Below are 72089 nucleotides of genomic sequence, written 5' to 3'. Positions count from 1 at the left end.
TATCCTATATATGATAAATAATTGTATGCTTTAATTAGAGTTCTTGAGGTTTGATACGTCTCAAACGTATCTATAATTTCTTATGTTCCATGTTACTTTTATGACAATACTCAAATGTTTTATACATACTTTACATCATTTATATGCATTTTCCGGCACTAACCTATTAATGAGATGCCGAAGCGCCAGTTGCTGTTTTCTGCTGTTTTTGGTTTCAGAAATCCTACAAAGGAAATATTCTCGGAATTGGACGAAATCAACGCCTAGGGTCTTATTTTTCCACGGAGCTTCCAGAAGACCGAAGAGCATACGAGGTGGGGCGACGAGGCGCCCAAACCACAGGGCCGCGCGGCCTGGGTGGGGCCCGCGCCGCCCTATGGTGTGGGGCCCTCGTGCCTCCACCGACCCTGCCCTTCCGCCTACTTAAACTCTCCGTCGCGAAAACCCTATTACCGAGAGCCATGATACATCTCAAACGTATCCATAATTTCTTATGTTCCATGCTACTTTTATGATGATACTCACATGTTTTATACACACTTTATGTCATTATTATGCATTTTCCGGCACTAACCTATTGACGAGATGCCGAAGAGACAGTTGCTGTTTTCTGCTGTTTTTGGTTTCAGAAATCCTACAAAGAAAATATTCTCGGAATTGGACGAAATCAACGCCCAGGGTCTTATTTTTCCACGAAGCTTCCAGAAGACCGAAAGGATCACGAAGTGGGGCGACGAGGCGCCGCCACACTAGGGCCGCGCGGCCTAAGGGGGGCCCGCGCCGCCCTAGCGTGTGGGGCCCCTGTCAGCCCTCCGACTCCGCCCTTCCGCCAACTTAAAGCCTTCGTCGCGAAACCCTCTGTACCGAGAGCCACGATACGGAAAACCTTCCAGAGACGCAACCGCCGCCAATCCCATCTCGGGGGATTCAGGAGATCGCCTCCGGCACCCTGCCGGAGAGGGGAATCATCTCCCGGAGGGCTCTTCATCGCCATGATCGCCTCCCGATCGATGTGTGAGTAGTTCACCCCTGGACTATGGGTCCATAGCTGTAGCTAGATGGTTGTCTTCTCCTCATTGTGCTATCATGTTAGATCTTGTGAGCTGCCTGATGCGTGTAGTTGACACGTCCGTTGGGAACCCCAAGAGGAAGGTGTGATGCGCACAGCGGCAAGTTTCCCTCAGTAAGAAACCAAGGTTTAATCGAACCAGTAGGAGTCAAGAAGCACATTGAAGGTTGATGGCGGCGGGATGTAGTGCGGCGCAACACCAGAGATTCCGGCGCCAACGTGGAACCTGCACAACACAACCAAAGTACTTTGCCCCAACGAAACAGTGAGGTTGTCAATCTCACCGGCTTGCTGTAACAAAGGATTAACCGTATTGTGTGGAAGATGATTATTTGCAGAAAACAGTAGAACAGTATTGCAGTAGATTGTATGCGATGTAGAGAATAGGACCGGGGTCCACAGTTCACTAGAGGTGTCTCTCCCATAAGATAAACAGCATGTTGGGTGAACAAATTACAGTTGGGCAATTGACAAATAAAGAGGGCATGACCATGCACATACATATTATGATGAGTATAGTGAGATTTAATTAGGCATTACGACAAAGTACATAGACCGCTATCCAGCATGCATCTATGCCTAAAAAGTCCACCTTCAGGTTATCATCCGAACCCCCTCCAGTATTAAGTTGCTAACAACAGACAATTGCATTAAGTATTGCGCGTAATGTAATCAGTAACTACATCCTTGAACATAGCACCAATGTTTTATCCCTAGTGGCAACAGCACATCCATAATCTTAGAGATTTCTGTCACTTCCCCAGATTCACGGAGACATGAACCCACTATCGAGCATAAATACTCCCTCTTGGAGTTACAAGCATTTACTTGGCCAGAGCATCTACTAGTAACGGAGAGCATGCAAGATCATAAACAACACATAGATATAAATTGATAATCAACATAACAAGTATTCTCTATTCATCGGATCCCAACAAACGCAACATATAGAATTACAGATAGATGATCTTGATCATGTTCGGCAGCTCACAAGACCCGACAATTAAGCACAATGGGGAGAAGACAACCATCTAGCTACTGCTATGGACCCATAGTCCAGGGGTAGACTACTCACACATCACTCCGGAGGCGACCATGGCGGCGTAGAGTCCTCCGGGAGATGATTCCCCTCTCCGGCAGGGTGCCGGAGGCGATCTCCTGAATCCCCCGAGATGGGATTGGCGGCGGCGGCGTCTCTGGAAGGTTTTCCGTATCGTGGCTCTCGGTACTGGGGGTTTCGCGACGGAGGCTTTAAGTAGGCGGAAGGGCAGGTCAAGAGGCGGCACGAGGGGCCCACACCATAGGTCGGCGCGGCCAGGGCTTGGGCCGCGCCGCCCTAGGGTGTGGCCACCTCGTGGCCCCACTTCGTCTCCTCTTCGGTCTTCTGGAAGCTTCGTGGCAAAATAGGACCCTGGGCGTTGATTTCGTCCAATTCCGAGAATATTTCTTTACTAGGATTTCTGAAACCAAAAACAGCAGAAAACAGCAACTGGCTCTTCGGCATCTTGTTAATAGGTTAGTTCCAGAAAATGCACGAATATGACATAAAGTGTGCATAAAACATGTAGATATCATCAATAATGTGGCATGGAACATAAGAAATTATCGATACGTCGGAGACGTATCAGCATCCCCAAGCTTAGTTCTGCTCGTCCCGAGCAGGTAAAACGATAAAAAAGATAATTTCTGGAGTGACATGCCATCATAACCTTGATCATACTATTTGTAAACATATGTAATGAATGCAGCGATCAAAACAATGGTAATGACATGAGTAAACAAGTGAATCATAAAGCAAAGACTTTTCATGAATAGCACTTCAAGACAAGCATCAATAAGTCTTGCATAAGAGTTAACTCATAAAGCAATAAATCAAAGTAAAGGTATTGAAGCAACACAAAGGAAGATTAAGTTTCAGCGGTTGCTTTCAACTTATAACATGTATATCTCATGGATAATTGTCAACATAGAGTAATATAATAAGTGCAATATGCAAGTATGTAGGAATCAATGCACAGTTCACACAAGTGTTTGCTTCTTGAGGTGGAGAGAAATAGGTGAACTGACTCAACAATAAAAGTAAAAGAATGGTCCTTCAAAGAGGAAAGCATCGATTGCTATATTTGTGCTAGAGCTTTTATTTTGAAAACATGAAACAATTTTGTCAACGGTAGTAATAAAGCATATGAGTTATGTAAATTATATCTTACAAGTTGCAAGCCTCATGCATAGTATACTAATAGTGCCCGCACCTTGTCCTAATTAGCTTGGACTACCGGATCGTCGCAATACACATGTTTTAACCAAGTGTCACAATGGGGTACCTCCATGCCGCCTGTACAAAGGTCTAAGGAGAAAGCTCGCATTTTGGATTTCTCGCTTTTGATTATTCTCAACTTAGACATCCATACCGGGACAACATGGACAACAGATAATGGACTCCTCTTTAATGCATAAGCATGTGGCAACAATTATTATTCTCATATGAGATTGAGGATATATGTCCAAAACTGAAACTTCCACCATGAATCATGGCTTTAATTAGCGGCCCAATGTTCTTCTCTAACAATATGCATGCTTAACCATAAGGTGGTAGATCTCCCTTACTTCAGACAAGATGAACATGCATAGCAACTCACATGATATTCAACAAAGAATAGTTGATGGCGTCCCCAGTGAACATGGTTATCGCACAACAAGCAACTTAATAAGAGATAAAGTGCATAAGTACATATTCAATACCACAATAGTTTTTAAGCTATTTGTCCCATGAGCTATATATTGTAAAGGTGGAGAATAGAAGTTTAAAGGTAGCACTCAAGCAATTTACTTTGGAATGGCGGAGAAATACCATGTAGTAGGTAGGTATGGTGGACACAAATGGCATAGTGGTTGGCTCAAGTATTTTGGATGCATGAGAAGTAATCCCTCTCGATACAAGGTTTAGGCTAGCAAGGTTATTTGAAACAAACACAAGGATGAACGGTGCAGCAAAACTCACATAAAAGACATATTGTAAACATTATAAGAATCTACACCGTCTTCCTTGTTGTTCAAAACTCAATACTAGAAATTATCTAGACTTTAGAGAGACCAATTATGCAAACCAAATTTTAGCATGCTCTATGTATTTCTTCATTAATGGGTGCAAAGCATATGATGCAAGAGCTTAAACATGAGCACAACAATTGCCAAGTATCACATTATCCAAGACATTTTAGCAATTTACTACATGTATCATTTTCCAATTCCAACCATATAACAATTTAACGAAGAAGAAACTTCGCCATGAATACTATGAGTAGAGCCTAAGGACATACTTGTCCATATGCTACAGCGGAGCGTGTATCTCTCCCACAAAGTGAATGCTAGGATCCATTTTATTCAAACAAAACAAAAACAAAAACAAACCGACGCTCCAAGAAAAGCACATAAGATGTGATGGAATAAAAATATAGTTTCAGGGGAGGAACCTGATAATGTTGTCGATGAAGAAGGGGATGCCTTGGGCATCCCCAAGCTTAGACGCTTGAGTCTTCTTAGAATATGCAGGGGTGAACCACCGGGGCATCCCCAAGCTTAGAGCTTTCACTCTCCTTGATCATGTTGTATCATCTCCCTCTCTTGATCCTTGAAAACTTCCTCCACACCAAACTTAGAACAACTCATTAGAGGGTTAGTGGACAATAAAAATTAACATGTTCAGAGGTGACACAATCATTCTTAACACTTCTGGACATTGCATAAAGCTACTGGACATTAATGGATCAAAGAAATTCATCCAACATAGCAAAAGAGGCAATGCGAAATAAAAGGCAGAATCTGTCAAAACAGAACAGTTCGTATTGACGAATTTTATCGAGGCACCAGACTTGCTCAAATGAAAATTCTCAAATTGAATGAAAGTTGCGTACATATCTGAGGATCACTCACGTAAATTGGCATAATTTTCTGAGTTACCTACAGAGAATTTTGCCCAGATTCGTGACAGCAAAGAAATCTGTTTCTGCGCAGTAATCCAAATCTAGTATGAACTTTACTATCAACGACTTTACTTGGCACAACAAAACACAAAACTAAGATAAGGAGAGGTTGCTACAGTAGTAAACAACTTCCAAGACACAAAATAAAAACAAAGTACTGTAGTAAAAACATGGGTTGTCTCCCATAAGCGCTTTTCTTTAACGCCTTTCAGCTAGGCGCAGAAAGTGTGTATCAAGTATTATCAAGAGACGAAGTGTCAACATCATAATTTGTTCTAATAATAGAATCAAAAGGTAACTTCATTCTCTTTCTAGGGAAGTGTTCCATACCTTTCTTGAGAGAAAATTGATATTTAATATTACCTTCCTTCATATCAATGATAGCACCAACGGTTCGAAGAAAAGGTCTTCCCAATATAATGGGACAAGATGCATTGCATTCAATATCCAAGACAACAAAATCAACGGGGACAAGTTTATTGTTAACGGTAATGTGAACATTATCAACTTTCCCCAAAGGTTTCTTTGTAGAATGATCAGCAAGATTAACATCCAAATAACAATTTTTCAGCGGTGGCAAGTCAAGCATATTATAGATTTTCTTAGGCATAACGGAAATACTTGCACCAAGATCACATAAAGCATTAAAATCAAAATATTTAACCTTCATCTTAATGATGGGCTCCCAACCATCCTCTAGCTTTCTAGGAATAGAGGCTTCGCGCTCTAGTTTCTCTTCTCTAGCTTTTATGAGAGCATTTGTAATATGTTGCGTGAAAGCCAAATTTATAGCACTAGCATTAGGACTTTTAGCAAGTTTTTGCAAGAACTTTATAACTTCAGAGATGTGGCAATCATCAAAATTCAAACCATTATAATCTAAATCAATGGGATCATCATCCCCAATGTTGGAAAAAATTTCAGCAGCTTTATCACAGTGCGATTTCAATGAGTTTTAGCAGTTTCAGGCAGTTTCTCGCGCTTTGCATTAGAAGTGGAAACATTGCTAACACCAATTCTTTTATTAGTAATAGTAGGAGGTGCAGCAACTTGTGTAGCATTAGCATTACTAGTGGTGGTAATAGTCCAAACTTTAGCTATATTATCTTCTTTTTCATTTTCTTCTCTTTCCCACCTAGCACGCAATTCAGCCATCAATCTTATATTCTCATTAATTCTAACTTGGATGGAATTTGCTGCAGTAACAATTTTATTATGATAATTCTCATTAGGCATAACTTTCGATTTCAAAAGATCAACATCAGCAGCAAGACTATCGACTTTAGAAGCAAGTATATCAATTTTCCCAAGCTTTTCTTCAACAGATTTGTTAAAAGCAGTTTGTGTACTAATAAATTCTTTAAGCATGTATTCAAGTCCAGGGGGTGTGTTCCTATTATTATTGTAAGAATTCCCATAAGAATTAGCATAACCGTTACCATTATTATAAGGATTTGGCCTATAGTTATTACTAGAATTGTTCCGATAAGCATTGTTGTTGAAATTATTATTTTTAATGAAGTTTACATCAACATGTTCTTCTTGGGCAACCAATGAAGCTAACGGAACAATATTAGGATCAACATTAGTCCTATCATTCACAAGCATAGACATAATAGCATCAATCTTATCACTCAAGGAAGAGGTTTCTTCGACAGAATTTACCTTCTTACCTTGTGGAGCTCTTTCCGTGTGCCATTCAGAGTAATTGATCATCATATTATCAAGAAGCTTTGTAGCCGCCCCCAAAGTGATGGACATAAAGGTACCTCCAGCAGCTGAATCCAATAAATTCCACGAAGAAAAATTCAGTCCTGCATAAAAGGTTTGGATGATCATCCAAGTAGTCAGTCCATGGGTTGGGCAATTTTTAACCAAAGATTTCATTCTTTCCCAAGCTTGAGCAACATGTTCACTATCCAATTGTTTAAAATTCATTATGCTACTTCTCAAAGATATAATTTTAACAGGGGGATAATATCTACCAATAAAAGCATCCTTGCATTTAGTCCAGGAATCAATACTATTCTTAGGCAGAGATAGCAACCAATCTTTAGCTCTTCCTCTTAATGAGAAAGGGAACAATTTTAATTTTATAATGTCACCATCTACATCTTTATATTTTTGCATTTCACACAATTCAACAAAATTATTGAGATGGGCAGCAGCATCATCAGAACTAACACCAGAAAATTGCTCTCGCATAACAAGATTCAGTAAAGCAGGTTTAATTTCAAATAATTCTGCTGTAGTAGCAGGTGGAGCAATAGGTGTGCATAAGAAATCATTATTATTTGTGGTTGTGAAGTCACACAACTTAGTATTTTCAGGAGTACCCATTTTAGCAGTAGTAAATAAAGCAAACTAGATAAAGTAAATGCAAGTAACTAATTTTTTTTTGTGTTTTTGATATAGAGTGCAAGACAGTAAATAAAGTAAAGCTAGCAACTAATTTTTTTGTGTTTTGATATAATGCAGCAAACAAAGTAGTAAATAAAATAAAGCAAGACAAAAACAAAGTAAAGAGATTGGGATGTGGAGACTCCCCTTGCAGTGTGTCTTGATCTCCCCGGCAACGGCGCCAGAAATTTGCTTGATGCGTGTAGTTGACACGTCCGTTGGGAACCCCAAGAGGAAGGTGTGATGCGCACAGCGGCAAGTTTCCCTCAGTAAGAAACCAAGGTTTAATCGAACCAGTAGGAGTCAAGAAGCACGTTGAAGGTTGATGGCGGCGGGATGTAGTGCGGCGCAACACCAGAGATTCCGGCGCCAACGTGGAACCTGCACAACACAACCAAAGTACTTTGCCCCAACGAAATAGTGAGGTTGTCAATCTCACCGGCTTGCTGTAACAATGGATTAACCGTATTGTGTGGAAGATGATTGTTTGCAGAAAACAGTAGAACAGTATTGCAGTAGATTGTATGTGATGTAAAGAATAGGACCGGGGTCCACAGTTCACTAGAGGTGTCTCTCCCATAAGATAAACAGCATGTTGGGTGAACAAATTACAGTTGGGCAATTGACAAATAAAGAGGGCATGACCATGCACATACATATTATGATGAGTATAGTGAGATTTAATTGGGCATTACGACAAAGTACATAGACCGCTATCCAGCATGCATCTATGCCTAAAAAGTCCACCTTCAGGTTATCATCCGAACCCCCTCCAGTATTAAGTTGCTAACAACAGACAATTGCATTAAGTATTGCGCGTAATGTAATCAGTAACTACATCCTTGAACATAGCACCAATGTTTTATCCCTAGTGGCAATAGCACATCCATAATCTTAGAGATTTCTGTCACTTCCCCAGATTCACGGAGACATGAACCCACTATCGAGCATAAATACTCCCTCTTGGAGTTACAAGCATTTACTTGGCCAGAGCATCTACTAGTAACGGAGAGCATGCAAGATCATAAACAACACATAGATATAAATTGATAATCAACATAACAAGTATTCTCTATTCACCGGATCCCAACAAACGCAACATATAGAATTACAGATAGATGATCTTGATCATGTTCGGCAGCTCACAAGACCCGACAATTAAGCACAATGGGGAGAAGACAACCATCTAGCTACTGCTATGGACCCATAGTCCAGGGGTAGACTACTCACACATCACTCCGGAGGCGACCATGGCGGCGTAGAGTCCTCCGGGAGATGATTCCCCTCTCCGGCAGGGTGCCGGAGGCGATCTCCTGAATCCCCCGAGATGGGATTGGCGGCGGCGGCGTCTCTGGAAGGTTTTCCGTATCGTGGCTCTCGGTACTGGGGGTTTCGCGACGGAGGCTTTAAGTAGGCGGAAGGGCAGGTCAAGAGGCAGCACGAGGGGCCCACACCATAGGTCGGCGCGGCCAGGGCTTGGGCCGCGCCGCCCTAGGGTGTGGCCACCTCGTGGCCCCACTTCGTCTCCTCTTCGGTCTTCTGGAAGCTTCGTGGCAAAATAGGACCCTGGGCGTTGATTTCGTCCAATTCCGAGAATATTTCTTTACTAGGATTTCTGAAACCAAAAACAGCAGAAAACAAAGAATCGGCTCTTCAGCATCTTGTTAATAGGTTAGTTCCAGAAAATGCACGAATATGACATAAAGTGTGCATAAAACATGTAGATATCATCAATAATGTGGCATGGAACATAAGAAATTATCGATACGTCGGAGACGTATCACTGCCTATCATGATCAAGATCATCTATTTGTAATGCTACATGTTGTGTTTGTTGGGATCCGATGAATATTGAATACTATGTCAAGTTGATTATCAATCTATCATATATGTTGTTTATGTTCTTGCATGCTCTCTGTTGCTAGTAGGGGCTCTGGCCAAGTTGATACTTGTAACTCCAAGAGGGAGTATTTATGCTCGATAGTGGGTTCATGCCTCCATTGAATCTGGGACAGTGAGAGAAAGTTCTAAGGTTGTGGATGTGCTGTTGCCACTAGGGATAAAACATCAATGCTTTGTCTAAGGATATTTGTGTTGATTACATTACGCAGCATACTTAATGCAATTGTCTGTTGTTTGCAACTTAATACTGGAAGGGGTTCGGATGATAACCTGAAAGTGGACTTTTTAGGCATAGATGCATGCTGGATAGCGGTCTATGTACTTTGTCGTAATGCCCTGATTAAATCTCATAGTACTCATCATGATATATGTATGTGCATTGTTATGCCTTCTTTATTTGTCAATTGCCCAACTGTAATTTGTTCACCCAACATGCTATTTATCTTATGGGAGAGACACCACTAGTGAACTGTGGACCCCGGTCCATTCTTTACATCTGAAATATAATGTACTGCAATACTTGTTCTTTACTGTTCTTCGCAAACAAACATCATTTTCCACACCATACGGTTAATCCTTTGTTTTCAGCAAGCCGGTGAGATTGACAACCTCACTGTTACGTTGGGGCAAAGTACTTTGATTGTGTTGTGCAGGTTCCACGTTGGCGCCGGAATCCCTGGTGTTGCACCGCACTACACTCCGGCACCAACAACCTTCACGTGTTCCTTGACTCCTACTGGTTCGATAACCTTGGTTTCTTACTGAGGGAAAACTTGCTACTGTACGCATCACACATTCCTCTTGGGGTTCCCAACGGACGTGTGTTAACTGCACGCATCAAGCTCTTTTTCTGGCGCCGTTGCCGGGGAGATCAAGACACGCTGCAAGGGGAGTCTCCCACATCCAATCTCTTTACTTTGTTTTTGTCTTGCTTTACTTTATTATATTTACTGCTTTGTTTGTTCTCTATACCAAAAATACAAAAAAATTAGTTACTAGTTTTACTATCTTGTTTGCGTTCTCTATATTAAAAACACAAAAAAATTAGTTACTTGCATTTACTTTATTTAGTTTGCTTTATTTACTACTGTTAAAATGAATACTCCTGAAAACACTAAGTTGTGTGACTTCACTAGCACAAATAATAATGATTTCCTATGCACACCTATTGCTCCACCTGCTACTACAGCAGAATTTTTTGAAATTAAACCTGCCTTACTAAATCTTGTCATGAGAGAGCAATTTTCTGGTGTTAGTTCTGATGATGCTGCTGCCCATCTTAATAATTTTGTTGAACTTTGTGAAATGCAAAAGTATAAGGATGTAGATGGTGATATTATAAAATTGAAATTGTTTCCTTTCTCCTTAAGAGGAAGAGCTAAAGATTGGTTGCTATCTTTGCCTAAGAATAGTATTGATTCATGGACTAAATGTAAAGATGCTTTCATTGGTAGATATTATCCTCCTGCTAAAATTATATCTTTGAGAATTAGCATAATGAATTTTAAGCAATTGGATAATGAACATGTTGCTCAAGCAAGGGAAAGAATGAAATCTTTGGTAAAGAATTGCCCAACCCATGGACTAACTACGTGGATGATCATCCAAACCTTCTATGCAGGATTAAAATTTTCTTCGCGGAACCTATTGGATTCTGCTGCTGGAGGTACCTTTATGTCCATCACTTTGGGGGTGGCAACAAAGCTTCTTGATGATATGATGATAAACTACTCTGAATGGATAAACTACTCCACAAGGTAAGAAGGTAAATTCTGTTGAAGAAACCTCCTCCTTGAGTGATAAGATTGATGTGATTATGTCTATGCTTGTGAATGGTAGATCTAATGTTGATCCTAATAATGTTCCTTTAGCTTCATTGGTTGCTCAAGAAGAAAATGTAGATGTGAACTTCATTAAAAGTAATAATTTCAACAACAATGCTTATAGGAATAATTCTGGTAACAACTATAGGCCATATCCTTCTAATAATGGTAATGGTTATGGTAATTCTTATGGTAATTCTTACAACAATAATAGGAATGTACCCTCTGGTCTTGAAGCCATGCTTAAAGAATTTATTAGTACACAAACTGCTTTCAACAAATCTATTGAAGAAAAGCTTGGTAAAATTGATATTCTTGCTTCTAAGGTTGATAGTCTTGCTGCTGATGTTGATCTTTTAAAATTGTAAGTTATGCCTAATGAAGATAAAGATATTAAGTCATTTGCTACAGCAAATGTCATCCAAGTTCGAATTAATGAAAATATTAGATTGATGGCTGAATTGCATGCTAGGTGGAAAAAAGAAGAAAACGAAAAACTTGCTAAAGAGAATAATGTAGCTAAAGTTTGGACTATTACCACCACTAGTAATGTTAATGCTTCACATATTGGTAAACCTCCTACTATCAATGGTAAAATAATTGGTGTTGGCAATGTTTCCACTCCTAGTGCAAAGCGTGCAAAACTGTCTGAAACTGCTGAAACTGCTTGTGATAAAACTGCTGAAATTTTTCAAAATATTGGGGACAATGATCCCATTGCTGTAGATCATAATGGTTTAGATTTTGATGATTGTCACATCTCTGAAGTTATAAAGTTCTTACAAAAACTTGCTAAAAGTCCTAATGCTAGTGCTATAAATTTGGCCTTTACAAAACATATTACAAATGCTCTCATAAAAGCTAGAGAAGATAAACTAAAACTTGAAACTTCTATTCCTAGGAAGTTAGAAGATGGTTGGGAGCCCATCATTAAAATGAGGGTCAATGATTTTGATTGTAATGCTTTATGTGATCTTGGTGCAAGTATTTCTGTTATGCCTAAGAAAATCTATGATATGCTTGACTTGCCACCATTGAAAAGTTGTTATTTGGATGTTAATCTTGCTGATAATGCTATAAAGAAACCTTTGGGGAGGATTGATAATGTTCGCATTATGGTTAACAATAACCTTGTCCCCGTTGATTTTGTTGTCTTGGATATTGAATGCAATGCATCTTGTCCCATTATATTGGGAAGACCTTTTCTTCGAACTGTTGGTGCTACTATTGATATGAAGGAAGGTAATATTAAGTATCAATTTCCTCCCAAGAAAGGTATGGAACACTTCCCTAGAAAGAGAATGAAGTTACCTTATGATTCTATTATTAGAACAAATTATGATGTAGATGCTTCATCTCTTGATGTTACTTGATTCACACTTTCTGCGCCTAGCCGAAAGGCGTTAAAGAAAAGCGCTTATGGGAGACAACCCATTATTTTACTTCTGCACTTTTGTTTTATATTTAAGTCTTGGAAGTTGTTACTACTGTAGTAAACTCTCCTTATCTTTATTTTATTGCATTGTTGTGCCAAGTAAAGTCTTTGATAGTAGGGTTGATACTAGATTTGGATTACTGCGCAGAAACAGATTTCTTGCTGTCACGAAATTTAGCAGCCCTGACTGTAGGTAACTCAGAAAAATCTGCCAATTTACGTGCGTGATCCTCAGATATGTACGCAACTTTCATTGAATTTGAGCTTTTTCATCTGAGCAAGTTAAGTGCCCCAGAAAAATTCGTCTTTACGGACTGTTCTGTTTTGACAGATTCTGCCTTTTATTTTGCATTGCCTGTTTTGCTATGATTGATGGATTTCTTTGTTCCATTAACTTTCAGTAGCTTTGTGCAATGTCCAGAAGTGTTAAGAATGATTATGTCACCTCTGAATATATGAATTTTCAATTAGGGATTTCTATTTTCGTGCCCTCGGGTCCTTAGTTGTGCTCAGTTTTCCCCAGCTCGTTAGTTTTTCCTCAGTTTTCCCCTCCCTCTAGTTTGAAACCCCTCGCAGACGCTCGGACGGGAGGGTTGCCGTCAGGTCAGAGGCCTTACCGTTACCGTTAATCTGACGGGTGGGGCTGCACAGAGGGCAGTTCCTCTCTGACCCATCTCGTGCTGACAAATGTGGCTGCTCTATAGGGCTGCCGCAGCAATTGACCAGTGGGGTCATCTATTTTTCAGGAAAAGTCATATATTGCCGCTCTGAGGGGCTGCCGCAGCCAATGACCAGTGGGGTCATCTATTTTTCAGGAAAAGACATATATTTGCCGCTCTGTGGGGCTGTCGCAGCCAATGACCAGTGGGGTCGTCTATTTATTTATAGAAAATCATATATTGCCGCTCTGTGGGGCCTCCACAGCCAATGACCGCTGGGGTTGTCTATTTATTTAGAGAATATAATATAGAGCCGCTCTGTGGGGCCGCCTCAGCCCATGGCAGTGACTATTTTCGTAGCTTAATCTAAAGTGACTCTTATGCTAAACATTGTGCATAATATATAGAAAATAGCTAGATCTCTAAATATATAGAAAATAGCTAGTAGATCTCTAAATCGATGCATATAAAGCTACATATATATTCTTGGTCACAATCCCCTTATCTAAAGGGGATGGATGCATGGCTTCACGTCGTCGTCACTTTCATCGTCAGTATCTTCGTCGTCTGAGTAGTAGTACTTCCTGCACATTGTTCCGTCGAACACCTTCACTGTGAGCACATCATCGCCTTCATATTTGAAGTGTACGTAGCAGCCGAAATCCACACCGTGCGCGATGGCGAAATTCTTCCAGCCCTTATCGAGATACATCCGGTCTTGTCCGTCAAATAGGACCTCCACGGTCCAGAGACGAGGACCGCAGTCAGCTGCTCGCAGATACACCTTAGCTGGCTCCTGGCCGTCAAGATAGTCCGCAAACTTTTTTGGGAGTGCCTGCAAAGAGATCGAGCGCCGATCGTTTGAAATTAAAGGTTTTTTAGAACATGCCCATAATTAATCACATGCATCATATATGTGTGAACGCGTACGTACCTTCTTGACCAAAGGGTCTTCGTAGATGACGATGAAGAAGTCCTCTATGATCAATGGCAGTGTTGACGACGGTGGTGGTGGCAATGATGATGATCCACCACCCCGGCCGCCCCTTCCCCTTCCCCTTCCCCTTCCCCTTCCCCTTCCCCTTCCCCTTCCCCTTCCCCTTCCGGTCCGCGTCCGAGACGTGGAAGCCATGGCAATGGATGATCAAGTGTATGTGAACGAAGAAGAGAGAGGCAGAACCTATTGACACAAGGGATGGCCGTTGTGGGTGTTTATAAGGGAGAGATGACCGTTGTAGGGGTTTACACAATAAATTAAGGAGGAGGTGACCGTTGTGGGGGTTTACACAATAATTTAAGGAGGAGATGATCGTTGTGGGGGTATATATCTCAACAAAAAAGTAATGCGGACTATTTTGACGGAAATGGAACTTCGTGATTTAGTTTATCATTTTACCGTGAAAAGTAATGCCTAAAAGAAATGGTAATTCGTGATAGTTTATCATTTTACCGTGAAATGGCTACAATAAATGGGTGATGGTGTATCATTTTTTGCGTGAAATGGCTACAAGAAATGGGTGATGGTGTATCATTTTTTGCGTGAAAAATAATGGCTACAAGAAATGGGTGATGGTGTATCATTTTTTTGCGTGAAAAGTAATGGCTAAAAGAAATGGTGATGGTATATCATTTTCTGCGTGAAAAGTAATGGCTAAACAAATTGGTGATGGTGTATCATTTTTTGCGTGAAAAGTAATGGCTAAACAAATTGGTGATGGTGTATCATTTTTTGCGTGAAAAGTAATGGCTACAACAAATTGGTGATGGTGTATCATTTTTTTGCGTGAAAAATAATGGCTAAACAAATTGGTGATGGTGTATCATTTTTTTGCGTGAAAAGTAATGGCTACAACAAATTGGTGATGGTGTATCATATTTTGCATGAAAAATAATGCCTAAAAGAGTTTATAATTTAGCTCGTGAAAAATAATGCAGAAAACCAAACTTTAGCGTACTGGGTAACCGCCCTTAAGCATACATAGAGGGTGGAAGCTAACCGCCGACAGAGAGAGAGGGTGGTGGCCCCGACTAGAGAAAGAGAGAGATAGGGGTTATCCTGCCCGTTAAATCCTACGATCAACGGTCGGCGGGCACGATCCGCGTGACATCGGCTAGACCAATCGGGGCAATGTTGGGCGTACGCGAGAATTTGTGAAGGGAGAGGGCAAAACTGAGTAGTATCAAGAAACCAAGGGCAAGTGAGTAGTAAACAGACTAAGGGATTCAAATATGAGATTTAAAAAATGGAAAATGCGTGTTTGGTACAATGAAACCCATCTTGGCCTACCTCAAACTATTTGCAATACAAATATACATGAGTGTGAAAATTATGGCCTCATTCAGACAAAGTATGTTTTGGGGAAAGCTGTTTTGGGTAGGGCTTATTGTGGAAAACCATGCACCTTCATAGCTACTAGGTGATTTGAGAAGTGGCAATTGGTGGTAAAACTTGATTTATCTATGATTTATCTATGATTTGAGAAGTGGCAATTTGTGCTAACGACTCCATGAGTAAGTGCCACTCTTTTTGGGAATTTTTTGCACATTAAATAACTCATTTAACTAGTTAATCCCATTTGTTGACTCTCTGTTGACCAGCCACTTGAGGGTAAAACTGAGTATATTGCACTAGCCAGTATTAGCACTCAAGGCGAAAACTGAGCACACAAAAAATGCTAGTATATGACTCGAGGGTATACCTGAGTATATCTAAATTTCCAGGGTTAGACTCGAGGACGCGTGTTGCGGTGCAGAAGTGGAAGACGTGCCATTGTTGACGCGTGTCGCGGTGCAGACGTGCAATAGTGGACGCGTAGGACGCGGGTCACATTTAGGACGCATAAGTCTCCCTCCCTCTGCACACATACGTCTCATTCTCGCTCACGCACGAAACCACCCCTCTCACATCCCATCAACTTCTCCAAAAAACCCCAACCGCCGTACGAGCGCTCCCCTGCCGGCGATGGAGAAGAAGAATGCGCCGGCGGCCATCGCCCTCGAGCCCGTCGCCTCCGAGCCCGTCGCCTCCCAGCCCGTCGCCTCCGAGCCCGTCGCCTCCGAGCCCGTCGCCGCCGAGCCCGTCGCCTCCGTGGGCGGCGCATCCAAGCACGGCGCCTCCGTGAACTGGGCCTGTCTCACGGCTGACGGACCACTTCACAAGATCGGTGAATGCTTATTGGCGAATGAGGAGTACGTGGACACCTACTCTGCTATGAGGCAAGTCTGTAGAAATTGGCGCTCAGGTTTACCTAATCCCGACGTGCACCTGCACGAATGGATCATGCTAGACCACGCCCTTCCACGCGCCGCTGAGTTCACCTTCCTCCATCTCGGCACATCCCGCTACGTCACCATAGATCTACCTGCAGTTCGTGCAAGGTTCAAATTCCTCCATATCTATAGGGTTAATCTATTCTTATTTTCAATCTTAGTGCTGAATGTTATCTTCATCAATATATTTTAGATTCTACTTCGTCGGCTTTTCCCGTGGCGTCATCGTGCTTGCCCAGAAGAACCCGCCGCACAAGATACGGCTTCTGAACCCACTCACAAAGACATCGAACACTATGTTTGAGGCGCAGATGCCAACTATTTTTCTGGATTCAGTCGCTGCAATCAACTCCCCGACTATGGTCTTCGCTTGCAGACATTACCCGGAGGAACTTGGTTGGGTCGATGAGAGCACTCCAACTAAGGATATATATGAACATGGTTGGGGAGAAGGAAGATTTTCGATCAAGAATCATAGTATGTGTTGCATTACCCCGTTCAATGGTAAACTGTATGCAATAGCTTCGGACAATTTTGAGTCTGGAAGAATAGTGTGCACCAATGTACAGAAGCAGCAGCGCGCGAGCAGTGTCAAGATGGAGACACTAATTTCATTTCCAGAACTTGGACGTGACAAGTTCTACCTTGTGAAGTCGGATGGTGATCTGCTGCTTGTGTTGATGAAAAACACGCCTGTGGTGTACCGTGTGGACACTCAGAGCCGCTCTCTCCATCCGGTCAGTAACATTGGCATTCATGCCTTGTTCGTGCATTATATCCGGTGTATCTCCGTCGACACCAGAGTGCACCCGACTCTTCGACCTGGCTACATCTACTACGCGGATTTGGGTTATACCAGAGAGTACTTTCATGATACAAATTCCTGGGATGAGTCGCCACAATATGTGCATAGATTGGGAAGCTACGGTCTAAGAAATGAACACACGCCATACCGTTTGGAGGATGTATTGGCCGCACACTGCAGATGGCGGGAGTTCAATGAATATTTCCTTGGGATAATGCACGGCTGGAGCGACGGAGAAATATATAAGGAATGAATAACAAATTCATTCATCCTGGGGTATCCTAATCTTCTTGTTGGCCATACATTGCGTGCGTCTTGTATTTTTTTTCAGCTTAGTTTGTCGTGAACATTAACAATGTTATTGGCTGCTTTTGGCTGCTGTATGCAGTTTACCTATATATTATACTTAGTTTTCTGATTATGCTGCTGTGAATTTATCATATAATAGCTTCTAGATTTGCTACTAGATTTGCTACCATATTGGGGAAAAACGAGGGCCAAAAGGCATAAATAATTGAAGAAAGACAGAAATAGAAGCTTCTCTAGATTTGATACTAATTTGGTGAAAAAGACAGAGAGAGAAAGAGGGGAAAAGGTGCTGTTAAAAATGCCAATTTGGGCCGAGAGAGACAAAACCCAGCTCTCACGTACAACCAAACACGGTCTCGTGCTGTCCCACACGGTCCCTTCCTACCAACCCCACACGACGCGGCCCCACAGACGACGCGGCACCACACGTCAGCACCGAACGTTCAAATAAACAGATTTCTTCCGTCTGAGCTCTTTCTGCGGGTTTCAGACAAAGGCTTGGGGAAAACTGAGGAAAAACTAAGGGGCTGGGGAAAACTGAGTACAACTAACGACCCGAGGGCACGAAAATAGAAATCTCTTTCAATTATGCACTAACCCTCTAATGAGTTTGTTTCGAGTTTGGTGTGGAGGAAGTTTTCAAGGGTCAAGAGAGGAGGATGATACAATATGATCAAGAAGAGTGAAAAGTCTAAGCTTGGGGATGCCCCCGTGGTTCATCCCTGCATATTTCAAGAAGACTCAAGCATCTAAGCTTGGGGATGCCCAAGGCATCCCCTTCTTCATCGGCAACTTATCAGGTCACCTCTAGTGAAACTATATTTTTATTCAGTCACATCTTATGTGCTTTACTTGGAGCGTCTGTTTGCTTTTGTTTTTGTTTTTGTTTGAATAAAATCGGATCCTAGCATTCTTTGTGTGGGAGAGAGACACGCTCCGCTGTTGCATATGAACACATGTGTTCTTAGTGCTACTTTTAATATTCATGGCGAAGGTTGAAAACTGCTTCGTTCATTGTTATATGGTTGGAAACGGAAAATGCTTCATGTGGTAATTGGTATAATGTCTTGAATAATTTGATACTTGGCAATTGTTGTGCTCATATAGATCATGTTTAATCTCTTGCATCATGTACTTTGCACCTATTAATGAAGAACTACATAGAGCTTGTTAAAATTTGGTTTGCATGATTGGTCTCTCTAAGTCTAGATATTTTCTGGTTAATGTGTTTGAACAACAAGGAAGACAGTGTAGAGTCTTATAATGCTTGCAATATGTTTTTATGTAAGTTTTGCTGTACCGGTTTATACTTGAGTTTGCTTCAAACAACCTTGCTAGCCTAAGCCTTGTACTGAGAGGGAACTCTTCTCGTGTATCCAAATCCTTGAGCCAAAATCCATGCCATTTGTGTCCACCATACCTACCTACTACATGGTATTTCTCTACCATTCCAAAGTACATTACTTGAGTGCTACCTTTAAAATTCTATTCTTTGCCTTTACAATACATAGCTCATGGGAAAATAGCCTTAAAAACTATTGTGGTATTGAATATGTTGCTATGTATCTTATTTCTTATAAGTTGCTTGTTGAGCAGTAACCATGTTTATGGGGACGCCATCAACTATTACACCTTTGTTGGATATCATGTGAGTTGCTATGCATGTTCGTCTTGTCTGAAGTAAGGGCGATTTTCATGATCAAATGGTTTGAGTATGCATATTGTTAGAGAAGAACATTGGGCCGCTAACTAAAGCCATGAATCATGGTGGAAGTTTCAGTTTGGACACTAATCCTCAATCTCTTATGAGAATATTATCTGTTGTTGAATGCTTAAGCATTAAAAGAGGAGTCCATTATCTGTTGTCTATGTTGTCCCGGTATGGATGTCTAAGTTGAGAATAATCAAAAGCGAGAAATCCAATGCGAACTTTCTCCTTAGACCTCTGTACAGGCGGCATAGAGGTACCCCTTTGTGACACTTGGTTGAAACATATGTTATGCAATGATAATCCGTGTTAATCCAAGCTAATTAGGACAAGGTGCGGGCACTATTAGTATTCTATGCATGAGGCTTGCAACTTATAGGATGTCTTATACATAACACATATGAATTATTACTACCGTTGACAAAATTGTTTCTATGTTTTCAAAATGAAAAGCTCTAGCACAAAAATAGTAATCCATGCTTCCCTCTGCGAAGGGCCATTCTTCTACTTTATGTTGAGTCAGTTTACCCACTTCTTTCTATCTTAGAAGCAAACACTTGTGTCAACTGTGTGCATTGATTCTTACATGTTTACCTATTGCACTTGTTATATTGCTTTATGTTGACAATTATCCATGAGATATACATGTTGAAGTTGAAAGCAACCGCTGAAACTTATATCTTCCTTTGTGTTGCTTCAAAGCTTTCTACTAAGAATTTATTGCTTTATGAGTTAACACTTATGCAAGTCTTATTGATGCTTGTCTTGAAAGTACTATTCATGAAAAGTCTTTGCTATATGATTCAGTTGTTTACTCATTGTCTTTACCATTGCTTCGAATCGCTGCATTCATCTCATGTGCTTTACAATAGTATTGATCAAGATTATGATAGCATGTCACTTCAGAAATTATCCTTGTTATCGTTTACCTACTCGAGGGCGAGTAGGAACTAAGCTTGGGGATGCTTGATACGTCTCAAACATATCCTTAATTTCTTATGTTCCATGCTACTTTTATGATGATACTCACATGTTTTATACACACTTTATGTCATTATTATGCATTTTCCGGCACTAACCTATTGACGAGATGCCGAAGAGCCGATTCTTTGTTTTACTGCTGTTTTTGGTTTCAGAAATCCTACAAAGGAAATATTCTCGGAATTGGACGAAATCAACGCCCAGGGTCTTATATTTCCACGAAGCTTCCAGAAGACCGGAGAGGATACGAAGTGGGGCCACGAGGCGCTGCCACCATAGGGCCGCGCGGCTAAAGGGGGGCCCGCGCCGCCCTATGGGGTGGGCCCCTCGTCAGCCCTCCAACGCTGCCCTTCCGCCTACTTAAAGCCTTCGTCGCGAAACCCCCTGTACCGAGAGCCACGATACGGAAAACCTTCCAGAGACGCAGCCGCCGCCAATCCCATCTCGGGGGATTCAGGAGATCGCCTCCGGCACCCTGCTGGAGAGGGGAATCATCTCCCGGAGGACTCTTCATCGCCATGATCGCCTCTGGATCGATGTGTGAGTAGTTCACCCCTGGACTATGGGTCCATAGCAGTAGCTAGATGGTTGTCTTCTCCTCATTGTGCTATCATGTTAGATCATGTGAGCTGCCTATCATGATCAAGATCATCTATTTGTAATGCTACATGTTGTGTTTGTTGGGATCCGATGAATATGGAATACTATGTCAAGTTGATTATCAATCTATCATATGTGTTGTTTATGTTCTTGCATGCTCTCCGTTGCTAGTAGAGGCTCTGGCCAAGTTGATACTTGTAACTCCAAGAGGGAGTATTTATGCTCGATAGTGGGTTCATGCCTCCATTGAATCTGGGACAGTGACAGAAAGTTCTAAGGTTGTGGATGTGTTGTTGCCACTAGGGATAAAACATCAATGCTTTGTCTAAGGATATTTGTGTTGATTACATTACGCACCATACTTAATGCAATTGTCTGTTGTTTGCAACTTAATACTGGAAGGGGTGCGGATGCTAACCCGAAGGTGGACTTTTTAGGCATAGATGCATGCTGGATAGCGGTCTATGTACTTTGTCGTAATGCCCTGATTAAATCTCATAGTAGTCATCGTGATATGTATGTGCATTGTTATGCCCTCTCTATTTGTCAATTGCCCAACTGTAATTTGTTCACCCAACATGCTATTTATCTTATGGGAGAGACACCACTAGTGAACTGTGGACCCCGGTCCATTCTTTACATCTGAAATACAATCTACTGCAATACTTGTTCTTTACTATTCTTCGCAAACAAACATCATTTTCCACACCATACGGTTAATCCTTTGTTTTCAGCAAGCCGGTGAGATTGACAACCTCACTGTTACGTTGGGGCAAAGTACTTTGATTGTGTTGTGCAGGTTCCACGTTGGCGCCGGAATCCCTGGTGTTGCGCCGCACTACACTCTGTCACCAACAACCTTCACGTGTTCCTTGACTCCTACTGGTTCGATAACCTTGGTTTCTTACTGAGGGAAAACTTGCTACTGTATGCATCACACCTTCCTCTTGGGGTTCCCAACGGACGTGTGTTAACTGCACGCATCAAGCCACGATACGGAAATACTTCCAGAGACGCCGCCGCCGCCAATCCCATCTCGGGGGATTCAGGAGATCGCCTCCGGCACGCTACCGGAGAGGGGGATCATCACCGGAGGGCTCTACATCATCATGCCCGCCTCCGGATTGATGCGTGAGTAGTTCATCCTTGGACTATGGGTCCATAGCAGTAGCTAGATGGTTGTCTTCTCCTCATTTTGCTATCATGTTAGATCTTGTGAGCTGCCTATCATGATCAAGATCATCTATTTGTAATGCTACATGTTGTGTTTGTTGGGATCCGATGAATATTGAATACTATGTCAAGTTGATTATCAATCTATCATACATATGTTGTTTATGTTCTTGCATGCTCTCCGTTGCTAGTAGAGGCTCTGGCCAAGTTGATACTTGTAACTCCAAGAGGGGGTATTTATGCTCGATAGTGGGTTCATGCGTCCATTGAATCTGGGACAGTGACAGAAAGTTCTAAGGTTGTGGATGTGCTGTTGCCACTAGGGATAAAACATCAATGCTTTGTCTAAGGATATTTGTGTTGATTACATTACGCACCATACTTAATGCAATTGTCTGTTGTTTGCAACTTAATACTGGAAGGGGTGCGGATGCTAACCCGAAAGTGGACTTTTTAGGCATAGATGCATGCTGGATAGCGGTCTATGTACTTTGGCGTAATGCCCTGATTAAATCTCATAGTAATCATCATGATATGTATGCATCTCTATTTGTCAATTGCCCAACTGTAATTTGTTCACCCAATATGCTATTTATCTTATGGGAGAGACACCACTAGTGAACTGTGGACCCCGGTCTTCTTTTACATCTGAATACAATCTACTGCAATCATTGTTCTCTACTGTTCTTCGCAAACAAACATCATCTTCCACACTATACATTTAATCCTTTGTTTACAGCAAGCCGGTGAGATTGACAAACTGTTACGTTGGGGCAAAGTATTTTGATTGTGTTGTGCAGGTTCCACGTTGGCGCCGGAATCCCTGGTGTTGCGCCGCACTACACTCCGTCACCAACGACCTTCACGTGGCCCTTGACTCCTACTGGTTCAATAAACCTTGGTTTCTTTCTGAGGGAAAACTTACAGCTGTGCGCATCACACCTTCCTCTTGGGGTTCCCAACGGACGTGTGCATCACGCGCCATCAAGACTGTTTTCTGGCGCCGTTGCCGAGGAGATCAAGACACGCTGCAAGGGGAGTCTCTCACTTCCAATCTCTTTACTTTGTTTTTGTCTTGCTTTATTTTATTTACTGCTTTGCTTGTTTCTTTATATCAAAAATACAAAAAAAAATAGTTACTCGCTTTACTTTATTCATTTATCTTGTTTGCGTTCTCTATATTAAAAACACAAAAAAAATAGTTACTTGCATTTACTTTATTTAGTTTGCTTTATTTACTACTGCTAAAATGGGTACTCCTGAGAATACTAAGTTGTGTGACTTCACTAGCACAAATAATAATGATTTCCTATGCACACCTATTGCTCCACCTGCTACTACAGCAGAATTCTATGAAATTAAACCTGCTTTACTAAATCTTGTTATGAGAGAGCAATTTTCTGGTGTTAGTTCTGATGATGCTGCTGCCCATCTTAATAATTTTGTTGAACTTTGTGAAATGCAAAAGTATAAGGATATAGATGGAGACATTATAAAACTGAAATTGTTTCCTTTCTCCTTAAGAGGAAGAGCTAAAGATTGGTTGCTATCTTTGCCTAAGAATAGTATTGATTCATGGACTAAATGTAAAGATGCTTTCATTGGTAGATATTATCCTCCTGCTAAAATTATATCTTTGAGAAGTAGTATAATGAATTTTAAGCAATTGGACAATGAACATGTTGCTCAAGCATGGGAAAGAATGAAATCTTTGGTAAAGAATTGCCCTACCCATGGACTAACTACTTGGATGATCATCCAAACTTTCTATGCAGGATTAAATTTTTCTTCGCGGAACCTATTGGATTCAGCTGCTGGAGGTACTTTTATGTCCATTACTTTGGGGGAGGCAACAAAGCTTCTTGATGATATGATGATTAATTACTCTGAATGGCACACGGAAAGGGCTCCACAAGGTACGAAGGTAAATTCTGTTGAAGAAACCTCCTCCTTGAGTGATAAGATTGATGCTATTATGTCTATGCTTGTTAATGGTAGATCTAATGTTGATCCAAATAATGTTCCTTTAGCTTCACTGGTTGCTCAAGAAGAGAATGTTGATGTGAACTTCATTAAAAGTAATAATTTCAACAACAATGCTTATAGGAATAATTCTGGTAACAACTATAGGCCATATCCTTCTAATAATGGTAATGGTTATGGTAATTCTTATGGTAATTCTTACAACAATAGTAGAAGTGTACCCTCTGGTCTTGAAGCCATGCTTAAAGAATTTATTAGTACACAAACTACTTTTAACAAATCTGTTGAAGAAAAGCTTGGTAAAATTGATATTCTTGCTTCTAAGGTTGATAGTCTTGTTGCTGATGTTGATCTTTTAAAATTGAAAGTTATGCCTAATGAAGATAAAGATATTAAGTCATTTGCTACAGCAAACGCTATCCAAGTTCGAATTAATGAAAATATTAGATTGATGGCTGAATTGCATGCTAGGTGGGAAAAAGAAGAAAATGAAAAACTTGCTAAAGAGAATAATGTAGCTAAAGTTTGGACTATTACCACCACTAGTAATGTTGATGCTTCACATGTTTCTAAACCTCCTACTATCAATGGTAAAATAATTGGTGTTGGCAATGTTTCTACTCCTAGTGCAAAGCGTGCAAAACTACCCGAAACTTCTGAAACTGTTTGTGATAAAACTGCTGAAATTTTTCAAAATATTGAGGACAATGATCCCATTGCTGTAGATCATAATGGTTTATATTTTGATGATTGTCATATCTCTGAAGTTATAAAGTTCTTACAAAAACTTGCTAGAAGTCCTAATGCTAGTGCTATAAATTTGGCCTTTACAAAACATATTACAAATGCTCTCATAAAAGCTAGAGAAGAGAAATTAAAACTTGAAACTTCTATTCCTAGGAAGTTGGAAGATGGTTGGGAGCCCATCATTAAGATGAAGGTCAATGATTTTGATTGTAATGCTTTATGTGATCTTGGTGCAAGTATTTCTGTTATGCCTAAGAAAATCTATAATATGCTTGACTTGCCACCATTGAAAAATTGTTATTTGGATGTTAATCTTGCTGATAATTCTACAAAGAAACCTTAGGGGAGGATTGATAATGTTCACATTACGGTTAACAATAACCTTGTCCCCGTTGATTTTGTTGTCTTGGATATTGAGTGCAATGCATCTTGTCCCATTATTTTGGGAAGACCTTTTCTTCGAACTGTTGGTGCTATTATTGATATGAAGGAAGGTAATATTAAGTATCAATTTCCTCTCAAGAAAGGTATGGAACACTTCCCTAGAAAGAGAAATAAGTTACCTTTTGATTCTATTATTAGAACAAATTATGATGTTGATGCTTCATCTCTTGATGTTACTTGATTCACACTTTCTGCGCCTAGCTGAAAGGCGTTAAAGAAAAGCGCTTATGGGAGACAACCCATTATTTTACTTCTGCACTTTTGTTTTATATTTGAGTCTTGGAAGTTGTTACTACTGTAGCAACCTCTCCTTATCTTTATTTTATTGCATTTTTGTGCCAAGTAAATTCTTTGATAGTAGGGTTGATACTAGATTTGGATTACTGCACAGAAACAGATTTCTTACTGTCACGAAATTGAGCAGCCCCGTCTGTAGGTAACTCAGAAAAATCTGCCAATTTACGTGCGTGATCCTCAGATATGTACACAACTTTCATTCAATTTGAGCTTTTTCATCTGAGCCTGTTAAGTGCCTCATAAAAATTCGTCTTTACGGACTGTTCTGTTTTGACAGATTCTGCCTTTTATTTCGCATTGCCTGTTTTGCTATGTTTGATGGATTTCTTTGTTCCATTAACTTTCAGTAGCTTTGTGCAATGTCCAGAAGTGTTAAGAATGATTATGTCACCTCTGAATATGTGAATTTTGATTATGCACTAACCCTCTAATGAGTTTGTTTCGAGTTTGGTGTGGAGGAAGTTTTCAAGGATCAAGAGAGGAGGATGATACAATATGATCAAGAAGAGTGAAAAGTCTAAGCTTGGGGATGCCCCCGTGGTTCATCCCTGCATATTTCAAGAAGACTCGAGCATTTAAGCTTGGGGATGCCCAAGGCATCCCCTTCTTCATCGACAACTTATCAGGTCACCTCTAGTGAAACTATATTTTTATTCAGTCACATCATATGTGCTTTACTTGGAGCGTCTGTTTGCTTTTATTTTTGTTTTTGTTTGAATAAACTCGGATCCTAGCATTCTTTGTATGGGAGAGAGACACGCTCCGCTCGTTCATATGAACACTGGTGTTCTTAGCTTTACTTTTAATGTTCATGGCGAAGGTTGAAACTGCTTCGTTGATTGTTATTTGGTTGGAAACAGAAAATGCTTCATGTGGTAATTGGTATATTGTCTTGAATAATTTGATACTTGGCCAATTGTTGTGCTCAAATAGATCATGTTTAAGCTCTTGCATCATGTACTTTGCACCTATTAATGAAGAACTACCATAGAGCTTGTTGAAGTTTGGTTTGCATGATTGGTCTCTCTAGAGCCTAGATATTTTCTGGTGAAGTGTTTGAACAACAAGGAAGACAGTGTAGAGTCTTATAATGCTTGCAATATGTTCTTATGTAAGTTTTGCTGTACCGGTTCATACTTGTGTTTGCTTCAAACAACCTTGCTAGCCAAAGCCTTGTACTGAGAGGAAATACTTCTCGTGCATCCAAATCCTTGAGCCAAAAACTATGCCATTTGTGTCCACCATACCTACCTACTACATGGTATTTCTCTGCCATTCCAAAGTAAATTACTTGAGTGCTACCTTTAAAATTTCATTCTTTGTCTTTGCAATACATAGCTCATGGGAAAATAGCCTTAAAAACTATTGTGGTATAGAATATGTTGATATGTATCTTATTTCTTATAAGTTGCTTGTTGAGCGGTAACCATGTTTCTGGGGACGCCATCAACTTTTACACCTTTGTTGAATATCATGTGAGTTGCTATGCATGTTCATCTTGTCTGAAGTAAGGGCGATTTTCATGATCAAATGGTTTGAGTATGCATATTGTTAGAGAAGAACATTGGGCCGCTAACTAAAGCCATGAATCATGGTGGAAGTTTCAGTTTGGACACTAATCCTCAATCTCTTATGAGAATATTATCTGTTGTTGAATGCTTATGCATTAAAGAGGAGTCCATTATCTGTTTTCTATGTTGTCCCGGTATGGATGTCCTTGTTGAGATCTATCAAAAACGAGAAATCAAATGCGATCTATCTCCTTGGACCTTTGTACAGGCGGCATAGAGGTACCCCTTTGTGACACTTGGTTGAAACATATGTTATGCAATGATAATCCGTGTTAATCCAAGCTAATTAGGACAAGGTGCGAGCACTATTGGTATTCTATGCATGAGGCTTGCAACTTATAAGATGTCTTATACATAACACATATGAATTATTACTACCGTTGACAAAATTGTTTCTATGTTTTCAAAATAAAAGCTCTAGCACAAAAATAGTAATCCATGCTTCCCTCTGCGAAGGGTCATTCTTTTACTTTATGTTGAGTCAGTTTACCTACTTCTTTCTATCTTAGAAGCAAACACTTGTGTCAACTGTGTGCATTGATTCCTACATACTTTTTTATTTGCATTCATCATATTACTTTGTGTTGACAATTATCCATGAGATATACATGTTGAAGTTGAAAGCAACCGCTGAAACTTATATCTTCCTTTGTGTTGCTTCAAAACTTTCTACTAAGAATTTATTGCTTTATGAGTTAACTCCTATGCAAGTCTTATTGATGCTTGTCTTGAAAGTACTATTCATACAAAGTCTTTGCTATATGATTCAGTTGTTTAATCATTGTCTTTACCATTGCTTCGAATCACTTCATTCACTTCATATGTTTTACAATAGTATTGATCAAGATTATGATAGCATGTCACTTCAGAAATTATCATTGTTATCGTTTACCTACTCGAGGGCGAGTAGGAACTAAGCTTGGGGATGCTTGATACGTCTCAAACGTATCTATAATTTCTTATGTTCCATGCTACTTTTATGACAATACTCACATGTTTTATATATACTTTAAATCATTTATATGCATTTTACGGCACTAACCTATTAACGAGATGCTGAAGCGCCAGTTGCTGTTTTCTGCTGTTTTTGGTTTCAAAAATCCTACAAAGGAAATATTCTCGGAATTGGACGAAATCAACGCCCAGGGTCTTATTTTTCCACGGAGCTTCCAGAAGACCGAAGAGCATACGAGGTGGGGCGACGAGGCGCCCAAACCACAGGGCCGCGCGGCCTGGGTGGGGCCCGCGCCGCCCTATGGTGTGGGGCCCTCGTGCCTCCACCGACCCTGCCCTTCCACCTACTTAAACTCTCCGTCGCGAAAACCCTATTACCGAGAGCCACGATACGGAAATACTTCCAGAGACGCCGCTGCCGCCAATCCCATCTCGGGGGATTCAGGAGATCGCCTCCGGCACCCTGCCGGAGAGGGGAATCGTCACCGGAGGGCTCTACATCATCATGCCCGCCTCCGGATTGATGCGTGAGTAGTTCATCCTTGGACTATGGGTCCATAGCAGTAGCTAGATGGTTGTCTTCTCCTCATTGTGCTATCATGTTAGATCTTGTGAGCTGCCTATCATGATCAAGATCATCTATTTGTAATGCTACATGTTGTGTTTGTTGGGATCCGATGAATATTGAATACTATGTCAAGTTGATTATCAATCTATCATACATATGTTGTTTATGTTCTTGCATGCTCTCCGTTGCTAGTAGAGGCTCTGGCCAAGTTGATACTTGTAACTCCAAGAGGGGGTATTTATGCTCGATAGTGGGTTCATGCCTCCATTGAATGCAGGACGATGACAGAAAGTTCTAAGGTTGTGGATGTGTTGTTGCCACTAGGGATAAAACATCAATGCTTTGTCTAAGGATATTTGTGTTGATTACATTACGCACCATACTTAATGCAATTGTCTGTTGTTTGCAACTTAATACTGGAAGGGGTGCGGATGCTAACCCGACGGTGGACTTTTTAGGCATAGATGCATGCTGGATAGCGGTCTATGTACTTTGTCGTAATGCCCCGATTAAATCTCATAGTAATCATCATGATATGTATGCATCTCTATTTGTCAATTGCCCAACTGTAATTTGTTCACCCAACATGCTATTTATCTTATGGGAGAGACACCACTAGTGAACTGTGGACCCCGGTCCATTCTTTTACATCTGAATACAATCTACTGCAATCATTGTTCTCTACTGTTCTTCGCAAACAAACATCATCTTCCACACTATACATTTAATCCTTTGTTTACAGCAAGCCGGTGAGATTGACAACCTCACTGTTACGTTGGGGCAAAGTATTTTGATTGTGTTGTGCAGGTTCCACGTTGGCGCCGGAATCCCTGGTGTTGCGCCGCACTACACTCCGTCACCAACGACCTTCACGTGGCCCTTGACTCCTACTGGTTCGATAAACCTTGGTTTCTTTCCGAGGGAAAACTTACTGCTGTGCGCATCATACCTTCCTCTTGGGGTTCCCAACGGACGTGTGCATCACGCGCCATCAAAGTTTGGCAACATTACTTGTGGCCAAAAGAATTTATCATACATTCTGATCATGAAGCTTTAAAATATCTGAAAGCTCAATCTACTTTGCATAAGCGTCTTGCTAAGTGGGTTGAGTTCATTGAGTCTTTTCCATACATTATTAAGCATATGAAGGGAAAAGATAATATTGTTGCTGATGCTCTATCTAGGAAGAATATGCTATTAACTCAACTTGATGTTAAAATTCCTGGTTTAGAGGTCCTATGTGATTTGTATGCTACTGATCATTATTTTGCTGAACCATATCGCTTGTGTGCTATTGGTACAACATGGGAAAAATATCACATACATGATGAGTTCTTGTTTAGAGCTAACAAACTATGTGTTCCAGAATCGTCTGTGCGTTTGCTCTTATTGCAGGAATCTCATGCTGGAGGTTTGATGGGTCACTTTGGGCGTGAGAAGACGCTACTCATGCTGGCTGACCACTTTTATTGGCCAAAGATGAGGCGGGATGTGGACAGGTATGTGAAGAGATGTATTACTTGCAACAAGTCCAAGTCCAAGCTGAAACCTCACGGTTTGTATACTCCTTTACCGGCACCTACTACACCTTGGGAGGATATTAGTATGGATTTTGTGTTGGGTTTGCCGCGTACTAAGAGAGGCCATGATTCTATATTTGTGGTAGTGGATAGATTCTCTAAGATGTCACACTTTATTGCCTGCCACAAGAGCGACGATGCATCGCATATTGCTAATCTATTTTTCAGGGAGATTGTACGTCTACATGGAGTCCCGAAGACTATTGTTTCTGATCGTGACGTGAAGTTTATGAGCTACTTCTGGAAGACGCTGTGGAGAAAGCTGGGGACGAAGCTGCTTTTCAGCACTACTTGTCATCCCCAAACTGATGGTCAAACTGAAGTGGTGAATAGAACATTGTCACAACTGTTGAGATCCATGATCAAGAAGAACTTGAAGGAGTGGGAAGATTGTTTACCGCATGTGGAGTTTGCTTACAACAGGGCGGTACATTCTACCACAGAGCTGTGTCCTTTTGAAGTGGTTTATGGTTTTAAACCCATTACTCCGCTTGATTTGTTGCCTCTACCCATACATGAGAGAGTCAATATGGAGGCATCAAAGAGGGCAGATTTTATGCGAAAGATTCATGTGAAGACTAAAGAGTTGATAGAGAAGAAAGGCAAGAGCAATGCTACAAGAATGAACAAGAAGCGCAAGGAGATATTGTTCAAGCCTGGTGATATGGTCTGGGTACATTTTCACAAGGATAGGTTCCCGAAGCTGCGGAAGTCCAAGTTACTTCCTCGTGGTGCTGGTCCTTACAAAGTGCTTGCCAAGATCAATGATAATGCATACTCGATAGATCTTCCAGTTGATGAGTTTGGTGTCAGTAATTCTTTCAATGTTGCTGATTTGATACCATATGACGGAGAAGACCTAGGAGCGTCGAGGTCGACGCCTTTTGAAGGGGGGAGGGGAGATGATGAGGACATCCCTACCACACTACTACCTCCGTCATTACAAGTTGAAGATGATCCTGCTGTGAAGCTCAAGTCCAATGAAGTCAGGATTGGACCAATGACACGAGCTCGTGCGAAACTACTTAAACAACAGGTAAATTTGTTCCGAAGTGATAGTTTGATCGATGAGAACTTTATACTGTCTAAGTCCTAGAACTTATGTATGATCAGGTATGAGGAGGGAGCAAGCATCGCACGAGAAGGAGAGGAGCAGCTGGACAAGAAGCTGGACATGGAGCTGGCCATGAAGCTGGACATGAAGACATCCCATGGAAGCGCGAGAGAGGAGAGGGAGGCATGCGCGAGGGAAGAAGACCAAGTCCAGGCCGGCGCCAGACCCGGTCTGACCGGCTGCCACCCCGGTGCATCCGGTCCCAGGCCCGGTATGACCGGGCGCCAGACCGGCCCAGCCCGGCGCCGACCGGGCGCTGCGCTTGTGCCAGCCGGGGCACATCCAGTAAGCCTGGAAGTTTAGCCGGTTTCCACCCGGCGCCAGGTCCGGTCCAAACCGGACCGACCGGTCCCAGACCCGGTCGACCGGCCCCTAGGCCGGTCGAGTCCGAGTCTGTCTCGACCAGATCTATTCTGGGTCGGTTATTTTTGTATCTTTTCGACCTGAGGTCGTCCTGAACCCCTATATAAGTGCCCAGGACGCCCCCAAATTAGGTTTAGACCATGTTTAAGATAAACCCTAGTTCATAGTTGTTTGCCTTGCAACTCTATTGAATTTCTACACCATATTGCATAGATTTGGTGTTGAACCCCTGAAAGTCTTGTGTGATCTGCTGTTCCATTGGGAATTAGAAGGTTGCAACTTACCGCTTCGTGGCCGGCGGCTACGTGCGCAAGTGTGTGGAGTTGCGAATATCTTGCAGGGTTGAGAGCTGTTGCATTGGCGACAGGGATCAATCGAGAGATCTCGTTGCGTCATACAAGTTATCATCAAGTTATCTCCGTTGTGTTCATCGTGTGTTCATCACCATCCACCTCGCTTACTGAGAAGATCGGGCCACCCCTTATCACAAACGACACAAACAATAAGCAGTCGCGACGAACAACAAGCAATCGCCTATCCGAACCCAATCCTAATGGAAACTCTAGCCGATCTAATCTGCATGTCGTCGCAAATGGTGAAGCATGACCTGTTGTCGCACAACAACGACGAAGATAAGAGGAAGAGGAGCTTAACGCCATTGTTCAGGTCGATAACGAGGTCGAAGTCGCGCCCGAACTCGAGATGCCGGTGAAGAGCCGCGGTGCAGGTTCCGGTCGAGGTCACGGTGCACCTCGTTGTCGCCTCCTCCTCGGGTCCCGTTGCTCCTCCTTGCGGCGGTGCGGCGGATTTGTCGGCGGTAGAGGAACCGCCTTGGTGATGTGACAGTTTGGGGCGGTGAGAGTGAAAAGGCGAATGAGATGAAGAAGAGGGGGACGGTGAGGCTACTTATGGCGTGTGTTCCCAAAGAAACGTGGCGTTTCCGTCTCCCTTCCCCACGCGTGCAACCTTCTCACGACAACGGACCAAACTCCACAGAAACTGTCATTTTAGGCATCCCTTTGGACCTGTTCTGGAGGTGCTTTAAAACCCGGTTCATGCAACAACGCGGTCAACTTCACGCAACCAAACATCCCATTTCACTTCTCAGTCCAATGCAAAAAAAAAAAAGCCATGCAGGTTACAAAACGCACCGTAGATATTTTCCCGTGCGAGGTCGTTACAGTACAGCAGTCTTTTTTTTGTGTGAATGTTACAGCAGTCGTTTGCCACAGTAAAAACTAGGAACTCACTCGAGCGTCTCTACCTCGGCCCACAGGCTTTACTACGAATGCAGCTTTAGTTTATGCCGTACTGTGGAGTAGTAAATAGTGATTCAATTGGATGGGCCAATGTGTCCCCCGGCCAGCTAGAAGGCCAGATCGGATCGATTGGATCAAGAAAGTAACCCGCAGTGTCGCGCTGTGTGTGCGGTGTGCGGTGTGCGGTGTGCCTCTCCCCTACAAATGCAGCTGCGTGGTCACTGCGATTGTGGCACTTGTAACCTGTGGCAGTGGCACAACCACACGGTGACTGGCTCCGGCGAGAAACGGGAGTGGACTCTGCAGCATGGCTCCGGCGGCAACGGAGGTTGCACCAGCAGCGGCTGTGGCCATCGTGGCGGTGCCGTTCCCGGCGCAGGGCCACCTGAACCAGATGCTGCACCTGTCGCTGCTGCTTGCCTCCCGTGGCCTGGACGTGCACTACGCAGCGACGGCCGCGCACGTCTGCCAGGTGCGCGCGCGCGTGCAGGGCTGGGACGCGCGCACCGTCCGCTCGCTCCACCTCCACTTCACCGCCCTCGGCATCCCGCCTTACGAGACGCCGCCGCCTGACCCCGAGAACCCGATCGCGTACCCCGTCCACCTGCAGCCTCTCTTCGACGCCTTCTGCGACCACGCCGCTGCCCCACTCGGGCGACTCCTCCAGGAGCTGGCCGCGACAAACCGCCGCGTCGTGGTCGTGCACGACGGCATCATGGCCTTCCCGGCGTCCGAGGCGTCGCGGCTGCCCAACTGCGAGGCGTACGCCTTCCAGTGCGGGGCGCAGTCGTTCGCCGCGGGGTTCAAGGACCCCGGGCACTGCCTGGTGCGCGCGCTCGGCCTACCCGTCCCGCCGCCAGAATTCCTCTTCACCAAGGAGTTCCTTGAGCTGGCGCAGAAGCAGGGCGGCTTCGGCGTGCCCGGCGCCGGGTTGCTCCTCAACTCCTGCCGCGCGCTCGATGGAGACTTCATCGAAGAGCTCAACGATACCCTCTCCAAAGACGGCAAGAAGCTCTTCACCATCGGCCCGCTAAACCCGCTGCTCGACCTCGACCTCGACGCGACCAGACCCGCCCCGTCGGCGCAGCCGCGGCACGAGTGCATGGACTGGCTTGACAAGCAGCCGGTCTCTTCGGTGCTGTACGTGTCCTTCGGTACGATGTCGTCGCTGCCCGGCAAGCAGATCGAGGAGCTGGCAGCGGCGCTGCAGAGTAGCGGGCAGCGGTTCATCTGGGTACTGCGCGACGCCGACCGTGCAGACATATTCGCGGAAGCCGGCGGCGAGAGCGGGCGTCACGCGAGTATCCTTCCCGAGTTCAGGAAGCGGACCGAAGGGACGGGGCTGGTGATCACCGGGTGGGCGCCGCAGCTGGAGATCCTGGCGCACGGCGCCACGGCGGCGTTCGTGAGCCACTGCGGCTGGAACTCGTTGCTGGAAGGCCTGGGCCACGGGAAACCGATCCTGGCGTGGCCCATGCACTCCGACCAGCCGTGGAACGCCGGGTACGTGTGCGGCTACCTCAAGGCCGGCATCGTCATCAGGCCGTGGGAGAAGAGCCGGGAGACGCTGCCCGCCAAGGATATCCAAGAGGTCATCCGGAGGGCGATGGACTCCGACGAAGGCATCGCCGTGCGGAACGCGGCGAAGGCGCTCGCCAAGGACATTCGTGCCGCGGTGTCAGAAGGCGGCTCGTCGTGGGCAGACATGGAGGACTTCATTGGTCACATCACAAAGTGAAGGAAAGATGGACGTAATAAAACATTCCCTATTGTAAGATTTGAGGTCACAAGCCTTATCGAATTTCATGTTTCTGCATTCATATATAAACTAGAATTGGGTACCCCCATTAATTTGAAGAGCAAATTTCGAATTGGAAGTCATTTCCTTTCCACCTTAGATTTGAAATTCCCAGTTGAATTCAACTCTAGACTCAAGTCTATGCATCCAAACGCAGTGTTATGTATTGCTTTAGGTATATTGCCATTGACGTACAGTGTCGATCAGTCTGTCCCATATATCTCTGATATTTATCCACACCCGTCCTAAAAGCACATCTCATTACGGTAAATTCAAAGACACACCATAAGGTATCTGCAGATATCTTCACTATTATACGGGGATAGCTGGTGTTGGTAGGTAATAAAACCGTTTTGTATGTAAAAAAGACCACGCAGTCCGTTCCCTCGTTCCTTTCTTTCCCGCACAGAAAAACCGTGTAAGAAAACAGAATCGATCCCGCCCCCAAGCGAAGAAAACCGGCAGCCAGATGACCCACACACGCGAATTCCTTCGTCCGACCGTCCCTCCCGTCCCACAAAAAAATAAAACCGGCAGGCAACAACTCAGGCAGGCGATCTCCACCTTTGGCATGTCCCCAACTTTCATCACCATGTTACAATCCGATCCAGATACGTTCAATACAATTTTGGGGTGTACAAAGGCTTATCAAAGGATTGTGTACGCTTTGCCTTCTATTCTCTCCCATCGTACTCTATAATATCGGTCCATCTAAAGCTCAGTTGACTGGGAATTAAGCTAATTCTCAGCCAAATGACATCAGCTAGCTTTTTTACCTTTTCCTAATTAGCTTTCTGATGTTTTGTCAATCCATTGCACTACTGTACGGTCCATATTTAGGGGCACTTCAAAGTGCCCCAATAGGTAGCCAAAGCGCCCCTAATTACTTTTAGGGGCACTATGAAAAGTGCCCCGGATGCTTGTGTCCCTAAATGTATTTGGGGCACTTTGAATGAAATGTCCCAAATACATTTAGGGGCAGTTTGGAAAGTGCCTCAAAGGGTTTTTAGGGGCAGTTTGGAAAGTGCCTCTAAATGTTTTTAGGGGCAGTTTGGAAAGTGCCTCTAAATGTTTTTAGGGCAGTTTGGAAAGTGCCTCTAAATGTTTTTAGGGGCAGTTTGGAAAGTGCCTCTAAATGTTTTTAGGGGCAGTTTGAAAAGTGCCTCTAAAGGTTTTTAGAGGCAGTTTGAAAAGTGCCTCTAAAGGTTTCAGGGGCACTTAGTGTTTTGCCTCTAAAGTTTTTCAGGGGCACATTGAAATTTGCCTCTAAATGTCTTTAGAGGCAGTTTGAGATGTGCCTCTAAATGTCTTTACAAGCTAGTAAACAAAATGCCCCTAAAACTACAAGCATGACACTGGTCATATTACAGTAGTAATAACATTACAGTACTAACAGGCACAGATTTGGTCAAAGTTAAGGTATAAGTCATATTACAGTACTAATAACAAATCACAGTGGTCACATTACAGTACTAACATGCACAGATGCATAACTTTGCTGTTTTGGAGGCATTGTCTAAGCAGTTTTACATTATGTAACACTGACAGTAACTATGTAGTAATTTGATGACAATATCTAAGCAGTGTCTTTCTGACTTGCACCCTTCTTCTTCTTAGCTGTAGATGCAACTGCTTTCAACTTCTTCTCAAGTGTACACGCAATCTCGGCCGATGTTCTATCGATTGCCGGATCAGTTACCTACAAGGAACCAATTTTGAATGTGTCAAACAACAGATGTTGGAATAAATAATATTGAGCAATTAAGATGTAACAACTAATTACACTAACGGAGGAATAAATCATCAAGTACTGGCAAAAATAATTTCAGTAACGGAGTAATAAATCATCAAGTACTGGCAAACACGGCCAAACCACGCCACCGATGGATCCGAAGCAGCACCGCGTTTTCGGCGACCAAAACATACTCACACCGATCCTGGCCAGGATAAACTCCACACTGATACGCGTACAACACGCGTCCATTGGGAACCCCAAGAGGAAGGTGTGATGCGTACAGCGGCAAGTTTTCCCTCAGCAAAAACCAAGGTTTATCGAACCAGTAGGAGCCAAGAAGCACGTTGAAGGTTGATGGCGGCGAGATGTAGTGCGGCGCAACACCAGGGATTCCGGCGCCAACGTGGAACCTGCACAACACAACCAAAGTACTTTGCCCCAACGAAACAGTGAGGTTGTCAATCTCACCGGCTTGCTGTAACAAAAGATTAGATGTATAGCGTGGATGATGATTGTTTGCAGAAAACAGTAGAACAAGTATTGCAGTAGATTGTATTCGATTAAAAGAATGGACCGGGGTCCACAGTTCACTAGAGGTGTCTCTCCCATAAGATAAATAGCATGTTGGGTGAACAAATTACAGTTGGGCAATTGACAAATAGAGAGGGCATGACAATGCACATACATGATATGATGAGTATTGTGAGATTTAATTGGGCATTACGACAAAGTACATAGACCGCTATCCAGCATGCATCTATGCCTAAAAAGTCCACCTTCAGGTTATCATCCGAACCCCTTCCAGTATTAAGTTGCAAACAACAGACAATTGCATTAAGTATGGTGCGTAATGTAATCAATAACTACATCCTCGGACATAGCATCGATGTTTTATCCCTAGTGGCAACAGCACATCCACAACCTTAGAACTTTCATCTTTGTCCCATTTAATGGAGGCATGAACCCACTATCGAGCATAAATACTCCCTCTTGGAGTTACTAGCAAAAACTTGGCCAGAGCCTCTACTAACAACGGAGAGCATGCAAGATCATAAACAACACATAGGTATAAATTGATAATCAACATAACATAGTATTCTCTATCCATCGGATCCCAACAAACACAACATATAGCATTACAGATAGATGATCTTGATCATGTTAGGCAGCTCACAAGATCCGACAATGAAGCACAATTAGGAGAAGATGACCATCTAGCTACTGCTATGGACCCATAGTCCAGGGGTGAACTACTCACTCATCACTCCGGAGGCGACCATGGCGGTGAAGAGTCCTCCGGGAGATGATTCCCCTCTCCGGCAGGGTGCCGGAGGCGATCTCTTGAATCCCCCGAGATGGGATTGGCGGCGGCGGCGTCTCTGGAAGGTTTTCCGTATCGTGGCTCTCGGTACTGGGGGTTTCGCGATGAAGGCTTTAAGTAGGCGGAGGAGATAGGTCAGGGGGCCACACGAGGGCCCCACACAACAGGCCGGCGCGGCCAAGGGCCAGGCCGCGCCGCCCTGTTGTCTGGCCACCTCGTGGCCCCACTTCGTGACTCCTTCGGTCTTCTGAAAGCTTCGTGTGAAAATAGGCCCCTGGGCATTGATTTCATCCAATTCCGAGAATATTTCCTTACTAGGATTTCTGAAACCAAAAACAGCAGAAAACAACAACTGGCTCTTCGGCATCTCGTTAATAGGTTAGTGCCGGAAAATGCATAAATATGACATAAAGTATGCATAAAACATGTAGATATCATCAATAATGTGGCATGGAACATAAGAAATTATCGATACGTCGGAGATGTATCAGCATCCCCAAGCTTAGTTCCTGCTCGTCCCGAGTAGGTAAACGATAACAAAGATAATTTCTGGAGTGACATGCCATCATAACCTTGATCATACTACTGTAAGCACATGTAATGAATGCAGCGATCAAAACAATGGTAAATGACGTGAGTAAACAATTGAATCATATAGCAAAGACTTTTCATGAATAGTACTTTCAAGACAAGCATCAATAAGTCTTGCATAAGAGTTAACTCACAAAGCAATAATTCAAAGTAGAGGTATCGAAGCAACACAAAGGAAGATTAAGTTTCAGCGGTTGCTTTCAACTTATAACATGTATATCTCATGGATAGTTGTCAATGCAAAGTAATATAACAAGTGCAATATGCAAGTATGTAGGAATCAATGCACAATTCACACGAGTGTTTGCTTCTTGAGGGTGAGAGAGGTAGGTGAACTGACTCAACAATAAAAGTAAAAGAATGGCCCTTCATGGAGGGAAGCATTGATTGCTATATTTGTGCTAGAGCTTTTGTTTTGAAAACAAGAAACAATTTTGTCAACGGTAGTAATAAAGCATATGCATCATGTAAATTATATCCTACAAGTTGCAAGCCTCATGCATAGTATACTAATAGTGCCCGTACCTTGTCCTAATTAGCTCGGATTACCTGGATTATCATTGCAATACATATGTTTTAACCAAGTGTCACAAAGGGGTACCTCTATGCCGCCTGTACAAAGGTCTAAGGAGAAAGCTCGCATTGGATTTCTCGCTATTGATTATTCTCAACTTAGACATCCATACCGGGACAACATAGACAACAGATAATGGACTCCTCTTTTATGCATAAGCATTCAATAATTATTAATTTTCTCATATGAGATTGAGGATATTTGTCCAAAACTGAAACTTCCACCATGGATCATGGCTTTAGTTAGCGGCCCAATGTTCTTCTCTAACATTATGCATGCTCTAACCATTCTAGTGGTAAATCACCCTTACTTCAGACAAGACGGACATGCATAGCAACTCACATGATATTCAACAAAGAGTAGTTGATGGCGTCCCCAGGAACATGGTTATCGCACAACAAGCAACTTAATAAGAGATAAAATGCATAAGTACATATTCAATACCACAATAGTTTTTAGGCTATTTGTCCCATGAGCTATATATTGCAAAGGTAGAGGATAGAAATTTTAAAGGTAGCACTCAAGCAATTTACTTTGGAATGGCGGAGAAATACCATGTAGTAGGTAGGTATGGTGGACACAAATGGCATAGTGGTTGGCTCAAGGATTTTGGATGCATGAGAAGTATTCCCTCTCGATACAAGGTTTAGGCTAGCAAGGTTATTTGAAACAAACACAAGGATGAAGCGGTGCAGCAAAACTCACATAAAAGACATATTGTAAACATTATAAAACTCTACACCGTCTTCCTTGTTGTTCAACCCAATACTAGAAATTATCTGGACCTTAGAGAGACCAATTATGCAAACCAAATTTTAGCAAGCTCTATGTATTTCTTCATTAATAGGTGCAAAGTATATGATGCAAGAGATTAAACATGAGCACAACAATTGCCAAGTATCAAATTATCCAAGACATTTTACCAATTACTACATGTAGCATTTCCCGTTTCCAACCATATAACAATTTAACGAAGAAGATTCAACCTTCGCCATGAATATTATGAGTAAAGCCTAAGGACATATTTGTCCATATGCAACAGCGGAGCGTGTCTCTCTCCCACACAATGAATGCTAGGATCCATTTTATTCAAACAAAACAAAAACAAAAACAAACCGACGCTCCAAGCAAAGTACATAAGATGTGATGGAATAAAAATATAGTTTCACTAGAGGAACTTGATAATGTTGTCGATGAAGAAGGGGATGCCTTGGGCATCCCCAAGCTTAGACGCTTGAGTCTTCTTGAAATATGCAGGGGTGAACCACCGGGGCATCCCCAAGCTTAGAGCTTTCACTCTCCTTGATCATATTGTATCATCTCCCTCTCTTGATCCTTGAAAACTTCCTCCACACCAAACTCAAAACAACTCATTAGAGGGTTAGTGCACAATTAAAATTTACATGTTCAGAGGTGACATAATCATTGTTAACACTTTTGGACATTGCACAAAGCTACTGAAAGTTAATGGAATCGAAAAATCCATCAAGCATAGCAAAACAGGCAATGCGAAATAAAAGGCAGAATCTGTCAAAACAGAACAGTTCGTAAAGACGAATTTTATTGAGGCACCAGACTTGCTCAAATGAAAATGCTCAAATTGAATGAAAGTTGCGTACATATCTGAGGATCACTCACGTAAATTGGCATAATTTTCTGAGTTACCTACAGAGAATTAGGCCCAGATTCGTGACAGCAAAGAAATCTGTTTCTGCGCAGTAATCCAAATCTAGTATGAAACTTACTATCAACGACTTTACTTGGCACAACAATGCACAAAACTAAGATAAGGAGAGATTGCTACAGTAGTAACAACTTCCAAGACTCAAATATAAAATAAAAGTACTGTTGCAAAAACATGGGTTGTCTCCCATAAGCGCTTTTCTTTAACGCCTTTCAGCTAGGCGCAGAAAGTGTATATCAAGTATTATCAAGAGACGAAGCATCAACATCATAATTTTCACAATTTGTCCCATTAGGTATCTTAGATGCTCCCTTATCTATAGTGGTTTTAAGAGTTTTATCAATTTTAGGCCTATAATGGTTTTTTGGTTTAGGTGCCTTAGAGACATACATGAACTTTTGCTCCTTACCCACATAAGCTTTCTCTCTAAACCTTATAGATGAAAAGGTTGAACCCAATGTTCCCATAGCCTCTTCAAGTTCATTAATCCTTTGGGTTTGATTATCATGAATAGCACAAGATTCTAAGATGGCAATTCTCTCATTAATTCCACCTAGAGATTTATCAAGTTTATCAGTGCTATCAAGTAATGCTCCCAAAGTAGTATCAATACTTGGAAGGTTTTGCTCTATGGTTTCCAACTTTTTCATGACATCTTCAAGAGCGGTTTCAATTTTAACTTCATTAATAGGTGGTATTCCAAATAGACTCTCAATAATGCAACTAGCTTCTAAAGCAGGAGTACCTAGGAAGTTACCTCCCGCGAGACAATCAAGAACATACCTATTCCAGCTAGAGATACCAACATAAAAATTCCTGAGTAGGATAATGGTGGAGTGTTTCTTAGTGCACCTATTATGGGCATCACTAATTCTATACCAAGCATCTTTTAAACATTCTCCCCCTTGTTGCTTAAACGAACGAACTTCAACTTCAGGATTACTCATTTTAGCAATAGTAAATAAAGCAAACTAGATAAAGTAAATGCAAGTAACTAATTTTTTTGTGTTTTTAATATGGAGTGCAAACAAGACAGTAAATAAAGTAAAGCTAGCAACTATTTTTTTTGTGTTTTGATATAATGCAGCAAACAAGAAAGTAAATAAAATAAAAGCAAGACAAAAAACAAAGTAAAGAGATTGGATGTGGAGACTCCCCTTGCAGCGTGTCTTGATCTCCCCGGCAACGGCGCCAGAAAATCTGCTTGATACGCGTACACCACGCGTCCGTTGGGAACCCCAAGAGGAAGGTGTGATGCGTACAGCGGCAAGTTTTCCCTCAGTAAGAAACCAAGGTTTATCGAACCAGTAGGAGCCAAGAAGCACGTTGAAGGTTGATGGCGGCGAGATGTAGTGCGGCGCAACACCAGGGATTTCGGCGCCAACGTGGAACCTGCACAACACAACCAAAGTACTTTGCCCCAACGAAACAGTGAGGTTGTCAATCTCACCGGCTTGCTGTAACAAAGGATTAGATGTATAGTGTGGATGATGATTGTTTGCAGAAAACAGTAGAACAAGTATTGCGATGATTGTATTCGATTAAAAGAATGGACCGGGGTCCACAGTTCACTAGAGGTGTCTCTCCCATAAGATAAATAGCATGTTGGGTGAACAAATTACAGTTGGGCAATTGACAAATAGAGAGGGCATGACAATGCACATACATGACATGATGAGTATTGTGAGATTTAATTGGGCATTACGACAAAGTACATAGACCGCTATCCAGCATGCATCTATGCCTAAAAAGTCCACCTTCAGGTTATCATCCGAACCCCTTCCAGTATTAAGTTGCAAACAACAGACAATTGCATTAAGTATGGTGCGTAATGTAATCAATAACTACATCCTCGGACATAGCATCGATGTTTTATCCCTAGTGGCAACAGCACATCCACAACCTTAGAACTTTCTGTCATTGTCCCAGATTTAATGGAGGCATGAACCCACTATCGAGCATAAATACTCCCTCTTGGAGTTACTAGCAAAAACTTGGCCAGAGCCTCTACTAACAACGGAGAGCATGCAAGATCATAAACAACACATAGGTATAAATTGATAATCAACATAACATAGTATTCTCTATCCATCGGATCCCAACAAACACAACATATAGCATTACAGATAGATGATCTTGATCATGTTAGGCAGCTCACAAGATCCGACAATGAAGCACAATTAGGAGAAGACGACCATCTAGCTACTGCTATGGACCCATAGTCCAGGGGTGAACTACTCACTCATCACTCCGGAGGTGACCATGGCGGTGAAGAGTCCTCCGGGAGATGATTCCCCTCTCCGGCAGGGTGCCGGAGGCGATCTCCTGAATCCCCCGAGATGGGATTGGCGGCGGCGGCGTCTCTGGAAGGTTTTCCGTATCGTGGCTCTCGGTACTGGGGGTTTCGCGACGAAGGCTTTAAGTAGGCGGAGGAGATAGGTCAGGGGGCCACACAAGGGCCCCACACAACAGGCCGGCGCGGCCAAGGGCCAGGCCGCGCCGCCCTGTTGTCTGGCCACCTCGTGGCCCCACTTCGTGACTCCTTCGGTCTTCTGGAAGCTTCATGTGAAAATAGGCCCCTGGGCGTTGATTTCGTCCAATTCCGAGAATATTTCCTTACTAGGATTTCTGAAACCAAAAACAGCAGAAAAATAAAGAATCGGCTCTTCGGCATCTCGTTAATAGGTTAGTGCCGGAAAATGCATAAATATGACATAAAGTATGCATAAAACATGTAGATATCATCAATAATGTGGCATGGAACATAAGAAATTATCGATACGTCGGAGACGTATCACACACCAGCCACCACTAGATGCGCCCTAGCTAACACATGTTTCATGGAGGAGATCAAACACCCGGATTTTGCAATAGCCTATTCCAAGATCCAAGATCCAGTTAACATAGGGTTCTTTGTGTCAACCGGATCTGGACCTGGCCGGATCACCTGGCTAGCCGACACTGAGGACAAGACTGGAGATGACACGGTGGGTTTGCTCAGAGGACAAGACTGGAGACTAATTACACTAACAGAGGAATAAATCATCAAGTACTGGCAAAAATAATTTCAGTAACGGAGGAATAAATCAACAAGTACTGGCAAAATGAGATCTCTGCCAGGTTGACCGGCAAACTAAAGCAACTAGGTCGTGTTGCTGCATGCTCTATAAGTCGGCAGCAAAACATATATCTTGCAAAAGTACAAAAGCTGTTATGCGAGGTAGAAAACTAAAATCTAACTGAATATATAATTGCACTACCATATACAAATAATTGTATTAAATCAAGTTGAACAAGAAACAATCAAGAAACAAATATAAGTCTCATATTTTCTTAAAAAGTCAAGCCATGTACAGTGGGGAGGCTGGGAAGGAATGTGGAGTGAGCTGCCCTGTTTCAATGAACAATTCTATCGATATATCAACAAATATGATATTCTATCGATTTCATATGAATATATATAAACAAGTTGTATGTATGTATATTTTAAGCAAGCACATCCTGTAAAATGTGAAACAGTTGTATGTATACTTTAACCAAGCACATCTCTGTGGTGCACATGCTTTGACACTCCATCTTAACATGTCTACAGAGGCGACTAATAATAATGATATTGTATAGTTTCTACTCTGCATAGTTTAGTTAAATTGCATATTTTACCTTGCTAATACTCTCTGTTTCTTTTATAAGTTTGACATTTATTATCTGTCTGTCTAGCACATTTTTCTACAAATAAAAGCATTACAACAAGGTGAACAAGAAAGATTCAAAGGTGACCTACATTTTTTCTTGGCCAGGTGATGCAATGTGCCTCAGTGTCTCCCATTTGAACCATTCTGCCTTTTGGTATTGGCAGGACAGTTGTTTTCTTGAAGACCACGTTCACCAAAACTTTGACAAACTCCTCATTTTCAACTTCCTGAACTGTTCCCAATGCCACCATTTGTAAGCTGTTTGGCGAAGTCAACCCCACTTCAATGCCAGTTTTAATTTTATTTGCCTACATTATGCCAGAATATTAATTAGCAATATCATTTGCCGTATTAGCTAACATACTAATTCAAGCAACCAATTGTACAGCGAACAGCAAATCAATGTGTGGTAAAATTGCTAACATACTAACCTTAAGTGGATTCCTTGCTCTAAGCCGATCATTATGTTCATCGGTGCATCGTTTTGTACTATGCCAATCACCTTCCTTGTCAGCAATGTTCTCTTCCAGCTTCTCCTCTTTTACCTTGACTAAGATTGTGTTGTCTGTTAGCAGATTCCTGTAAGAGCATTTTGGCTTCTGCACTACATTAACTGAAGTAATGACCACATCATCACTAAGTTCTTCTAGCTTATCATCAATAAGTTCTTCTAGCTTCCTCTTCTTCGGTCTCTTACTTATTGTTCATGTTGGTGTTGCAGCTGTTGTTGCTTGGCTTTCTACATTGCCCTGTGATCCTTCGATGTAATCTCCCGACTTAGCATTTTTCCTTCTTTTACTTGTTCTTGGTGATTTCATTTCTTGACTGCCTTGTTCTGAGATAGCTGTTACTGGTTTCGGATTCGGCGGCAACATTTGACTAAGACCAAGCAAAGATGCTTCCTTCAATGCTGAAGATGATGTGCCTTGGTTTGTTGTCGAATTTTTTGTTCTTGTCCTAGTTGATGTCTGGCTGCTCAATGTTCTTGCATGTGCTGTTGATCCCTTGGGTGGTGGTGCTGATATCATGGGTTCTGATGCTGCTGCTTCTGATCCAATGAGTATTGTTGTTGATCCCTTGGCTGATCCAGCTGCTTCTGGTAACTTGTGTGCCACTGCTCCTGATCCCTTGGGTGCTGCTTTTGATCCATTTAGTGTTGTTGATCCAGTGGATGCTCCAGTTGCTTCTTGTACCTTTCGTGTTCTTCGCTTCTTTGAAGCCTTGAGGGCTATTGTTGATCCGTTAGTCTCTACTGCTTCCGTATCGTCGATTGATCTTGTTTCTGCCCCATTGACTGCTGTTGTTGATCCCTTGGCTGATCCAGCTGCTTTTGGTACCTTGGCTGCTTCTGCTTCTGTTGTTGCCTTTGATCCCTGGACTGTTTCTGGTACTCTTTTTTGGGCACATGCTGTTGCTGATCCCTGGACTGTTGATGCTGCTGTTTTCACGGCATGTGCCGCTGCTTTTCCTGGTGCCTTGAAAGGTGATTTGAATGGAGCTGATGTTGACTTCAATGTTGTTGCTGTTGGTACCTTCAATGTATTATGACTTGATGATGGTGCACTTGTTATGCCAGATGCTATTGATGCTGATGCTGATATTGTTCTGCCTGGTGCACTGGAAGCTTCCTTTATTTTCTCTTGCTCAGGTTGTGCTTGCTTATGCGTCGACAGCTCTGCTAGTGTTGACGCCGCTAATTCTTCTGCGACTCCTTCTTCTTGATCCTGGTTTCCATGCATTTCATCTGTATGTCCATCTCGTTGACATGCCATCAGCTAATTTACCTTTTCTTCCAATTGTTGACTCCTTGACATGAGTGTTTCCACGTAGCCTCTGAGCTCAATGTTCTCCTGCTTAGAATCCCTTAATGCTTCTACAGCTTCATCCAGTACCTTTGATGATTTCCCTCCTACCAGTAGTCCAAATCCATGTCTTCTAGAATTCCTAGGTGGTGAGAACAATTCTGAGTAGAGGTCACCATCCGTGTGCTGCTCGGCAACTAATTCTGGGTTTTGTTGGAAACGTTCATTTATCAAAGCCTGCATTCAAATTTAAGCAACACATTCATTAGATGGTAGATGATAGATGATATAGTAATTTGTGAGTTGCATTTGCATTTATTTTAGGGAATATGACTTACAATTTTGGTTGCACAGAAACCATTCACCGGCAATCCATCTTTCTTTGTATGAACAATTCAGAAAAGTTCTGTCCTTGACACTGTTCTTCCCTGCCTCAGTTCCTACAGGAGTGCAAGTGCACATGTCAGTAGATCATATTTAAAATGATTCTGCAAAACTTATCATTGTGTACAACCATGCATTCAAATATACCTCCTGATCATGTACAACAGCAAAACTACGTGTTCCAGCTGTATGCAGACAGTTAGCTTGATTTAATCTGGTGTTTCTGTTCTTAGATGCCAATACCTGAATAAAATCCTTATTAGCTAAACAAGCACACCACATCTTTACTATGACTAAAATGTGCCTCAAGGAGAAAGTCAAAGTACTCAAACTTAGCACATAATATGGGTTACTGACCATTGAACTACTTTTCCTCCAGTTCTTGCACAGTGCTCTCCACTGTGCTCCATGAATTCTTTGCCCACACCCATTTGCAACATTCTGGTTAACCGACAATTCCGCTTTCCAGAAAGTGTTTTTCAGATAGCACTTAAAGGCTCTCCACTTCTTGCAGGCTGATTTCATGACCCATTCCTTGTGTGCTTCAGTTAGGTTGAAGAAAGCCTGTCAAAAAGTAATGTTTATGAGATACATTCTCCATTTGTGATGACATTAGCAGTAATCATTGAAAAACTTAATTACCTTCACAGTCATCTATAATTTTTCTTTTTCTGCAGTTGGAACCTTTCTCCAACGCACATGATGTAGCGACCCAGGAAAATCCCCATATTAGACTTTGTTTGTTATTTTTTCTTTGTGCATAAACATGTCATCATGCATAATTATCCACATGTTTTGACAAAACAAAGTTATTTAAAATAAACTCTATTTTCTTTTCTTCTTGTATGGTTTATAAAACCTCCCTCACTCTTTCCTTACTTAACAAAAAACCCAAATCTAAGTATTTGGAAAAACTTTGCAACTTTCTTTAAACCAAACTGGAGTTTTACAAGTTATAAAATCTTTCCTTTTTTCGCTTCAACGCTCTCTTTTTTCCTTCCTGCAAGTCTATCTCAAACTTCCTGGAAATAGTAAGGCCTGAGTCCTTATAATCTAAATATGGCCATCTCCCACTAAGCCCAAATCTTTCGGAGGCCCTTCTTAATATTTCCAGAAGATGTTCCCTGTTTGCACAAGGGAGGCCACAATCATGGCATGAGCTTACTCCCCACCTGCTCCCCTCCACTCTGCCTTTCTCCCTGGACGTGGAGCTCTCCTCCCCACACACGCATCTGCATCGCCTACACTCCCTTCCTTTCCCCTTCTCCACGAAAGAAAATGGAGAGGGTTTTGCCCTGCAGAACGCCGGCGTCCCGTCGCCTCCGGCCTCCCCTCGCCAAGCCAAGGCCACCAAGAGCTTCCTTCCCCTCGTCACTCTGAATCTCCTCGACATACGCACGCGACGAATCGAGCTCAAAATCGCCGACTTCTTCGTCTCTTCTCCGACCGCCAAGCTCCGGCGAGGTTTCCGGCCGCCTCCCTCGTCCTCTGGACTCCCCGAAATGTTAGATCGATTCCTGGTAAGGTCCTCCTTCTTTTCCCCTCCTCCCCCGACGCTTTTGACCCCCTTTTTGCGACGCCAAATTTGACGAAGCTGACGGGATGTTTCCTGTATGTGGTCGCCGCCATGTTCGTCTTCCCCTTCACCACGCCATCGTCTACGTCCGCTTCGGTCTCGTACGGAGCGCCATAAGGCTCGTGGCCGTCTTCTCCGTCGATTCCCGGCCGGAGCACGGAGCCGGAGGGCCAGGAACATCGCCAAGTTCGTCGTATTCGTCGCGCTCCCACCACAGTGACCACCTGCTCATCTTCTTCCCGGAGTCTGCACGCATCCCTGAGCCGGGCCCTTCCCCAGCAACCCCACGGTGAGCGAAGCTTCCGTTCAACCCCTTCCCCCATCCGCTTCCATAAGTGTGTCGTCTTTGTTTCTGTCCGCCGCGTCCTTGTTCCAGGCCCGCGCTGGCGATGCATCAAAGGGCCGCGCGCGTCGGTGCGTGTAACCATCCAAAACCCAGCTAGCTAGTTGTTAATGTTTTGATCCAGCAGCTTTCTTGCTTCCACAGCTATCTAGATCCACTTGCTAGTCTGCTTGGTTTAACTAGCTAGGCACGATGCCAGCGATCAATCGATCCAGCACCCTGCTTGCTAGCTTGACGTACTAGCCAGTTGATCTATGTAGTTTACTAAAAACGTTTTGCACCCAATTCTAATCAAAATCAGAACCTTGGCCGAAGTGATTCCTTCATGTGTCGTCATTCAACAAATCCATCAATCAAAATCCAGGGAAGACAAAAGGCCCTGTTTCTCTCTGTCTCACTTCCAGATTCACAATTGTCTGTGTTCAAGTTTCAGTGAACCTGTGCTCCTTTTTCGTTAGCTAAAATTCAGTAAACTGGGCTATCGCATTACCTTGTTCTCTGCTTATTTTAGAAAACCATCGATCAGCTCCACTGGCTAGCCACTTGATCCATGCCCGATAGACCCCAGTTCCAAAATTCCAGGTGTTCACACGCCCCATCTTTATTTTTCCTTCTACACTGTCGTTGTATATGTCTCAGTATTCAGAACAGTTGCAGTTTCTGCTGTTCAATCTTGCATGTTACTCTATTTTAACATGAACACAATCAGTTTGCTGGCTGTGACATTGTTCCTCAATCTATTCCCAGCATACACTAGACTATATCCCATCCTTCTGTAGTTACAAACTTTCATATCTTTTGGTATCTAAATCTGTTTTATACAAATGTGGTATATTTTTGAATTAGAAAATAATGCGAGTAATTTGAATAGTCCATCCATATACTTGTTTGCATCTAGCATCATGTATTGACGTTGTAGTTTGCATCGCGCCAAATAATTAAATACGGAGTATTTTGGGCACCGACTAAGGTTCCCCGCTCCGTTTAATATTGAAGTAGCTCACCCTTGCTTTGTTTTGCCATGCTAATCAACATTTAACTTTGTCGGTAGAAATGCAACTCCAACCTTAATTTGTTTGTCCGGGGTTCCGACTCCGATTAATTTGGATAAGTTGCATTGCATCATCTTTGCCATGTCATGCATATCATCTTGATCATGCCGGTTCTTATCTGTAGTAGTAAGACTTGCACCGTTGTTTGTCCAGCATTTGCTTCTTCCCGGTTAGGATCACGAAGTGCTGCGGTGAGCTACGCCAAGTTCTCCGGATGTCCCTCGGCAAGCTTTAACAGGCAAGCATTTTCCCTTATACTCCTGCCCCTGCAGAAGTCGCTCACCTATTTTATTTTGCCTTCTCCCTTATGCTATCTTTGAGTTGCGTTCTTGTCACGTGTCCCTTCCACTTGTTACCTCAAGCAGCCTATATTGCCTCCACCAACCACCTACAGCTATTGTTTGGTTATCGGGTCTGCCTTGCGAGTCGTAGTGCATGCTAGTGTTGTTATATCTCGTTACCGCTACCGCTATCTTATCGGTTATCTGTTGGGAATCATGACACATGCTACATGGTTATATCTGTTGAGGGAATCATGATTACTTGTTAATAGTTGTTAGCGGAGGCATCGGTGGGTCAGCTGATCGTTTTGTGACGGCTCACTTGTGTTTCCTAAATATCTTAGGACCCCGATTTCTTGTTATCTGTTCCGATACTGAGCGCTCTAACCACACGTGGGTATGTTTCTGGGTCTCCCCTCGACCACTGCCGGAATCTACAACTTTGTCCAGTGGCCACAACTTTCTTGTTACTTCTTTATCTTTGGGAAGCCCCTGGGTGCCTTGTATCCCTTGTTCCTGGTATGCACGTATAGGTGCGGCACGTGCGTTTATCGCATGCTGAAGCGGGTCATTCGCCCCTGTGTGTGTTTTGACCCTCTGAAGCCGTCCTTGCAATAGCTAGGTCCGCTTCGGAGATTCGGCCGGACTTCGATACGGGTTCAACTTAGTTAGGTGGCTTCCTGGACATTGTTGTCGTGAAGGAGAGTGCGAGTCGTGACACTCCACCTTTTTGCCATTGCCTTTGGAGTTGATCGTGCGTGTGGGTACATTTGGGCAACCCCTGCAGGGTGTACATCTTATCGATAAGCCGTGTCCGCGGTTATGGACGACTTGGAGCTATATGACTTGACCATAGACAACTTACACTTGTTGTTTATTAATAATAACTTGCGTAGTAAGTTAGTACAACTTCAATAATAAATGTTTAAAACTTGACAACCGTGTGGGTGCCTTTGTAAGTACTTCCTTGCGAGGGGGGGAACGCATCGGCTGTGTTATGTTTGTAGAGTATAGAACTGTTAGTTTATGCGCTCTCTCATCTTCTCTGATGAGACGACTGTTGTAGAGTGTTTCTATAGGTTTTTTAGTGCTTGCGCGCTGTCGCTTAACCCCACCATATTGCCTATGACGTTCCTCTTGCGTCCTCTAAGTCCCCTGCGTGTCTCAAGTACAAAGGACGACTGGTTGACGAATGCTTATACGTCTTGAAGTCTTGTTAAGTACGAACCCGTACTTATTGCTGCTTCTACGGGATTTAACCGGGCAGGTATGAAGATATGTTCGATGAAGACGACGCTAGCAAGGTTACCCTTCCGGCTTGGCCTGGGCAGGGTTATGGACGCCACTGGTTATCTTCAGGACTCTTAGTCCAAATTTGTATCTTGTCCGTACTCGGATATATTTGATCTTCTCTATGATTTGGATCTTATGTTGTATCTATTTGTATCTTGACTCGTTGGAGTCGTTGTTGTAATATATCTGTTTCTTGTGGGCTCTATTGTAATCCTGTTGTAATGTTACCGCTCGTGATTGATTCCACCCGCATCGCGTGCATGGTTCGGCGTGTACGAGGCGCTTGGTGGTGCGTCTCCTAAAATCGATATCGTGCGGATTTCGGCGGATTCGCTGGGATCCTCATGGTACCGGTTTTGGGGCGTCACACATGACCCATTGATACGTCTTTTCCTTTGACCAGATATGCTATGAAGTTCGTTAATTGTGAAGTATTCACTCCACATGGCTGACCAAGATAGTTGAATTCAACAATCACTTTGTTATGCGGACCATGCCTATGCCAAAACTTCTTCATATCAGTAGGCCCTCTTCTTCTTTTCGGCTTTACTGAAACATTAAAACAGTACAGCGAGTAAGAACCTACAACAGTTATAGCACATGGAATCCAGCAAGCCAGAGCCTACAACAGTTGTAGCACATGGAATCCAGCTAGCCAGAGCCTACAACAGTTGTAGCACATGGAATCCAGCGAACTGATGACCATACCTTGTTGTGCTTCAAGCTGTCCTCTCTCTTCAGGTTGTTCAATTTCCTCCTCCTCTTCTTCAGGTTCCTCCTCTTCTTGTTCCTCCTCTTCTTCACTGTCATGTTCTTTGTTATCTACTGCTTCATCTTCGGTATCGTCACTGTCATTTTCTTTTTCCCCTTCTGAATCATATATCCTTGCAGACATCAATTTGAACAGTTTTCCAATTCAGTAATTACAGAATGCAAATTGAATGAGTTTTTCTTATCTAAAATGATGCATGAATGAGAACTTACTTCTAGCATATCGTAGTAAACTCCCTTTGCCCTAGCTTCCTTCATAAGAGCTATTCTTTCCATTTCATTGGAGATGAGTTCAGATGGTTGTACATCTCTTGTAGGCAGATTTAATTTCTTTAGTTTGTGGTTGAGCATGCTCATCCTCCTTTCTTGGCTTTCCAGCATTTTTGTTCCAGCATGAATAATAAATGGCATTGTCAACGTATATAAAAAAATTCCTTGTTGACAAAAAAAATGGTGCAAAAATCACTCACATTTTTCAACGTCCACACTATCCATATCAAAGAAATCTCTAATTGTTGGAGTGGTTACAGCATTCCATTCAACATCAACTGGGTCTTGCACATAGTAAACTTGTATGGCTTGGCTTGCAAGAATAAACAGTTCGCTATGTTTGTCTTGTGCATTGTAGGTATGGTTGAAATTGACTTCGGTTATTCCGAAACCATCCAACTCCCTAACTCCGTTACTTTTTACCCAATCACATTTGAATAACACTACGTGGCCTCCATTTGAGTAATTTAACTCAATTATTTGACTAATTCTACCATAGTATGTGACATACCCTAAAGTAGGGTTTTTGTCCTTAGCACTTGCATAACTCGATGTTTTTGCAACATGTGAAACTCCATCACACTGTGTTGCTTTTCCTACACTATATGAGTGTGTGTGATAGGTGCAGCCATTTATACTATAGCTATTATAAGATTTCACCATCCTGTATGGTCTTTGAGATAACAGAATAACTTCATCTGGTACATCAATTCCTTGATCTTTAAGAATTTGTACCTAGTAGAGAAATGAACCATGTTAATAATGCAATTTTTATTCACACAACGAGTCTACGAATGTGCTGTGGTGAGCATTACTTACATGGTTAGAAAACCAGTCTACGAATGTGCTGTGGTGAGCATTCTCAATATCTCTCTTTGACTTCCTTTTTCCTCTGGCCAATAAATTTTTATGCTCTCTACAAGATTTAAATGGGGTTAGACACTGGTGTGATATCAAAATGATGATGCAAATGGACTCACTACATGATTTTTATGGAATTAGTTTGGGAATGTACTCACTGCGCATATTTTTCAATATCTGGATAGTTCACAAGAACACATCGTTGTGCCTGCGACCAAGCAATGAAATCCAGCTGACTAGAAGCAAAACCTAATAATGGCCTGCCGATGATCCTCAAATAAGGTTGTCTAGCAGAATTAGGTTCAGTACTATCATGTCTACTAGGTCTATTAAACTTTGTAGCACAGCCATTCAGATATCTTGAGCAGAATGTCAGGCATTCATCGAACTGATAATTTTCTGCCAACGACCCTTCTGGATAAGTCATGTTCTGTACAAAGTCCTTCAGTCTTCCTACGAACCTCTCAGTAGACCACATGTCTCTGAATTGAACAGGTCCGGCAATTCTTACTTCACTTGCTAGGTGGATAGTTACATGCACCATCATGTCAAAAAATGATGGAGGAAATATCATCTCTAACTGACACAAGATTTCTGCAATCTCAGCTTCCCAGTGCTCCATCTCATCAGCATCTATCACCTTACCATAAAGTACTTTGAAGTACTTGCAAAAACGTATCAGCGGCATAGCCACACTCCTAGGCAGCGATCTACATAGGGCCAACGGCATGAGATCCTGCATTATGATGTGGCAATCGTGGCTCTTGAGGCCAGTTAACCTTTTGTCTTCCAAGTTTACCTTGTGGTACAAGTTTGATGCATATCCATCTGGAAATCTTGCATACTTGATGACGGTGGAAAATATATTCTTGCCCTGAGGAAGCATCTGGTATATTGCCCTAGGTATGATAGTTTTGGTGACGTCATATCAGCATGGAGGGCAGTTCTAATATTCATATCCTGCAGATTCAATCTAGCATTCAAGTTGTCCTTCGATCTCTGATCAACATCCAGAATAGTATTCACTATGTTTTCAAAAACATTTTTCTGTAAATGCATGATGTCTAAGTTATGTCTTACAAGGAGTGTCGGCCAGTATTCCAACTAGAAGAAGACACTTCTTTTTTTGAAAGTTTCCTCGACACTGTATGTCCTCATTTTCCTCTAATTCCGCAGCACTCCTCTTTTTTCTCCTAGGTGGCTTCTTGTGTTTCTATAACTTGCCATAATCTGTATGCAGAGTTGCAGTCATTTGAGATATTTCTTGACCTGTAATCTTAGGTGGGGGATCTCTGAATTCATCTTTTCCATTGAAAGATGCACCATCTGTTTGGTACGGGTGACCATCAACCAAAAATCTTCTATGACCCATGAAAACTGTTTTCTTGCAATGCTTCAACCACCTACTGCATGTGTTTGTGAGGCAATGTGCACAGACAACCAAGCTCTCACCACTTATGCAGCCTCTGCCTAGCCAATCAGTTATAGTCCATAGCAAAGCAGCACGTAGCAAGAATTTCTCACCAGTAACTGCATCATGTGTCCAGATTCCAGGTTTCCACAATTCCTGAAGATCATCTATAGCCAGCTGCATGTAAACATCCAGTTCTTTCCCTGGACCCTTCCTCCCAGGAACAATAACACTTAGGATGAAATTTGATTGTTTCATGCACACCCAAGGAGGAAGGTTAAGTGGAATCAGAATAACTGGCCAGATGTTGTATGTTATGCTCATGTTTTCAAATGGATTGAACCCATCAGTAGCTAATGCAAACCTAATATTTCTTGGGTCTTCACTGAACTTGCGATGCGTAAAATCAAAGTGTTTCCATGCTGGAGAGTCTGCTAGATGCCTCAATTTTGCATCCTTAGTTCTGCCTTTACTGTGCCAGGTCATATAAGGTGTTGTTTTAGAGCACATGAAAAGCCTTCTGACCCTTGGTTTCAGTTTGAAGTGCCTGATAACTTTCTGAGGAACCTTGTACATCCTTTTCCCACCAACTCCTGTGTTCTTACTCTTCCATCTGCTTGTGTTACATATTGGACACACTGTGTCGTCCTTGTGTGCTCCTCTGAACATGATACAGTCATTCTTGCATGCATGAATGCTTTCATAACCAATGCCGATGTCTTTTATGTACCTCTTTGATGCATGCAAATTTTTAATTCCTGATAGTGCATGAGGTTGTGGAAGAGCTTCCTTAAATAATGACAATATCTCATCATAGCATCCATTGGGCACTTTCCATGTATTCTTCAAGTTCAACAACCTAACTATGAACTGTAGTTTTGAAAAACTTGTGCAGCCTACATACAAATCCTGACTACCATCTTCCACTAGCTTTTTGTAGGCTTCAGCATCAGCAGTAACATCATCAGTGTTACTGTCCTCTTCATCTTCATCGTCTGCACTATCGCCATCTTCCTGGTTGCCTAAAACCCCAGTGTCATACATTCCAAAATTGTCCAACAACATCTGGTCCATCTCATCACTATCAGCTAATTCTTCAGGCTGAATTTGGCTTTCAGATCTTCCGACATCTTCAGGCTGGGGAGATAAATGCGGCGCAAGAGGTTCTACACTATCTTCTCCATGGAAAACCCAAGTATGGTATCCATGCATGAACCCATTGCAAATCAAATGCTCATTGACAATGCTACTGATTCTCCAAAACCTATTTGCACAACGGGCGCAAGGACACAAAACTCTATCTTGCATTCCAGCATTTTCAGCTGCATATAGCAGGAAATTGGTAACACCAATACCATATTTTGAACTAGACCTTGGTTCCTTCATCCAACTTTTATCCATTTTAACCAGTAATAATTGTCAGCAATAGAATTTAAGCAAACAAGAATTCAAGCAGTGCCTGCATGTAGAGTAGTTTTCATACATATTAGTGACTGCAGTCAAATTATAGTGTACTTTTGTGAGGTGGGTTCAATTCAATATACTAACAACTGTTACTTGTAACAAGATTAGTAGTACCAATGAGCTGCTATGTATGGTTGCACATCATTAGAGCTAGAGCTACCAACTAGAGCTTAATCAGAAGATCATCACGACCATGTACCAGCAACATGACAACACATCACTTGTTGAGGCAATCATCCCTAGTAAGCAATTCAAGCAAGCAAGCCAACAATTCAAGCAAGCAATTGTACAGAAAAACAACAATTCAAGCAAGCAATTGTACAGAAAAACAACAATTCAAGCAAGCAATTCAAGCAGTTAACATTGGTAATACAGAGGTACTGCATTTGTGCTCACCAGAGTAGCTTGCATCGGTCTGGTTCACCGTGGATGATGTACTGAGGAAGGATTGGCGCCAATCCATTGAGGAAGTGAGGGCGACCTCGTCCTCGATCACCTCCGCCCTCATGAGCTCGACGAGCCCTCACGAGCTTCTACTGCGACGGAGATCACCTCCGCGACGTAGGGCTCGACGGAGGGCTTCACGGCGGGCTTGACGACGAGCTCATCGGGAATCGCCTCCCCTTGATCTGCTCCACGACGGAGATCACCTCGACGACGTAGGGCTTGACGGCGAGTTCGCCGCCGCCGAGCTTGACGGAATCTCCGCCGCGTAGCTTGACGGAGGGCTTGACGGCGAGTTCGCCGCCGCGGAGCTTGACGGAATCGCCGCCGCGGAGCTTGACGGAGGGCTTGATGGCGAGCTTGACGGCAAGCTTCACGGCGAGTTCACCGCCGCGGAGCAGATTTGGGGATTTGGGGATTTGGGGATTTAGGGTTTCGCCACCGCGGAGTAGAATAGACTAAGCGGCCGGGGGGTAGTTTTGGAAATGAAGAGACGAAGCGGTGGAGGGACCTTTTCGTAATAACTTTGTTTCGGTGGGAGGAGTGTTTCGTAATAAATTTTGGCGGTGGGAGGAGTGTTTCTCAAAAAGGATTCCCTCCTTTTTAAAGGCAGCCGTCGCCCCTAGCCGAAAAGTTTTCCCTCATTCTCCCCCCTTCAACCAGAAACTAGGGTTCGTCCGGAGAGCATCCGTCGCTTCGTCCGGAGCCATCACCGACGGCCTTCTCGGAGAGAATCGAAGGTAGTATGCAGATCCCAATCTTTCCGTTTGTTTCTCTAGTTTCTCCGTGATCCAAATCTATTGGTTTGCAGATCCAGTGTTCTTTTGACTGTTTCGGTCTTTTCCAAGAATTGATTTGATTTGGCTTCAATAGACACGTGTTTTCCATGCTGGATTACGGATTGCAAGATACATGCAATGTACATTTCAGTGTGTAATATTTGGTTTTTAAATAAACTAGATTCCTTGCATTTATTTCCAAGGTTTGAATGTTTGGAGGATTTGTCTTTCATTTCCAAGAAATTTGTTTGAATGTATGGAGTTTTTGGCTTAATTTCAAACTAGTTTTTCATATCTGGATTAAAGCATTAGGGTTCTGTTTGCTTTTCAATACAAACTAGAACCCTGTATTAGGGTTCTGTTTGCATGGATGAAGATAATACTAGTTATAAAATTGCATTAGAAATGGAAACCATTACTTGTATTTTTAATTTAACAAAACCAACGAACCTAGCAAATACTCCAACTTGAGTCCTACAACCAAATATTGTTTAGGAGTATTTTGTAAAGCTTGTCGAACATCCAAACAGCAAATCCAAATTCAGTCCTACTACTACAGCCAAATTTTGTAATGTTATATGAATACTCCCTAGTTCAGATCTTATTTTAAACATGGCAGTGCATTCTCTCACCAGTTCCTGTAATATGCTGACCTAGTTAAGCACATAGTTCTGTAGGAGACATCGTACTCATTTTATGCATAACCAAACAATCAATAATCAACTAGTGAAACTCCTACTGAACCCTAGAAAATCAGAAGATAATGGTATCAACACATGGTCTAGTATTAACTGGTTAATGCTGAGCAACACAACATGTATCATGCTGTCCAATTGTCAAGTTGTTTAAGAAGTCATATGACACACAACTATTTCCACTGTTTGCTTGTGTCCCAATTTAACATGTGTGCACCACTACACAACAACATTCAGAGGATACAAAATAGTGTCGTTTAGCGAGAAAAATAGAGCATGGTAATTAAAAGAGTGGTTCAGTTTTGATGTAAATAATAAGATTGCTTCCTGTGTTTTCACCATTAAATTTATTTTAATGGTGATTCTTTTGAGCATTATATTAATTGTATTATCATTATTTTTACATACATGTCGTGTCGTGTAATGCAAACATGATGCACTAACTATTTCTAAACTATTCGACAGATGGGGACCTGGAGGGGACCTTGTATGTTTGGGATAGAAGAATTCGACAAGCACTGCATGTTTGGCAACGACATGTACCTTACCGCTGATAACCGTTCATTTCTGAATGAATTCTGTGAGAAATCTGGTCGCAACCATATGAGATTTTATGCGCACAGGATGACCTATTCAAACGTCGTCTCAAAGAGGGCCAAAATGGTAATATGCTATGTCTTACTGGAACGATAAGATAGTACGTCAACATAAATGGGAATTCATCTGTGTTAACACTTTCCAAATTTCATGTGCACAGGTTTTTGGAGCTAGGTTCAGTAAGTTGCATCTGCAAAGATACTTAGATGATGCTATCAGGGTGGAGGTTCATTGCACCAGCAGTGATGAGATTTTTGAAGTGAGGATGAAGAAGGGAATGGGAACAAACCAAGCCATCATGACAAGTGGTTGGGATGATGTAGTTAAAGAATACAATTTCGAAGAGGATGACATTGTTCTTTTCTGCTTTGATCCAAAAAGATCTGGAGGTCTTAATCTTCTACTTGTGCACATGCCTCTTGAGGAGGAGGACGACGATGAAGGCGAGCACAACATGAGTGATGACGACACTGAAGATACTGAAGATACTGAAGAGGAAGAGGGTCATGAGATCAGTGACGATGTTGCTCAAGATGATCATGACATACATGAGATCAGTGACGATGTTGCTCAAGATGATCATGACATACATGAGATCAGTGATGATGATTCTGGTGAAGGTGAAGTTGCTGATGATGCTGGTCAAGGGGATCCATATTTTCAAGGGACGTGTGTTTTCGGAAACAAGTTCAGCATGAACAATACCCGAATCAAGAACCTTAAAGTTGTTGTTGATTACTACCCCAATGCGCCAATCCCACAATATGTCTACTGCTTGACACAGTCCTCTCTGAACAAGATGGTAAGTTTTCTACTTGGTACCTCAGTTTAATTTAATACTAAATCTCCTAACTGGTAATATTTGATATGAACATAACTTCTACACTTGTGTTTCAGGAATTTTCTGAGGATTTCACAGAGACATACCTGCTACAGTTCTTGCACAAGTCAGTCCTAGTAGTAGTTAACTGCACAACAAGTCTGCAAACTATGTATGCAGAGATGAAACTTGAAGAGAAGAAAGCAGTGATGAAGGCAAACTGGAGCGACACTGTCGAAGCCCACGAACTGCAAGTGAACGATGTCTGCGCCTTCAGTTTCAGGGATGAGAGCAAATCACGTCATAGGGACCCCAGTGCGTTTCTTAGGCTGGTGATAACCAAGCTTAAGAACTGATCCTTAGCAAGCTGAAGCACCTTAGGAACTGATCCTTAGCAAGCTGAAGTCCTTAGTTATGTGGTATTATGTGAACTTGATTATGTATTAAGTACAACCTGGTTAACCTGCAACCACTACTTTTAGTGAGATGTATGCTGAACTACTTATGTAATGTAGTACCTACTGGTGATAAGTATGCTGAATTATGTGGTTGTTTTATGTTACTGCTTCTTACAGTGTTGATTGTATTCTGTTTGGAGCTGGATTGTTTCTAAAATGCAAGACATCCTAATGCAGTTGTGTTTGTTGATCACAACTGCTTGGAAAATTTCTTGCAAAAAGCTTGGTTATTTCCACTTTGAAATAGCATTTAATCTTTTGCTCTTTTTCTGGAAGTTATGAACGCAAGACATCCTACTGCATTTGTGCTTGTTGATCACAAATGCTTGGAAAATTTCTTGCAACATACGTTTGTTATTTCCTGTTTGCAGTTGTGCCATATTCATCTTTGGTTGTTTTTGTTGATCACAATTGCATGTAATTATGTAATTATTCTTGCAAAATCCAAAGTTTTTCTTTATTATAGGATATTTTGTTGCAAAAAAAAACCAATCTGGGCCGGCCTAACCAATACAGGCCGACTTACCCAATACGGGCCGACCTAACCAGTATGGGCCGGCCTCACTGTTTGGAAAGGAAGAGGCAGTTGGTCTTGAGATAGTGGAGCATTAACCCTCTCGTTGGAGAAACCGAAGAGATAGGCTGATACGTCTCCGACGTATCGATAATTTCTTATGTTCAATGCTTGTTTTATGACAATACCTACATGTTTTGTTCACACTTTATATCATTTTTATGCGTTTTTCGGAACTAACCTATTGACGAGATGCCAAAGTGCCAGTTCCTGTTTTCTGCTGTTTTTGGTTTCAGAAATCCTAGTAAGGAAATATTCTCGGAATTGGACGAAATCAACGCCCAAGATCTTAAAATCCCACGAAGCTTTCAGAACACCCGAGAGCCACCAGAGGAGGGCCCTGTGGGCCCCACACATGTGCCCGGCGCGGCCAGAGGGGGGGCCGCGCCCCCCTAGTGTGTCGTCGCCTCGTCAGCCCTCCGACTCCGCCTCTTCGCCTATTTAAAGGTCCCTGACCTAAATCTTCGATACAAAAAAGCCACGGTACGAGAAACCTTCCAGAGCCGCCGCCATCGCGAAGCCAAGATCTGGGGGACAGGAGTCTCTGTTCCGGCACGCCGCCGAGACGGGGAAGTGCCCCCGGAAGGCTCCTCCATCGACACCACCGCCATCTTCATCAACGCTGTTGTCTCCCATGAGGAGGGAGTAGTTCTCCATCGAGGCTAAGGGCTGTACCGGTAGCTATGTGGTTAATCTCTCTCCATGTACTTCAATACAATGATCTCATGAGCTTCCTTACATGATTGAGATTCATATGAGTTTTGTATCACTATTCATCTATGTGCTACTCTAGTGATGTTATTAAAGTAGTCTATTCCTCCTCCACAGTGTAATGGTGACAATGTGTGCATCGTGTAGTACTTGGCGTAGGTTATGATTGTAATCTCTTGTAGATTATGAAGTTAATTATTGCTATGATAGTATTGATGTGATCTATGCCTCCTTCATAGTGTGATGGTGACAGTGTGCATGCTATGTTAGTACTTGGTTTAGTTGTGTTGATCTATCGTGCACTCTAAGGTTATTTAAACATGAATATCGAATATTGTGGAGCTTGTTAACTCCGGCATTGAGGGTTCGTGTAATCCTACACAATTAGTGGTGTTCATCATCCAACAAGAGAGTGTAGAGTATAGCATTTATCTATTCTGTTATGTGATCAATGTTGAGAGTGTCCACTAGTGAAAGTATAATCCCTAGGCCTTGTTTCCAAATACTGCTATCATCGCTTGTTTACTATTTTACTGTATCTGTACTGCCTGCAATATTACCACCATCAACCACACGCCAGTTGTAGCATCAAGCTATTTTCTGGTGTCGTTACTACTGCTCATATATATTCATACCACATGTATTTCACTATCTCTTCACCGAACTAGTGCACCTATACATCTGACAAGTGTATTAGGTGTGTTGGGGACACAAGAGACTTCTTGCATTGTGATCGCAGGGTTGCTTGAGAGGGATATCTTTGACCTCTTCCTCCCTGAGTTCGATAAACCTTGGGTGATCCACTTAAGGGAAACTTGCTGCTGTTCTACAAACCTCTGCTCTTGGAGGCCCAACACTGTCTACAAGAATAGAAGCACCCGTAGACATCACAGGCCACTCATTTCTCCCACCGTGTTCTCTCTAGACGGAAGAAACCGAAGAGCAGTTCTAGGTCTTCACATTTCATCTTCTCTCCATCCTTGTACTACTGATTCAACTTGTTCTTCTTCTGGTGATTCTGGTAATGTTTCTTCTTCTTCTTCTCATTTCACTTCATCTGTTGCTTCTTGTTGTACTTTTTCCTGAATCATCTTGATCTAGTTCTTCTAGTTCTTCTTCTTCTTCTTCTTCTCATTTCACTTCATCTGTTGCTTCTTCTTGTACTTTTCCTGAATCATCTTGATCTAGTTCTTCTTCTTCTTCTTCCTCTTCCTCTTCCTCTTCTTCTTCTTCTTCTTCTTCTTCTTCTTCTTCTTCGAGTTCTTCGAGTCAAGTTAGATCTGTTTGATTATTCTTATCTGCATTGCCTTCATTTTCATGCTGTTCTTGTATCTTGTGTTTTGTAGCGTCTTATTCTTCCAGAGATTTGCGGATTTGCTTCAGCAAAGTCAAGGTATTTGTAAACCACCAGGGTTACTAAGTTGTGTATTTGTAAACCACCAGGGTTACTAAGCATAGCATGGTAATATGAGTTAAGTAATATATGAGTTAGTGTTACTTAGATAGTGTTTTTTACTGCCACATTAAAGCATGTTACTTAGTTAGGGTTTGGTACTCCACATGAAAGCATGTTGCAGTTGTTTACTTAGTAGGGTTCAGTTGGATTCAGTTATCATTGCATGCAGTTGTTTACTTATTAAGGTTCAGTTGCATGCAGTTGTTTACTTAGTAGGGTTCAGTTGGATTCAGTTTTCATTACATGTTTCAATTGCAAGCAAGTATCCTACTAATGAAGTTTATATTGCAAGCAAGTATCCTACTAATAAAGCTATTCTATGTTGTTCACTTATTTTACAATGCCTTGTATGTTGAAAACTAAATATGACGTTGATTCAGTTTGGAATTCCATCAAAGCCGAACTGTAAACCACCAGGGTTATATCATGGTAATATATGAGTTGGTGTTACTTAGTTAGGGTATATTCGTATTAACAAATTGAAATGCTTTGTAGGGAAATATGGAAGGAGAAGCGTGCCGTGTCTGCAAGCAGCCGATCACCAACTGTCGACGTTCTGACAGGCGTGCCTCAAGCTTCAAGATCATCGTGCCAAGTACCTACAGAGAATATGTGGTGAGTAATCACAGCAATTGTTCATGGTCACGATGCCATCTACTAGCCTAACTGTTTCTTCATTTTTGGCAGCAATTGTTTGAACTAAATTATTCTGCTTTCACATTTTTGTCAGACTATACCTTGTTATTTCAAGGAACAACTGAACAAGTACGCAGACAAGTGGTTGCATGGTTTGGTTGGAGGCCAGAGGTATGAATTTTACCTGGAGAAGAAGCAAACCTGCACTACTCTGTATGGGCCATTTTGGTACTACTTTGAGAAGGCACACCCTCTCGAGGTCGACGATGTTGTGACCTTTAAATTACCATCTGAGGATGAAAAAGCTGATGATACTGATGAAGAAGATTCAGAAGAAGATTATGAAGAAGAGATTACTGCAGATGTGTTTGAAGTAACTGTAACCAACCCTGATGGAATAATTAAACCATATGACATGAGGGATGGTATGTTCATGCTTTCAATTTGCTACTCCTTGCATTACAATAATTGGTTCTTTTATTCTTGTATATAATTAGATCTTATACTATTTTCGCAGCCGCCCCACATGTCCCTGAGTCCGTTAGAGTCCCATTTTACAAGACTATTTACACAGACATGCTATCTGTTGGTGAGGTAGACCTGGCAGCAATAACATTTCAAATGTTAAAGGATGTGAACAACATTGGACATGATGAGGAAGCAATTGCTGACCTACAGTACTTTGTGCACAGAGTTGGTCTATCTGACCTCTTTTTTAACCGCTTCGTAAGTTCTTTCGGCAGAAAGCTCATCTTCTGAAATGTACTTTAGCATGACCTAATAAATGTGGTTTACTTTCGCAGATGATGCCGTCCCACATCCTAAGTGGTTACCAGTACAAACCTAGGGGCATAGATGTATACTCAAGCAGGGTTATGAATGATGAAATATCTGGACAGTATATTTTGCACCGTGGCAACCAGAATAAGGTGGAATTTCGGATGAACCAGGAACAAATGAGCTATATCTGCAGAGAAAACTACATCAAGCATGGTTCACTGATTCTTGTGAGGGTTGATAAGTGGGAGGACAACATTCACCTCTTTCTGGAGAAGATTGACGACTAAATGAAGCAGTAAGACTGTTGTTGCTGTAGGTTGTTACGGATTAGGTTGTTATGGATTAGGTAGTAAGACTGATGTTGCTGTAGGTTGTTGTTTATCTCGTAAGACTGTTGTTCTAGGTTGATGTTTATTTCTGTTATGAATGCTGCTTGCAATGAGAGTGGTATTATTATTTTGTAATGTGCTTGTACTAGTTCATGTAATGTTGTGGTTCATGTAATGTTGTGGTTTTTGTAAAGTAACCAGGTATATCACTAGTTGATAATTGGGTTTTCAAAAAATTGCAAAAACTACCCATGGAGATGTGTTGTTCATCACATCTACCTGGGTAAGTACTTGCAATATTTTTTCCATTGCATTATTGTAAAGCTTTTTCAAATTGCAAAAACGATTGCTGCACATGTTTGCTGCCAAGTAGATGCAAATGGATGCCTGGTTATATACCTGGTTATATCTACAGGTATTTTTACAAGATGCATGAACTACCCATGGAGATGTGTTGTTCATCACATCTACCTGGGTAAGTACTTGCAAAAAAAATTACCATACATAATTATGAAGCTTTTTCAAATTGCAAAAATGATTGCGAAGTACTTGGCCTGCTCATGTTTGCATGATAAATAAAACTGAAAAAATAACAGACGCCGAGGGTTTTTTTTTGCAAAAATGACTGACGTGGAGGGGCTATTCTGTTCAACTTAAAAATATCTTGGGTTATTTCATAAAAAGTCCAAATACATAAAAATCACGAAAGCTCATCCTTTCACTTGCAGTTCGTTGTCTTCCTCCCTTCGTTAGGGTTTCCCACCTCAGTGACGGATCTAATAGAAGACCAAGAACGACGGATCCAGGTTAGCATCCCATCTTCCTTCCCATCTTCCTTCCCATCTTTCCAGATCTGGACCAACAACGACGGACCAGCAACAACGTTTCTTTGATTTTTATTTGTTTTTTCAAGGCAGGGACAAGCAGGGGTCATGGTGGATACGAGGTGGTGTGTTACCTACACCACGTTCGTCAACAGCCGTAAGAAGGCCAAGCACAAGGGCTCGATGGTCCTACGGGCCGACGTGAGTCGCATCGTCCTGTACGACCAAGACGACCATGTCGTCGATGTACGTCCTCTACATGCTGGGGAACTGATGTATCACGGATCAGTTGTCCACTTCCCTTCACACATAGTTGACGTTGGCGAGCGCATCACGCCCAGCCGAGGAATTAACCGTCGGGTAATTCATTTAACTTGTGCAGTTACTTGGCCTGGTGCTGTTAACTTGTGTACTAACTTGGCCTTCTATCTAATGATGAACTGCAGTAGAAGCATGTTGTTACTGATAGTATGCTCTCTAATTGCTTCTAACCAATATGAACTGCAGTAACAACTTGATGTTGCTGATATGAATAGGCATATGTTCCTTTCAATGCTTGCATACTCAATTTTACTCAATTTGTTTCTGAAAAGTTCCAAATTATTACTGTCAACTTGCATAGTCATATACTATATATATGATTGTGTTTCTGTGTGTTGATTGCAATTTGACCTAGCTAGTACTAGTTGAGATATTGGTGAATGGCTGGTTTGCAGTAGGTGGTCTTGATTAATTGCCACAGCTGTCCCTTTTGATCCTGAAATCTGTTGTATAGGCAAAACCTATAATACATAGGTTGCATATTTTTCTGATGGTTTCCAACCAAAGTAGTCTAGGCATTATATGTTGATCATTTAGAGGATCTGGTGCTTGCTTAATTAAGTTTTCCCTTTTTGTGCTTCTTGTCTCGAAGTATAATATGCTTCATTGGCTACTATCATCTATCTAATGATGATTTAGAGTGGCACGTGGTTTTGGTTTAGACAAAATGATGCTACACCATTTTGATCAGCTCGTGCTATTTAATGCAATGCTTTGGCTGCCTAATTGTTAATCATTAGCTGCAATTCTCATAGTTGGTGTACCTTACTGCAAATCTTTGTTTAACAGCTCTTTCCTTCAAACAAAGTTGACATTGACGAGCGCATCAGAACCAGCCGAGTAACTAACCGTCAGGTAATTCATTTTTGTGTGCCTGCCTTAACTGCAAGTCTCATAATTGATGTCCAATCCAGAAAATGCTTGTGTACCAGAGTAGGGCTATGTTGAGAAGGACAGTTTTGGTTCGTATTTTATAACCTGCCTTAACTGATTTTTTAACCTACATTGCTTTCTCTAGTCAACAGAGAAGGACACCATCCACAAGGAGAAGCCCCTGTTGAAAGATAACCGAGACAATGAGAAGCGCCTGGCTGAAGATAACAAATACAAGAAGAAGCGCCTGGGAGATGCTAACAGAGACAGGTAATTAAAACAGAGAAGGACAATTTTGTATCATAATACAACTTACTGTACTTCGATTGTGGATTTAATCTTGTAGATATTTTGTCCTAGCTTGATTTGGTGTTTGCAATTCAAACAGTTGCTTGATCTGGTTCAGTCTCAAACAATTCAAACAATTTCTTGATTTGGTGTTTGCAATTAAAACAATTGCTAGGTGTGTTTGCATTTCTAACAATTGCTTGTTAAATGCAGGGATGAGGTAGATGACGCTGTTAGCATTGGGAATACAGAAGTGTTTGCGTACATGAAGAATGAGAAAATCACTGCTCATGACCAAGAGGAGGACACCAGCCACAAGGAGAAGCCCCTGTTGAAAGATAACCGAGACAATGAGAAGCGCCTGGCTGAAGATAACAAATACAAGAAGAAGCGCCTGGGAGATGCTAACAGAGACAGGTAATTAAAACAGAGAAGGATAGTTTTGTATCATAATACAACTTACTGTACTTCGATTGTGGATTTAATCTTGTAGATATTTTGTCCTAGCTTGATTTGGTGTTTGCAATTCAAACAGTTGCTTGATCTGGTTCAGTCTCAAACAATTCAACCAATTTCTTGATTTGGTGTTTGCAATTAAAACAATTGCTAGGTGTGTTTGCATTTCTAACAATTGCTTGTTAAATGCAGGGATGAGGTAGATGACGCTGTTAGCATTGGGAATACAGAAGTGTTTGCGTACATGAAGAATGAGAAAATCCCTGCTCATGACCAAGAGGAGGATGAGTACATCTTTTCCGATGATGATGACTACACACCAGCACATGAGGAAGATGACGAGGAGGATGACTACATACCAGCAGATGAGGAAGATGATTACATCTCTGCTGATGACGACAACTACATCCCTGGTGACTACAATGATGACAGCAATGATGAGAAGAAAAAGATAACAATAAGAGGTTAGATTACTGTGTACCTTTGGTTCATACAAATATTAACTAAGCTTGATGCTAACACAAGATTATGTTGGAATGTAGGACCTGGCTGTATAGGTGAGGAGTCATTTGATAGGCACTGCATTTTCGGCAATGAGGTAGAAATGAATTATCACCAAACAAAGCAACTGGCAAGCTATGTTGAGGAGTTGGCAAACCAACCCGAGAAAGAATACTTTGATGGCTACCAAAGACCATTTGTGAAGAGATATGTATGCAGACTCACCAGGAGTATGGTCAAATCAGATGGTGAAATGGTCAGTACATTTGTTGTACTGATGCTTGATTATATATCATGTTTGCAGTTACCATATCACATGGATCTTTCACTATTCTGTTATGTTTGGTATTACCATAGTGCATCTTCCTGATAACAACTTCTGACTGGGAATGCAGGAATTTTCACAAGTGTATACAAAATCACAGTTGCTGAAGTTCCTCATGACGCACAATGCTATGAGGCGTGGTGTTCCTTTTAAGGCAGAAGTTGTTGGTGTGGTGGTGAACTGCACTGAAGGATGCTTAGGATCATCTGTCGATAAGTATTGCTTTATGTACCTTGATGCAACTGGAATGGCCAAGATGACAGAAGGATGGCCAAGAGTTGTGAAAGGATTCAGCTTGAAGGAGGGAGACATTTGGATGTTCACATTCGACGACGAGAGGGGGCTGCTTCCCATGAAGAAAAGGGATAAATTTGGAGCATGGCTTAGGATCACTATGATGAAGCTTCAGATGGACTGATGGATTACTTAGGATCACTAAGTATTACTAGATATGGTTTAACTTAAGAATGTCTGCTCTGAATTTTTGTTAGACTATTATGACTGGTCGGAATTATGTATGTGTGAATGTTGTCATGTATTTAAGACGATACAACGATCTTGAATGTTGTCTTGTGTTTAACTGATGCCTACATTGTTATAGTTGTGCACTTCGTCCGCAATTGAGCATTTGTTTTTTATGTATGTTTAAAAAATGACTAGCATGCCATAATTGTTCTGACCTAACCTATAGTCAGAACAAAGGTATGTAGTCAAAATTTTGTTGTACATTTGTTTTTTATGTGTTGAAGTGATGCCTACTTTGTTATAATTGTGCACTTCGTCCACAATTGAGCATTTGTTTTTTATGTATGTTGAAAAAATGACTAGCATGCCATAATTGTTCTGACCTAACCTATAGTCCGAACAAAAGGCATGTAGTCAACATTTTGTTGTACATTTGAAGTTGTAAATCATATGGTTTTAAATAATTTTGAAGTGCAACTTTATGATTCGTGTGCTGATGTTTTGCATCCGTAGTAGTGAACATGGTTCTTATTGGCAGCTTGCCACATTTGCTACTTCTTTACTCTTCCACCTCTTCTTGTACAGCCTATATTTGGCCTATATGTGTAAAGTGGATGGGAAATTCATTTTTATAGCCCATTCATTGTGAACTTATTGACAGAGATTACATAATAGCAGTGGGCTCCATTTTTGCATGAGATACTTTGTGTTTGACTTTTAAACTTACAGGATAGCAACCACCATCTACCCCACAGCCTCATTAAATAGGTTGTAGGCAGTGACTACTACTTATTGTATTTATAATGCCCCTGGTTGGTTTTGCCTTCTGCCCTCCCTTGTTCATGCGGTGAAGCAAGTCTCCTTCATCTTCTTTCTCTCTCTTTTGTGCTGAAAACTCTTTTCTCTCTGAAGATTTTCGTTTGTTTTGAGAGGTAGGAAAATATGTTTTTACATGTCACTACTTCACCTCACCTCCTTTTTCTCTGTTTGTTGAAAATCCTTTTTGTCGTCTGAATAATCTTGTTTGTTCAGATCTATGGATATATGTGTATGGTTTCAGATCTATGGATAGATTTCTATGAATATGCCCTACCTACCTGTATTTTTTACTAGCTTTGGTAATTGCTAAATATACGCAGGATGAACTGTGTTGTTTGTGGTTCGATGGGCAATCATTGTCATGAGAGGCGGGAGACTCTCAGTTCTTTTCGTTGTTATCTTGGAAGCAGATTTGATGACTTTATGGTATATATCCTTTTTTAGAATGTATCTTTTTTGTTGACAAATTGTAGACTATATCCTTATTTTCTGCATTTTTGTTCTACTGTTTTTTTAGACTGTGCCTTGTTTTGTGAGGAGGCAGTTCAAGAACCTTGTTGGTAATATCTTTTTTGTCGTTACATCGAATGAAGTGAAGTACAAATTTCATGTTAAGAAAGGCAGTTCGAAGACACGTGTTTTTGGAAGTGGATACCAAAAATTTCTTCATGACTACGACCTGAAAGTTGGTGACTGTATCATGTTTGGGTTCGATAATGCTCCTGAACTGTTTGGGATTTTTGCAGAAGGTCCTGATGGCACTGAAAAGCATCGTGTCGATGGTAATTCTGTTTTCTCCTTTACCATGTGTTTCCCATTTTTGTAATATAACTGATGTTATATCTCCTCTTTTTTTAATTCTTTTATTAATTTTTAATTTGTATGCAGAAATTCCAACTGCAGTTGTCCACACTAAAGGTGTTATGCTTACTACTGCTCAAACATTGAAGAAGGAACAACTTCTCCGTGAGCGTGGTCTTGGTCTTGGTGTTGTTTTTGTGCACACCTTGACGAATACTGATTTGAAGGGCAATGGACTGGTATAATTCTCCTTTTCTTTATGTAATCTTAGTTATCCTCTATATCCTTCCCATATATAATTTAATTTTTATTATTCAGCGTATACCGAAGGAAGTTGTTAGGTCCTTGAATATCTCTGAAAGCGGGGAGGCATGTTTTTTTGTTGATGACTATGGCTACCACCCTCAGGGTGCATACTACACTACTACTGATGGAAGGCTGAAGTTCGATTCCTGCTGGTCGGAGTTTGCTAAGGAGTATAACTTTGAATCTGGGAATGTTGTTCTCATTCTTTTCAACCAGGGCGGCCGTGGTGGTATTGAAGTTTCAGTTGATATCATATGATATAATTGACAAGGTATTGACTTGTCAATGCCTATGGATTGTAGGCTAGGGTTTAGTTAGAAGTAGAGGGTAAGTAGATCTCGAAGGTTTCAGCCGAAAAGTACTCGACGACTATGAAAACTAGAGTTTGCAGACAATGATTCGATTGATTCTTTGTCCTTCGACTCCCCTTTATATATGAGGTGAAGCCGAAGGATTCGTGCTATACAAGTTTCTGAGTCCTGGGACGGTTTCTAACTCATCCCGCCAGATTACAAACAACACTTCCTATTACAACTCTATCTTTCCTTAGTAAATCTTGGGCTCCCGAATCTTCTTATTCTTCGGGTATTGGGCTTCCAGTAAACCCCGGGTACCATCTTCGGCAAGCCCATTTGGGATGCCTATGTCAGTAGCCCCCGAGATTTTGCTTGAATCGTAGAGTCAGGGAAAATCTCCATTGTTTATTTTTACTCGAAAGCTTTAACCTTTTATATTTCTTCACATAAAATTCTATATTGTACAGGGATACTGGTAATTGGGGCTAGTTCATCTGACGGATCAGGTACTAGTTAACTGCTCTAGTGGCAATCCGCAAAAACCTACTTCAAAATCACGTCCCCGGACATGATCTCGGGATACTGGTGTAAACGTCGACGAGTGCCGCTTAAGGTCTTACCATTACGTCGAGTCCCGAGTCAAATTTATCGGGTACCTAACGCGTCCGTTAGGATTTTTCTTCGTATCTGTTGATACGGATAAAAGTAGCAGACGCGATCTTTGGCGATGCCACGCCCAACGAGAACGGATCTGGGGTCTTACCTTCGCAAATTTGCGGCATTCGAGAAATTGATCGCAACTTCGGCGTTACGAGAATATATTGTCGAGTGCTTTTCCGGCTGTTGGAATGGCACATTTTATCGAGTCACATATGACTTATATTGTTCTCCCGATGGGAGTATATGTAGAGTTAATTATAACTCGAAATATACTCTCTTGTTTTTCTATTTTTGTTAATTTCATCGGGCACGCGAACAGCGTTCCCGATGGGAGTAGCCCCCGAGGCTACAACCAAGAACTTGTGCTTGGTTGTAGGCTCAACATTTTAGTCCACCTTGTCGCTATATTTTCATTACTTCCCAATATGATCTCTTTCTTCTTCTCTCTTTTTTTTTATCTCTCGGGTGCGCGAACAGCGCTCCCGATGGGAGTAGCCCCCGAGGCTACAGCCAAGGACTTTGTGCTTGGTTGTAGGCTCCCGCAATTTCTATATTTGTCATACTCGGAAATTTACTTTTGTCCGAAGTAGCCCCCGAGCGTTTGGGCAAAAACTTGTTTTTGATCAAAAGCTCCCGAAGTATTGAATAATTCTTGCTGTCGCCAATCTTCTTTTTATTTTTCTTGTCGACATTCTTCCCTTAATCAAATTTACTTCATCCTTGACGAGTAGTCGTGATTTTTCTGCCCTGTGGGTCCATTGCTCCCACCACGTTGACACGTCGTGCAAGTGGGGGACACACGTCCTCCACTTTTTCTGGCGCACGTACGGTAACGCCTATCTCAGTAAAAATACCTTTTTACCCTTGTTTCTAGAAGATCTATTCTCACCACACGATTTCTCCATCCAACGGCACGCTGCTTCACCCGATTCTTATATAAACCTTTCTTCAACCTCCGTTCATCCCCTCGCTTGC

The 72089-nt window shown here is 42.1% G+C and overlaps 3 protein-coding genes across 5 annotated transcripts; 2 read left to right on the top strand and 1 right to left on the bottom strand.

The window, feature by feature from the left end:
* The first annotated feature begins 33179 nt into the window (after positions 1–33179).
* Positions 33180–34894, top strand: LOC127336002 (cis-zeatin O-glucosyltransferase 2-like). Its single transcript, XM_051362742.2, has one exon. It carries the CDS (start codon positions 33305–33307, stop codon positions 34733–34735), a length of 1431 nt encoding a protein of 476 aa, XP_051218702.1. The 5' UTR covers positions 33180–33304; the 3' UTR covers positions 34736–34894.
* Positions 34895–47560: 12666 nt separating this feature from the next.
* LOC127329387 (uncharacterized) lies at positions 47561–59779 on the top strand. 3 transcript variants are annotated; one of them, XM_071826660.1, is made up of 6 exons: positions 47561–48098; positions 48273–48443; positions 49703–49787; positions 58284–58481; positions 58576–59217; positions 59313–59779. In XM_071826660.1, exons 4-6 carry the CDS (start codon positions 58284–58286, stop codon positions 59589–59591), a joined length of 1119 nt encoding a protein of 372 aa, XP_071682761.1. In that variant the 5' UTR covers positions 47561–48098; positions 48273–48443; positions 49703–49787; the 3' UTR covers positions 59592–59779. The 3 variants fall into 3 exon arrangements, 2 of the variants coding, with proteins under 2 accessions (XP_071682761.1, XP_051211874.2); XM_051355914.2 differs by having other exon boundaries at positions 47567–48443; XR_011752581.1 differs by lacking the exons at positions 58284–58481; positions 58576–59217; positions 59313–59779 and adding an exon at positions 51098–51369 and having other exon boundaries at positions 47663–48443.
* LOC127329386 (uncharacterized) lies at positions 54239–56408 on the bottom strand. Its single transcript, XM_051355913.1, has 2 exons — positions 56297–56408; positions 54239–55758 (listed from the first exon to the last, which is right to left on the bottom strand). Exons 1-2 carry the CDS (start codon positions 56406–56408, stop codon positions 54239–54241), a joined length of 1632 nt encoding a protein of 543 aa, XP_051211873.1.
* Positions 59780–72089: the final 12310 nt, after the last annotated feature.

Source organism: Lolium perenne, chromosome 2 (assembly GCF_019359855.2).
Source record: "Lolium perenne isolate Kyuss_39 chromosome 2, Kyuss_2.0, whole genome shotgun sequence".
Taxonomy (NCBI): domain Eukaryota; kingdom Viridiplantae; phylum Streptophyta; class Magnoliopsida; order Poales; family Poaceae; genus Lolium; species Lolium perenne.
Note: the sequence above shows the minus strand (reverse complement) of the source record. Positions and strands in the feature narration are given on the sequence as shown.

What these genes read in the sequence shown, in the direction of transcription:
- LOC127336002 (XM_051362742.2), top strand. Translation starts at nt 33,305, where the DNA reads ATGGCTCCGGCGGCAACGGAGGTTGCACCAGCAGCGGCTGTGGCCATC.
- LOC127329386 (XM_051355913.1), bottom strand. Translation starts at nt 56,408, where the DNA reads ATGAGGGCGGAGGTGATCGAGGACGAGGTCGCCCTCACTTCCTCAATG. An exon ending in GACCGATGCAAGCTACTCTG is followed by an intron (nt 55,759 to 56,296) that starts GTGAGCACAAAT and finishes TGCTATATGCAG; the next exon opens with CTGAAAATGCTGGAATGCAA.
- LOC127329387 (XM_071826660.1), top strand. Translation starts at nt 58,284, where the DNA reads ATGGGGACCTGGAGGGGACCTTGTATGTTTGGGATAGAAGAATTCGAC. An exon ending in TCTCAAAGAGGGCCAAAATG is followed by an intron (nt 58,482 to 58,575) that starts GTAATATGCTAT and finishes TCATGTGCACAG; the next exon opens with GTTTTTGGAGCTAGGTTCAG. An exon ending in AGTCCTCTCTGAACAAGATG is followed by an intron (nt 59,218 to 59,312) that starts GTAAGTTTTCTA and finishes CTTGTGTTTCAG; the next exon opens with GAATTTTCTGAGGATTTCAC.